General features: G+C 42.2%; 1 protein-coding gene across 1 annotated transcript; it reads right to left on the bottom strand.

Moving 5' to 3' along the window:
- Positions 1-9,920: 9,920 nt before the first annotated feature.
- On the bottom strand, positions 9,921-53,296 carry LOC140533847 (antibacterial peptide PMAP-36-like). The gene is made up of 7 exons (XM_072654167.1): positions 53,125-53,296; positions 51,835-51,942; positions 51,506-51,577; positions 12,902-13,106; positions 11,609-11,716; positions 11,280-11,351; positions 9,921-10,136 (listed from the first exon to the last, which is right to left on the bottom strand). The coding sequence occupies exons 2-7, from the start codon at positions 51,936-51,938 to the stop codon at positions 10,035-10,037; spliced, it is 663 nt and encodes a 220-aa protein (XP_072510268.1). The 5' UTR covers positions 51,939-51,942; positions 53,125-53,296; the 3' UTR covers positions 9,921-10,034.
- Positions 53,297-69,235: the final 15,939 nt, after the last annotated feature.

Genomic DNA, 69,235 nt, shown 5'->3' with positions numbered 1-69,235 from the left:
ATTTAGAGTATTATGGTACTTAGAGGGCATGTATATACATATATACATATATATATATATATACATATATATATATATATGTGTGTGTGTGTGTGTGTGTGTGTGTGTGTAGGTGAATATGGATATGTATGTGCATATTATATATGTATGGATTTTTACATGTTTGTGTATATGTGTATATATGTGTGTATTTATATATATGCATATGTGTGTAGGTGTATATATAGTGTAAATTATATATGTATGTACAAACACAAAGACAGTCACAAGATGAGCTAAATACAAAGAGAGAATACCTAAAAAAATAAAATTTATTGTTGAATGGAATATACTAGGAATAAGTGAATAGGAGAGGTAGAAGTAGCAAATCATCTCACATACAAGAGGGAAGAGCTTCTACTATGGAGGGGAGAAGGGGGGGAAATGGAAGGAAATAAATGAGCCTTACTCTCATGGGACTTGACTGAAGGAGGGAATAATACACATTCAGTTGGATATGGAAATCTATTTTATCCTGCAGGAAAGCAAGAGGGAGAGGGAGAGGGGAGGGACAGCAAATTGGGGAAAAGGATAATCAGAAGCAAGCACTATTGTGGGAGGACTGGTCAAGGGAGAGAATGGAATGAATGAAGGGCAGGATAGGAAAGAGGGAAATGTGGTTAGTCTTTTACAACATAACTGTCATGGAAGTGCTTTGCATTGTTACACATGGATGACCTATATTGAATTGCTTGTTTTTTCAATGAAGGTGGGCGGTGAGGTAGGGAGAGAATATGGTCCGCAAAGTATTAAGAATGAATGTTAAACATTGTGTTAGCATGCAACTGGAAATTAAGCTATACAGGAAATGAACTATAGAAATCTATTTTGTCCTACTGGAAAATAGAGGAGAAGGGGGATGGAAGCAGGGTGGGTAATAGAAGGGAGGACAGACTAGAGGAAGAGGTGGATGGGGTTCATGCTGTCCTGTAGTGGAGGGTGGGGTGACATGGGAAGAAAACTTTGACTTCAAATTTTTGTGCAAGTGAATGTTAAGAACTGAAAAATAAATGACTCCTACATACTTTTTTTTTTTTAAAAAAAAGACCTGAGCCCTGAAGCAAAATCATCCCAAACTAGCAATGCAACTTACTTAATAATAAGTAACTAAAAATAATGTACTAAACATTTAATAAATGCAAAAATAACTATCCCTTTGACTAGTGACTTAGAGAGACAGAAGGTCTAAGCTCAAGTCTTGGCAATCACTGTCTGAGGAGACTGAGATAATGTGTGTGTACATATGTGTGTCTTTGTTCTATCTACACTCTGAACTAAAGAGCAGCTTGCCTCCACACTTTCCTTCATCCATCCTGATACCTCAAACTTGCCAACTGGGAAAAGTCATTGAAGTTTCATCAGTCTATTTTCTCCTCTGTACAATGGAGAGAATCAGACTTGTGTTACCAACCTCACATGACTCAACTGAATTCCCTACAATTCAGCTTATTCAGAAGATGCTGTTTGAGCATGGAACCTGGATTTCAGGACAACAGCTGAAACTATAGGAATAAGGGCATCTATTCAGGGATGGAATGCAGCTGAAAACAACTGAAAAAATTATAGGCACCTTTTCTCCTCCTCCCCTCTCACTTTGCAGAGATGAAGGACAGTGGCTATGACATGTTCCATATAGCATCAGGTTTCTTTCAATAAATGGGTTAGTTTTGTTGAACTGTTTCCCCCTATATTATTTTTGATTAGTAAATATTAACTCTATAGAAGGAGGGAAATGAAATACATTGTGAAATATAGGTGATGTAAAAAATAAAATATATCAACATTTCATTTGGAAACTCATAAAAACTCTGTTCTAGGAGGGCAGAAGAGGAGTGATGGAATGTATGTGATTGGGGTCCTGTCAATTTAATCCAACTGACAAGGCAGGTGGGGGGATGCTGTTTATCCCCTAAGCTAGAGTCCTGTGAGGCCAAGCAAGGAAGGATCTTTTGCTGTTTCTGTTTTAGTATAATCCAGAAGTATAATGCCTCTATTTGAATGTGATTAAAAAAGGTCTTCCCCACCCATTGATGGGCCTGTCCATTGAGGGAAGCTTGATGAGGGGAGTTGTTTTGTAGGAGGTTCCCAAGTACCTTTGGTTTTTTCTGTTGAGGCACTGGGTCAGAGGGTCATGCCCTCTGGCTCTGAAAAGTGTGTGTTCCTCCTGCCTTTCTGAAGCAGACCAAGCCATCAGAGAAATCATGATATGACTTGCACTTGACTTTGTTTTGAGTGAGGGAGGGCTGTGCAGGTCACCAGCCTCACTTTTCCTCCACAGCCATCTGAATCCAGTGACCAGATATTCATCAGGATGACTGGAGATGACCCAGGGTGAGGCAATTGGGGTTAAGTGATTGCCCAAGGTCACAAAACTAGTGAGTATCAAGTGTCTGAGATGAGATTTGAACTCAGGGTCTCCTGACTCTTGCACTGGTTCTCTATGCACTGCACCACCTAGCTTCTCCCAAAGTGTATAAATACTTGAAAGCTGAGGTTTTACTTTGGGACTTACTGACTGGAAGTGTTTGTTTGGCCAGAGGAGGACTCTGGGAAACAACTAAGGAGTCCCCTCCTCCCCCAGCTTGGAAAACCCAAATGTTGTTGCTTCCCTTTCTGGTAACTGTGGTCAGACAGTTGGACCTGTCTGTTGATCTCTGGCATGTGTATTGATTATGGTCAAACAGAGATTGTGGTCAGATAGGTCTGTTGATCCTTTATTTCTGTGTATTTTCTCCAAAGTTCAGGGAGCTTAGTTTTTCCTCTAAACTAATTAAATGATACCTGTCTTTGATTAAAGTGATTGTTAGCCCCTCAAAACTTGCCTGTCCAAAGGAGAAATGAAATGGAGCAAATTATCTTTCATAAAAGAGGCAAGAAAAAGCTTTTTCAATGGAGGGGAAAAGGGAGAAGTTGAGAGGGAAAAAGTGAAGCTTACAGTCATCACATCTGGCTTAGGGTGGGAGTAACATGCTCACTGTTTAGTATGAAAATCTGTCTAACTGTGCTATAGCAAAGTAGGGGACGAGGGGATAAGTGGGTTGGGGGTATGATAGAAGGAAGGGAAAATGAGAGGAGGGAGTAAGTAGAAGTGGACACTTTAGGGGAGGGACAAGGTCTAAGGAGAGAATAGAATAAAAAGGGGGCAGGATAGGATGGAGGGAAATATAATTAGTCCTTCACAACATGACTGTTATGGAAGTCTTTAGCAAAGCTACACATACACAGTCTATATTGAATTGCTTCTCTCCTCAGTGGAGATGGATGGGGAGGGAGGATGATAGAGAAGTTGGAACTCAAAGTTTAAGAAATGAATTCTGAGGATTGTTTTTGCATGCAACTGAGAAATAAGAAATGCAGGTAATGGGGTATAGAAAGAAGAGAGAGAAGGTGGGAATAAGGGAAGGGAGGGGTGTGATAGAAGGGAGGGACAATTGGGGGAAGGGGTAATCAGAATGCGTGATGTTTTGGGGTGGAGGAGCAGAGAGATGGGGAGAAAATTTGGAACTCAAAATCTTGTGGAAATGAATGTTGAAAACTAAAAATAAATCAATAAGTTAAAAAAATTCCATTTCCTTTTAGAGAAGGAGATCAAAAAACCTGTGTTAGCAGGTGCCTCTATGTGTGTAGAGCTGATTACTGACTCAAAGACCATATATAGTGGTTGGCTATACAAGCATGTCCATTACATATCTGTATTCAGGGCCATGTTCTCTTCTCCCAGCAAAACGATCTTGCCCTCACAGTAAGGCCAGGACTATCCTGTTACCATAACCTGTCACAACAAGAATGTATCCAGTTAGATATTCCCAACATGAAAAGTGAGTATATCTGTAGAGACAGTGGGGGCATTAACAGAGGATCAGGGAAAGGCTTACAGGAGAAGTTGGAGCTGAGTTGAGTTTTAAGGGAAGATCAGGATTCTGAGAGGAAAACCTGAAAAGGGAGTGCACTCCAGGCATGTGGAATAGAATGTGTCATTTGAGTAACATGGAAGATAGAATTCAGTTTGGGGAACTGGGTGAGGAGTTCAGTTTGGCTGGAATGCAGTCCTGAGGCCGTTTCGTCATTTCTTAAATGTTCGACCCTGCATGATCCCATCTGGGGTGTTTTTGGCAAAGACACTGAAGTAGTTTGCTATTACCTTCTCCAGCTCATTTTACAGAGGAGGAAACTGAGACAAACAAGGTTAAGTGACTTGGCCAGGGTCTCACAGTTAGTAAGTGTCTGAGGTCTAACTTAAAATAAGGTACTCCAGACTCCAAGCTTGGCTCTCTAACCACTGCACCACCCAGCTGCCCCACAATGAAAAGGATTGTAACTCAATTTAGGGACTATGAGAAAAACAGGAAATGCTGTCAAGTTGGCCCAGGAGCAGGAAGACCTGGGCACGAGTCCTGCCTCTCACACAGACTGGCTCTGTGACCCTGGACAAGTCACACAGTGCCTATTGAAAATCTTTAAAATTAAATATTACAGACATCAACCAAGAAATACCCTTTATTTCTTAACAATATTTTTCCAATTACATGCAAAGAAAATTTTTAATTTTCCTTTTTGGTAAAATTTTGAGTTCCCAATGATGTCCTCCTTCCTTCCCTTCCCTCTCCCCTCCACAAACAATTTGATATGCTTTATATATATGCAATCCTGTGACACTTTTTGCATATCAGACATGTTCTGAAAGGAGAAATAGTTTGTCAGAACAATTCTACTTTGGAAAAGAAGAGAAATCATGAAAATAAATAAAGAAAACCAGGAAGCTTTAACATGCATGAAGAGTCCAGCAGATCTTTCTCTGGATGTGGGCAGCATTGTCCACCATGAGTCTTTTTCAACTGTCTTGGAGGTCAGTTCACATTTCCTAAGTGCCTACTACGTGCCAGGCACTGCGTTAAGCACTAGGGATACAAAAGGAGGCAAAAAACAGGACCAGACTCAAGGAGCTCGCAATCTAATGAAGTACACACAGAGTAAACAAATACAGACAAGATGATCTACATAGATGATGAAGAGGAACTAAGTAACAGAAGGAAAGCACTTTCTGGTGCCTTAAGACATGGTAGGGAAGCCTTCCTGGAAAAGATGGCATTTCAAAGGGGGCTTGGAGGGATCCAGATAGATCAGGAATCAGAAGGAAGGAGGCAGAGCCATCCAGGCATGGGAGAAAGTACAAAGAGGCAGACTTAGACTTGATAATAAGAAAAGACTTGCTAAGGAATAGGGCTCTCCCCAAATGGAATGGGCTGGTCAGAGTGATGGTGACTTCTCTTTAGCAGCGCTCTTATCATGTGATTAATATAGCATAAAAACTATAAATGACCTTTGATAGTCTTGCCATTTTTGTAATTTTGACATGACCCAGGAATGAGCGCTGAATCATCTTCCAGCTACTGAAGTTGGATTTTATTTATTCAAAGAGTGCTTTATAGGTATATCTGTCCAAGTACTGAGTTTAGTGATAGGTTGACCACCTGCAACTTTTATGCATTTGGTAGTTATTTTGAAAGGGATTTCCTGATATCTTCATTCTTCTTAGATTAGTCCTTACATTAGTCCAATGGCAAGACGAAAGTCAAGATGAGTGGTAATGGCTGGAGGAGGAATGGATCAACTTGGTATCTGATCTCTGACCAAGCTCTGTGAGTTTCACAGAAGCTACATCAGCCCCCTTCATGGCCTTTGGAAAAAGTTGGTTTCCTTAATGCATTCTAAGGGGGAACATCTTCACATATATGAGGTAGAAATCTCCCTGACTTCCCAATGGATATGAGGCCTAAAGGTCACCTTAAATCTGATTTAGTCAGTGTACCAAGATTGTTTGGGTAAGGTATTATCTCTGCCCTGCTGCAGTTTTTGGGAACCACAGGAGAGTCTGGTATGAGATGGGAAAAAAAATGGATGAGTAGCCCTGAGCAAGTCTTCATACCACAGATCTTTGCACTCCCAGAGAACTCCATAGACTCTGATATAGTTAGACTTTTTCAAAGGACGAATATATTGACATTTTTACGAACCAAGTAGAATTGCCTTTATGAACAAAAACATATAAAAATCTGTCTATTTGCATAAGAATCACCTGAGGATCACCTGAGGAGTGAAGATTGGTCTTTCTCTGATCCTAAAGGCACCTTTCCTTGGAGAGAGTAGGGAACCATGTTGTCTTTTATTTCTCTCTAGGTGCTGGAAGTCAGAAAACCAAGATCTCTCTTCTCTCAAGGTGTTACCAACTCCACTCATCTCATAAACTCAGATTTCTAAGTATTCAATCTCCACCAGTAAGGAAAGTCTTGCACAGATCATCTTTGATCAGAGGGTTACATAAACTTCCTTTTTTATAGAAATAGAATACACAAGGAGAGCATGTTAAGATTTGAGGAGGGAGAGATCAGTTCTAGGTGGGGGTATCAGAGAAGACTTCATGAAAACATGATCAGTGGATCTTATAGAAGGTCAAGGATGTCAGTAGACATCAATGGGTGATGGGGAGAAGTTCTCTTACAGGAACAGGGCACAGCTTATGCAAATACATGTTGGGGGACAGCAAAGGGTGGAGTGAGAGAGCAAAAAATAGTCCAATTTGTCTAGAGGATAGAAAATGAGAAGAGGAGGATGGGAAAAGAAGGTTGGAAGGATGTCAGATTTTCTCTCTGTCATTCTGGGGTCCAGGATGTCCCCTCTCAGCTTCTCTGCCCTTTCTCTCCCTTCTTCCCTTTGACATCTTTCAGGCTCCTCCTGATCCTTGGCTCTAACACTGTTTCAGGCTAACACATCATTTTCTTTCAGACAGAGAAGTAGTTCCTACAGGTAGAAGAAACCTGCATTTTGGGAGGAAAAAAATATTTTCTTGTGGGTTGAGCAAGAGCCTAATTCTGACCTCTTCAGGGGTGCACGTGAAGCTTAGAAGCTTCCCAAAGAAGTTTCAGGCATCACACCTAAGAGTTCTGTTGGAAATATTCATCTCTGGTCACAGGAATGTGGACAGCACCAAAGGAAGGTGAGCATAATGCAATGAATATTGATCTTGGAGTCAGAAGATGAGAGCTGAGGTCTTGGCTCTGGTACTTACTAGATGTTTGACTTTGGGGAAGTCCCCTGCTTTTTCTGAGTCTCAGGTGCCTCATGTATCTGTGCTACCTTAAATGAGATAATGCATGAAAAAGGATTACTTAACTTTAAAATGCTACAAAAAGCTTTCACTAGTGACTATAAGGAGAAGTAGGGCAATGGCAGTGAGGAAGAAAGAGAGAATAATGTTGGCTCCAATGTTCCAAGAAGGCTGCTGGTGTACTAGAGGGCATGACAATCTATGGACTGTCAGCACTGGAAGGGATTTTAGAGGCCACAGAGTTCAGTCTCTTATTCAATTCAGGCTTATCCCCCATAATGTGTTTGATAAGTAGGTATTCAAATAAAAGTACCTAGGAAGCATCTACAATGCGCAAAGTATTGTCCTAGGTGCTGGAAAAAAAGACAAATTCAAGGAATTTGAAATAAGAGTAAGAGAAACACAGAGATGCTTCCTTATAATAAGATAATCACATACATAAGTCAGAGTGTGAAAAATTCCAGAAAGAAAGACTCTCTCCCAGTCCTTTGAATGTGTGTGATGCAATGTGGGGACTGCCCAGTTTAAAAGCAAAGTCACTATGCCTCAGACGCTGGGACAGGATCTGAATCAAAAGTAGGAATCTTAAGCTCAAGACAAATTTAGTTGGGGATGGGTAGAGCTGAGATTAAAAGATAGTCTATGCCTGGTACAGTTGTGGCCCATGCTTTGGAAGAATAGATGATGGTGCCCAGACCTGCAGTCCCTAGGAGGATCTGACAATGGGGTGGGGAAGGGGAAGGCTTGTAGCCAGGGGTGTTTGGGGAGTAGAAGTCCAGGGAGAAGGGATCTAGAACAGTGAGACCCTGGGGAAGGCTGGTGGCAGCCTGGGCCCAGATGAGGGACAGGGGGATGAGCTTGAGGACTGCCTCAGAGATTAATCATGCCTCCAGAAGTCCATTCCCTGAACAAAGCCCCACCACTCTATCCTAGTTATGGCTCTGTCTAGGTTCTTTTGTCAGGCTACAACTGGCCATGCATTCATAGGCCTTCATTCCCTTGATGTTGCTGAAGAAAAAGCAGTAGATTTTGAGGCTTCCTGGTGTGTGGGGTGGTGAGACCCCTTCTCAAACTGTCTACTCAGAGGCATCTCAAGGTACAAACCAAAAGTGGTTTATGAGGTTCCCAAGAGAAGCAGGTGTCACCTTCACTAGGCAGTCTAGAGAAGGGAGATGCAATAGAGAAGCAGAAGCATGGTTATATAGCCAAAACCCACAAACCCATCCCCCCTTACACTTTTGATCAAGAGCTTGGGCAAGTAACTTATTTTCAGAAATTTGCCCCAGATCCAAGGAATAAGGAAATGGTGAACAAAGGGAGAGGGATGGTTTCAGGTGGTTTCACAATTTCGAGTTCCCCTATATCACTTGATTCCCAAGAAATTGAAACTTAGGCTTAGGGTCAGATCTACTTTAGACTTAGATCCCTGAGAAGTCTTCACTATCACATTCACTGGTATTTGAGGTGACTCTCACTAGATTTGACAGTGAGGGAGTGCATGGGAAAATTTGGGAGTTCTGTTGACTGTGTGCCTATTTTTAAATGTGGAATGGGAAGAGTATCTAATTCAGAGAAATGGTGATGGGTAAATAATAGAGAAAGTGAGGGGTTTGCCATCCTAGCCTGTGAATGGAGCCCTGACAGACTGAGAGGCTTTGGGGCCTAGTGGGATATTGGTTTGGGAAACTGGGATAAGAGATCTGGATCTGATTACACTTCTTGCTAGTAAAATTCTTCCTTGTTCAAAGGGACAAGTCTTCCTTTTCCCTCTTCCTGTATACACTATGGTGGGTTTGCACACAAGAACCACTGGATTAGGTTCTCTAAAGGGAACTGGTTCTAAGTAGACAGCTCATTCCCAAGATAATGGGGTCAACTTTCACTCTGCTTTCTCTCCACTATGAACCTCATCCAGTCAGTTACCAAATCTGGTCAGTTCTCCCTCTTGTCCTGTCCACTTCACCTTTCCCATCCAAACCTTCTTTTCCTTTGCTCTAACCACCAACCCAGAGCAAACCTCATCACTTTTCACCTACTGCAATAACCTACTGACTGGTCCCCCTGTGCCTAATCCTAACCTGCTCCACTCCATTGTCCACCCAGCTTCCTAATGAAATTATTCTCCTCTTGAAAGCATATGATCTTGTCACTTCCCTGCTTAAAACAAAGAGCCAAAGAAAGAAACAAAAACCTTCAGGGACTCCCTATTTTCTATAACATAAATTACAAATGCATGGAGAACACCTGCTAATAAGATCCTCTTGTCCCCAGCCTACCTACACCACCTTACAAACTACTTTCCTTGATGGTCTAATAATTTTGCTGGCAAACTAGATTTGTTTCCTCAACCTGTGCCTGGAATTGGTCCCTCCTCATCATTGCCCACTGAAAGCCTTCTCTTCTTCCAAAGCCCAGCTCAGACCTCACTTCTTTCCTGAAGCCTTCTCAGGTCTAGTGTTCCCACCCACCCCCACCCATTCCCCCTCCCAATCACCCCCTCCTCCCCTGCAGGCCTAACCACAAAGTCATCTCTCTCAGATTGCCTAGATCACATTGTCTAGGTGAGTTGTGGTCCCAACCCACTGCCACACATAACATTGTATGCTTGCAGTCCTGTTCCTGCTCCCACCCCTCCTCCATTATAAACTCCTTCAGGGCAGACATGATGGGTAGGGCTTGTTCACCTTTTTATGTGCAGTCCAAGAGTAGATGATAAGTATTTAAATGTTCAGTCAGAAATGAACTGAGTGGAGGAGGAAGTCCGAGAAAATATCGAGAGAGTGTAAAATTGGGGTTTATTAATCTGAGCAGACCAAGGCATAGTACAAGGCCTTAAAATAGAAACTGAAACTCAGTCCCATGCAGGAGACTACCCTGGCAGTGGGATATTTCATCCAACGTTACGGTTTGGAAGTATTTTCCTAAAGATGTTTCCAAGTTCCTTCACTCTGTCCTTGATCCACTTCCCAATTCCTCTCTTGACCTTTTCAGGCTGCAGAGGGAAGACAAACAGAGCCCCTTAGTCCAGGGCCTCTGGGGGTCCTGCTGAAGAGGGAAGAAAAACCAGCCCTCCCGCCACCAGGGGCATAGAGTAACTTAGAGCTTCATGAGACTCCGAGTTTGGAGGACCCTCCACAGTCATCTGGTGCAACCTCCCCATGGGAAAAGAGGAAACAGGAGACAGATCCTGACACAGCTGGCAGGGTACACACTCAGGAGTAGAACCCAAATCTGCAGCCTTCTACTCTAACAGCAGCACTCCACCAGCACAGAAAGCTAAATCCTCAGGGGCTTCTTCATGTTCATTTTGAAAATATATTGAAATGCTTCTCAGGACACCCTCCTCCTGTTTCTGTGCCCAGGAGATGCAAAGGAGAACAAGAAAGCCTTACACCACCCCTTCAACGATTCTGCCCTCCAGGAACACCCTGGGACCAGGTCACATTGACTCTGCCCTTGACATAACCTCCCCTGGCCTCATAGCCCCCACTTCACAGTGGCTGGCAGGGTCTCTCCCTGTGCCCTTAGCCCATCCCACCCTAGTTCTGTTAACCCATTTCATCACTGGGGCCAGAGCTGAGCTCTTGGGGTTACCAAGATAGGTGGAGCCAGAAGAAGTGTTTCAGTTCAGACGTTAGCTAGTACTATGACTTGGGGGATGGGTACTACATATTTCTGAACCTCAGTTTCTTTATAAATTGAAGGAGGGGTGATTCACTAGATAATTTCTAAGGCTCCCTCCAATTCAAATTGCTCAGAGTGATTCTCTGAAAACACATTATCTAGACATTTCCTGTACAATTGGCCTTCTTTACTTCTCCCTCTTTCCCTTGGACTCTGAAGTCAGAGATCTCTCTAGCTCCAGAGGTGAGGTTGAGGAAACTGGATAGGAGAGAGGGGAGAGAAATGGTCCTGTCTCTGTATCTACATAGCCTCTTGGAGCCTGGAGGAAGAAAAGGGAGACTAGGCAGAGACTAAGGTTGGAAAGAGGGAAGAAGGGTCAAAGTTGATCCCAATCCCCTCTAGCTACACATCAATCCCAGCAGCCCCCAAGAGGGAAGGCACCACGGACCCCTAGTGGGGAATGGAGGTTAGCACTCTTCTCCCATACCTCCAAGGAGGATTCATCACTTACCTCATCACAGGAAATATCAACAGAGGGATTGGAGGAATACAGGTCAACCGTTCCAATGCACTCTTCCACCAGCTGTGAAGGGTGGCAGAGAGAGTTCAGGACTGCCAGTCTGTAATGTCTGCCCCTGACAGGCCAGGACTGACAACAAGCTCAAACTTTGTCCCCAGCCACCCCCCTGGGACAGTTTTTCTGCTTCTCATGTGGGGCAAATCACTTTCCTCAGGGCAGCAGAAAAGCAGAGCTCAGCACCCTCCCTGCCCCAAGGGGTGCATATCCCCAAAAAGAGACTCCTTCAGTCAGAATCCCTTCCCAGCCCAGGACACTCTCACCCCATTTTCCTTGAAGTTACATTCTTCTGGATTGCGATGTTCAGTTTTAGAGCACACAGTCTCTCTGATGGTGAATTGCAGAAGTTGTGGAGCAGTAGGATCATTGCTCTGGGGAGGAAGGCAGGACAGCCTTTTAGAGCTAGGCCCCTATGAGCACCTCCGGGGCCAGCAGCAAGCTAGTTAGTGCTGGAAGGGCCTTAGACACCATCTAGTCTGACCCCATGGGTCTCGAGATGAGGCAACTAAGAACTAGGAAAGTTAGGTGACTTGCCCAAGGTCACACTGACAGCAGGATCAGAACAGTGGCATCCAGAACAGTCATTCCTCCAAACAGAGTCCACTGAGTGACCTGGGGGTATCCCATGTGCTCAGCTTCCACATTCCTGGTCCTCAGGGAGCACCTCAGGCTGGGAGGGAGACTAAAACTCTCAAAAACGTAAAAAACCAATACAAATTTAAACCTGCACTGGGCCATATGACTGTTCCAGTAGGGATAAGAGTCCTGTATGTGGAGTCTGAAGACCTGGAATTTGTGTGTATTCTGAGTACTGAGCATTGTTCCTGGGACATAACAAGGCATTCAGTCAATCACTAAACATTTATTAAGCACCTACTGTGTGCCAGGCAACCTGCTAAGTACTAGAGTTCCAAAAAGAGGCAAAAGACAGTCCCTGCCCTAAAGGAGCTTACAATGTAATGAGAGGGAGACAGCATGCAAGGGAATATACACAAAGCAAGCCGTGTGCAGATAAATAGGAATTCATGAAGAACAGGAAAGCACTGGATCCAGAAATGTCTTTTCAGATCTTCTGAGGCCAATAATGCCAATAAAAACAGCAAACATCTGTACAAATACATGTGTGCATATTCATACGTGTACATACATACATACACACATACATGCACACACACACATATATTTATGTGCCTGGCTCCTAGATGCCAGGCAATGTACTAAGTGCTTTACTGTTATTATCTCACTAGACCTTAACAACAAGTCTAGGAGGTAGAGGCTTTCACTATCTCCACTTCACAGTGGAGGAAATTGAGGCAAGCAGGGGTAAAATGACTTGCCCAGGCACACAGTTAGTGAGTGTGTGAGAGTGCATTTGAACTCAGGTCTCCCTAAATTTGCGGGCCAGTGCACTATCCACTCTGCCACTTAGCTGCCTGACTTTTTCCACTGTATCTCAATGTGTCCCCAATTGGAGATCAAGTTTTTCTGGAGTGAAGGGGTCGTGTTAGAGAATCTTGGCAGAGTGAGCCCTCCCCCATTATCCCAAGGCTACTCACCTCCTGCGGTGGCAGAGTCAGGACGGAGAGACGAAAGAGGCTTTCTGATTCTGACTTTGTGTTGTATTCCTGAATGAATCTATTCACCACATCCTGGTATGGCTGGTCCTGGGCACAGGCAAGTGGAGTCATCAGGCTGAGCAGCCCCAGCACCAATAAGACTCCCTGCATGGTTGAGCCCCTCATCCTCTTTGTGCTCAATGCTCTGGGCAGAAAGAAACTGTCTTTTATTTACTGGCTCCTCCCCAGCCTTACACAAGGACAATAGATACCACCAGCCATTGGCCTCTAACGGTTCCCTGAGGTCTGGGATTTCCTCCATTCTTCTGTCATTGGTCACCTCTTGTCCCCAGGGCTAGCAGTCTCCTTCTTCAATTTCATCATATAGCCCTTGACTTAATCATACGGAAGGATTGGGGAAAGAGGGGAAGTATGGAGAAAAAGTAGAGGAGGAAGACAGTAAATTTGAGAGGCACAGGGATATGAAGAAATAAATATGTTCCCCACCTCTCTCTGTCTTACAAAGTCCTAGAGGGTGTGCAGATGAGTGGATAGTTCAGTCAGCTTCCATATTGAGTTGTCTTTCTGGTTACTCAAGGAACTTTGCAACAGAGTTAGAGTTGTTTAAACTGACCTCTGTATTCTACTCTAATCCTTCCCAAATGCTCAGGCCACAGGTTGCTAATTAGTTAGTTTTTCATGTAGATCCTCACGTGGCCCTCATTACACCAGAACATGAGTACAATGCATATGTTGATTGACTAGCAAAGATTGCTACTCAACATCTTGTCCCTACTCTGAAACCACCTGATCATCTGGTACTAGCAAAATGAGTCCAGCAACAGTTGGCCATTTAGGGGTGGCCACCTACCAGTGGGCGTGAGACTGAGGTATTGCTATCTCTCATTCACTGCTGAAACAGGTGGCAGAGGAATGTCATACATGTCACCTGGAGAAGGAAGGAACTATTCCTTGGGTAGTAAATGGAAAGATAGCAAGGAGAAAAGTCCTAGTCCAAATTTGACAAAGGATTATATTGCACTCCTACCCCAACATAAAGGATGCAAATTTATATGCACTTGTGTTGACACCAATTGAGATGTAACAATGGCTTGTCATTATGAGAATGTGACCCAGAAAAACATCTCTAAAACTCTAGATATTGTAAGTCTTTATTATGGAATACAGATTCATAGTGACAATGGGTCACATCTGAAAGGTAATGAAATGAAGAGATATTGTATATTAAGCAAAAGAGAATGAATATATCATATTCCATATTATCCACACACATCTGGTTTAATTGGAAGAATGAATGGATTATTGAAGGAACAGTCGGGGGGAGGAGCCAAGATGGCAGAGTAGAAAGACACACATATGCTACCTCTGAACCCACAGCCCATAAAATATCTGTAAAGAAGAACTCCCAACAAATTCTGGAGCACCAGAAGCCACAGAACAACAGAGCTGAGGAGATTTCTGTTCCAGAGATCCCTGAAAACCTGACTCGAAAGGTCCATCATACACCAGACCCGGAGCAGAGCCCAGCCCTGGCTTGGCTGCGCGGCACCAAGAGGAGCAGTTCCCAGCAGGCTTCGGGGACAGACTTTTCAGAGGTCATCTAATTCAACCTATGCCTCAACAAGAATCCCTCTTTCTTGAGAGGAAAGTCACACTCTCCTCCCCTTTTTCCATGTAACTCTTTACACCTTTTAAAAGCTTTGTTAGGCAGGCATTGTACTGAGGTGATTTTACTCATAATAGAATTAATTTTTTACTTTTTAAATGAGTGCATATATTTTACATCTCTTCTTTGCTTTTGCTTCATAGAAAAAAAAGGAAGGAGCTGATCTTAGATTTAATGGGAAGTTGTAAGAAGTAAAGCTAACTTTTCCTCTTTGGCTAGATTAAGTGTGCTAGATAAGTATCAAAAATTGTTCTGTGAGTGAAATACAGAAAACAATCATTGCTAGCTGCTAAGAGAAAAGGTGTGGTGGTTTTGCCACTGAACTGTTAATGGAGCCCATTATCTACATTCATTTTACTCCTCTTGCCTGTGAACGAGAGGTAACATAATTTGGTGAGTAAAGGACTGCGAATCAGGAAGATCTGGGTTCAAATCGTGCTTCTGAACATTTGTGTGATGGCAGGCTAATCACCTGATCTCTGCGAGCCTAGGAAACTCTTGAAGGCTGTAAGTTACACTGGGTTGCACACTGGAGGAATTTCTCAAAATTGTGAAATCACAGGTCCTTGATATAAGGACATTTTTGGCATTAAAGTGAAGTCTCAGAATTGTATGTGCTAGGTAAAAGTTTGTGAGCTTAATATAATTCCAGACTTTTAGCACCAGAACAACTAGAGACATCAATTGATTGCCCTCTCCAAAAACAATTATAGTTTTACTTAAAAATAAAAATTTTCATCCTGCTAAAAAAAAAAAAAGAAAACAGTAAACACATAAGATCCCAAATATTGAGTAGTGGACTATAAGGGAAGATTTCCCAGCACCATATCCATGAACACCTGGCTAAGCAGGATGTGATTTACATTGTTTAGAGGACTTTTTGTTGGATAGAAAAGAAATAAGAAAAATCTCTACTGGAATATGTATGAGAATCTCTAAAAATAATTTTAGACAAATATTCCCTAACTCAGAATTAGCAGCTCAAGGAACACGTGTTGGTTGGAGTAATAGATTCTCATTATCAAGAAGAAATTGTTGATCTTCCCAACTTTAGGTGAAGAACCTATATAGTTTTGTAAAAATGATAGAATTGTTCAAGTGATCATTACTCCTTGTGAAATAATATCCCCTGTGAAAACTGAACCTCCTTCCACAGTCACTGTCAGAGGAACTAAAGGATTTGGTTCCACTGATAGAATAAAATTGGGAGCTAAAGGATGAGTAAAACAGAAGCCAGATGGTGTTCCAAAGGCTACAGAGATTATAGCACATGGAAAAGATAATACAGTAACTGCTGTTTATCAAGGACTTGATGATTACCAAATTGTGCCCTTAACTCATATATTTTACTGTGAATAAGGCTATGATAGTGGGTTCATGAACTCCAGAACCACCCTGCTTCTCATTATTTCTCCTTATTCCTTTTGGCTTTTGTCTGCTCAAGTTCTTTACTAGATTTGTCTCCTTCAGGCTTACTGCCCTCCACCTGTAGATGACTGACTGCTTAATTGATGTCCTTCTCTGTCTAAGACTGTGATCCATCATGCCTAGACCTGGCATCCACCAAGCTCTGGATACTGGCTAAAGAACTGAACCCTTGAATGGGACCTCTCATGGCAGAGACAGTTCTCCATCCAAGCTCAGCAGGAAGTAATTAGAGAAGGATGATACCTTACCCTGTAACAGCAAGGACCCTGACATTACACAGGAGGGCCAGCTACACAGGTTCTTAATCTGCTTTTCTAAAAGGCAAACAACTTTTGAGGAGTCAACAATCATTTTAATCAAGCACATGTGTCATTCACTTAATTCAGGGTAAAAATTCAGCACCCTGAACTTCAGAGAAAAGACAAGCACAGAAATAAAGTTTAGCCAACAGACAGGGTTTCCAATTGTGTGACTGTAAGCAATACATACAACACAGATCAACAGAAAGATCCAGCTCTATGACCATACATACATAATTACCAGAGAGAGAAGTACCAACATTTGGGTTTTCAAAGCAAGGGGACCCCTTAGCAGCTGTCCAGAGTCTCATCTGGCCAAACAAACACTTCCAATGAGTGAGCCCCAAACTAAAACCTCACCTAAGAATATTTATACACGTTTCAGAACCAGGTGGCATCATTACTCTTGAGAACCAGTGCCTCATTAAAAATTAACAATAGATATGGCCTCCCCTCATCAAGCTTCCCTTAATGGAGAGGCCTCTCAGGGTGGAGAAGATCTTTAGCTCTCTAATCAACATTGAATACTCCAAGGGATTTTTGGTCCCATTCATTTGAGGGAGAAAGATGGACTGTTTAGGCCTAAGCCCCCACCCTAAGGCACTGTTTTATATGTTTACTTTGTGTTATCCCTGTTATACTGGTGTGAAGTTTTGTTGATACCATTTACCCCTAATCTCCCATTGACCTGTATAATGGACACTAAAGATCTTGGGGCTGAATGTAATGTTAATAGAATGGGAAGATCTTTCCTACCCATTAATAGGCCTATGTGAACAGCTTTGAGCTCAGATCCAGTTGACTTCTGTGATGGAGCCTGAGTCACATGTAGGCCATGGTGGGAGGAGCTTTCCAAATGAGTAGAGCAGGAAGTGACAGGGAGGCAGAGCTGGGAGAGAGCAGCTAGCATGAGTGAGAGAGGGAGGAATTTTGCCTAGGGGAGTGTTTTTTGTGGGGAGGCCTAAGGGAGGGAAGGCTTGGGGATGTCAGTGCTCCCTGAGTTGGTGATGTGTATAAACTTCCCTGTTCTCATGGTGGAATGGGTTTTCTGGTATCTGAATCAATATCTTGGTTTCACCTTCAAGGAAGAAAGTTTGTTATATACTGTAATTCAGCCCTGGAAAAACATCTGCATATTCATAGCAACTGCTGTGAGTATCACATTGGTAATATAGGTGGCCAAATTAGGAGACCCTAACCAAGCAAATCCTGATTTTGCTGCTTAGTAGGGTCTCTCTCTTGGGCCAGTGACTTCAGTCTCCAACTTTCATCCTTCTGGGTAGTGAGGAAGATAATGTAGGCACAAAGGAAATCATCAAATAAAAATAAAATATTATATGGGTGGTATTTTATGACATACTAACATGTACTATTCTTATGGCACTTTAACTGTTGCAGTGTTTTCTCACAATGATCTGGTAAAGTACAGAGTGATTTTATGTTTTGATTTGGTGGGGGTGGGGGCAAGGTAGGGGAACAGTAGAGATCGTTGATTTCCTTGATGTGGGGAGTTTCTACTGAAGAATCTCATTGTACCCATTGAGACAGACAATTGTTCTGAAGTTTGTGGTCTTGGAGGGCTGCTTGGAGCAACTTGTCCAATGTCACAGCATGTCCACTATGTCAGAGGGGGATTGGAATCCAGGCTTCCTAACTCCTTCCTGGGGGTCCTCAATCTACTACCTCACAGGGCCTCTCCAACTTGGTTATGGAGACCCCAATTTACAGATTGGAAACATGAAGAACTGAGCAGTGATGGTGCAGCCTGAGGTGACAGAGGTGGGGCTTTTCCTCAGGTTTCTGGCCTGAGTACCAAGGTTTGTTTTGCCATTTCTCTATAAAACCAGGTAGGAGGAGAAATCACTGAGAGTTGGAGCAGTCAGTGAAGGCAGAGGAAGATGAAGACCTTCTTGTGACGTCTTCTCATGAGGAAGACTAATGTTTCAGGGGCCTAGATTTGGATTGTGGATTTGGAGCCAGAATACATGGATTATATTTGTTTTCCAAGTACTTAGCATTGTTTCTGGGACACACCAAGGCATTCAATTAACTGCTAAACATTTATTAGTAAGTTAGTATGTGCCAGGCACTCTGTAAGTATTGGAGATCCAAAAAGAGGCAAAAGACAGACCCTGCCCTCAAGGAACTTACAATCTAATGAAAGGGAGACAACATGCAAAAGAATGTACGCAAAGCAAGCTGTGAGCAGATAAATAGGAAATCATGAAGAGAGGGAAAGCACTGAAAGCAGAAATGTCTGTTCATTCCTTCATTCATTTGTTCATTCGCCCATTCCCAGGTCTCTTACTTACTGCTGTTTACCCTTCACTTATACTTTCTGGCTCCATGTTTTCTCATTCAAGGACTTCTCATGTACTCTTAGACTGCACATAAAAAGATGGAAAACGCCCGCACTCAAAATGTCTCCCCTGAAGTGGCTGAGAATCTAGGAAGCATGGGAGCGGGAACAGAATTCTAAGCATATAATGGAACATGTGGCAGGGATTGGGACCAGGTAACAGCTAGACATGAAGTGGTCAAGACAGTCTGAGAGAGATGACTTCATGGGTAGGACTGTGGGGTAGGGGTGGAGGGGCAATAGACCTGTGAAGGCTTCATGAAAAAAGTGATGTCTGAGCTGGACCTTGGAGGAAGAGAAGGCTCTCAGTGGGCAGAGATGGGAAGGGATTCATTCCTGGCACAGGGAACTCTAAACACATCAAGATAAGACTATGGAAAAGCAAGAAATCTAGTTTGCCAGCAAAATATTTCGAACAATAAGGGATGTAGTTTTTAAGGTGGTATAGGTGCCAAGAAGGTCTTAAATATGATGTGTTGTCCAGTTGTCTGTAATTTATCCTATAGACTCTAGAGAGTACCTGAAGGTTTTTGTTTCCTTCTTTGACTATTTGTTTTAAGGAGGGAAGTGACAAGGTCACATGTTTTCATTAGGAAGCTGGGTGGACAATGGAGTAAAGAAATTTAGGATTTGGCACAGGGGGATCAGTCAGCAGGTTATTGCAGTAGGTGAAAAGTGATGAGGACTTGTTCGGGAGTGGTGGTTAGAGGAATGGAAAGGAGGGTTTGGATGGGAAAGGTGATGTGGACAGGACAGGAGGGAGAACTGACCAGATTTGGCATCTGAAAGCAGAGTGAAAGTTGGCTCCATTGTCTTGAGAATGAGCTGCCTACTTAGACCCAGGTCACGTTAGAGATCCAAATCGAGTGATTCTTGTGAGTAAGTCATCTGTGGTGTCAGTGGAGAGAGGGGAAAAGTAGACTTGTCCCTTCGAATAAAAGAATGTTGCTAGCAAGAAGTGAAATAAGATCCAGATCTCTTGTCCCTACTCCCCATATCAATATCACAGTACAGCCAATGCTTCTCAGATTGTGAGGGCACCAGACACAGGCCTGGGTGGAAAACCCCTCACTTGCCCTAGTGTTTTCTCATCATCAGTACTCCAAATTAGAGACTCCCTCTTCCTACAGTAGACTTAAAGAGAGACAAACAGTTGAGTGGGATAGACTTAGTGAAGACTCCTCAGATTGCAATTTTTCTCCCAAGGGTGAGGTAAGGCCTAAAGGCTCAAGGTTACAATATTTTTAGAATAGAATAGTTCCATATAAGGATATAAAACTGTGTAGTGTATTAGGGTCTCAATGATTGGACAAAACTTACATAATTCCTCGATGTCTTCATTTCGAAAGGGATTGGTTAGATTTCGTGTCTAGAATGTAAGACCATATTCTCAGCTAATGAGGATAATGGTCAGTGGGGGGAGGAGGGACTTGTATAAGGGTCTATATAAATCACTGCCCTTTTCTTTGTCTTCAGCTTTCCTACTGCTACAGGTGAGTCCCGCTTCTTGAGAATCGAATAAATCACTTTTCTGTCATCACTTAGAGAGGCCTCTGAGTAATTGTTTTTTGTAGGGACCTGAGCCATCCCACACAGTTTGGGGGCATTCACCCAGGATCTGTGACCTTTCTGAGAGACGGCTGACAGCTCAGTTCAAAGACTGGGCGCTCGTGGGGAGATTTCCCCATTGTCCTTGGAAAGGGCTGCTGGGCCTCCCTCTCTGCAAGGTAACAACCCGAAGCAGAAGAACTCAGTGAAGACAGAAAAGAATAGAGATAGGGACTCCAAAGACTCCGAAGCTGTGAAGTGTAAAAATGCCAACCGGTTGGTGTTGAAGTTTGCAGTCAGGCAAATTGTACGCGTATACGACCCAGCGGTAAGCGTGGGGGGGCCTGGGGGTCAATTCGTTGAGTCTTAGACAGACTCGGGGAGAAGGTGATGACTCCCAACCAAATTAGTGGACTGCGGGACCCCAGGGTGAAGGGCTCCCCCAAAAACATTTGCTGGGTGACTGCTGGTGATGGGCGACCCTCACCTGAGAGCTGGCAAGAGAGCTAGCAGGAGAGCCAGCAGGAGAGCTAGCAAGGGAGCTAGCACAATTCGTTGAGTCTCAGACTCGGAGGTGTTGGCGACAACCAAAATGGGACAAAGGCAGTCCAAGAATAGAGCTTCGGAGTGGAGTCAGGAAGAAATACCGGTAAATAGTCCCTTGGGAAACCGATTACAAAATTGGCATGAATTACCAAAATTATAGAGAAAAGAATGTAGAAGAAGATGATTAAGTACTGTTGTTTCGTATGGGGTGAAAAGACACTGGAGGAGGAGGCACAATCTGGCCCAAATATGGTTCCTCCGAGGACTGGGTTTGACAAAAATTTAAACCTATATGTACTATTCTATTCTGTTAAATGTTTTGTCTGTATATGTTGTGTTGGTATTGCTGTGTGAATGAAAGTCTGTGTGTCTCTGTTTTTATCTGATAAGGTTGTAAATTTAGCCAGCCAGCCAGCAGGAGCAGAAAGGCTGAGCTGAACTGTCCTTGAAATTCCTGTTACTCCCTTTCTTCAACCCCTCCAGACTAGTTTCAGAGGGGCGGAGGGACAAGGAGGGAGAGAAAGGAAAAAAAAAAAATCTTTTTCCCTCAGACCTGAGAGGCATGCTAGCAACCAATTAACCATTTACTGCCTCACCCCAAAGAAGAAATTTTAGTGTAATGGGAAATAACAGAAAGTGAAGTGAATTCATTCTGGTCGTATTTGGAATTGTGAATAGGTGAAATGTGTCATTCTTAATTTAATGTTTCAGATAGGTTAGAATTTATTAAAGTTTGGTGGAAGTAAGCAGAAGATTAGAAAGTAAAAAAATCTCAAATAAGCAACTTAGAGCTGAGAGTTTTGGATTTAGGTTTAATTAGATCAATATATATTTGATGCCAGACAATGTATTTAAAGTAAAAAGATAATAAGTTTAGGTTTTTCTTTTTCTTTGCAGAGTGGGAGGGCCAGAAAGGGGTGGTCTTGGGAATCCTGGCACAAATAAGAGGAGGGCAGAGACACCCAGCAGCATTTCTGCCAAAAATGTTAGATCCAGTAACAAAAGGATAGGTATTTGTTAGATGCAACATTAATCTAATGTAACTGTTTACACGATTTTAAATTTTGTAATTTATTATATATAGATCGGGGTTTTAAAAAGATGTGATAGAAATTTGATAATTTGAAACTTACATTTGGTTATAAAAAAAAAGAGCTGAATAGGTTAATGGCTTCTTTTAAGTTTTAAGTAAACTTAAATAAGTTTAAATTTTTAGGTAATCCATCTAAATATTGTATTAGAAATCGCATTGTTAAGTTAATTAATGAATTGGTTAAAAAGAGCTGTTATGAATTTTTTAATAAGAGTTTCCTTGTTGTAGCATTCTTATTAAGAAAATGAGAATGCTTTAAAAATGTACATGTATATATATATATATAGGTGTGATTTTCAAGCCTGTTTCATCTGAGCATGTATTATGTTAAAAGTTTATTTCTGTTGTTGAAAAGGAAATTTTAGCTAAAATTGTTTTTGCCATGAATCAAGTATTTACTCTAAAGTTATTTTTGTAAAAGAAAGTTTATGGGCAAATGTGAAAAGGCTTTGGGTTTAGGTCTTTTCTTGTAATTTCTGTCAATTAGTTTCAAGGGGATTGTGATAAATTGTAAACTGTTCGTAAGAGAGGAAATATTTGTTGTATTAAGAAATACTTTGTAAAATCTTTTATATGGTTTTTGGAAGGCCTACCTATCCAATTTGTATTTGTAAGTTACAAAAGTGGGAAGAATTTAGTTTCTCTAATAGGATATGAAAATGCAATTGATGTCATCTGAAATTTATCGTTCAGGTTCATAACTAAAACAATTTGTTATCACTTATGAAAATTCTGTTTGCCATTTGTAATTCTAATGCTAAAACCTAAAGCTGGTACACTGTGTGTATATGTGGGAAAAGAAGCAGTCCTTAGGCTAGTAACAAGTACAGCCCCAGAAGCTGAGGAGATTGTATATAGAACTTGCTTTGGTGAGAATTTGAAAATGTACAAGAAATGATCTTCAGTGATTGGCTTTTTAGGGCAAATTTAAGATCTAAGAGGTAAATAAAATCCCTGGGAACATTCTTTCTAAATCTAATGGGAATAAGTAGATATTGTATCATTGTTACATAGAACAAGATTGGGAATTAAAGTTAACTATAATTGTATTTTATTTACAGGGGGATTCAGGGAAAGGAATGCCTTACAAAAAAAAGGGGGGGTGGCCCCAGGTGGTCTGGGAGCTCCAGGAATGGGCTTGATGGGAGTGGCCAGTAAACTGGAGATTTGGACTGATAGAATTAAGAGTGGGAAGTAGAATAGACTTGGGCATAGTGATAGAGTGGACCTTAGGAGAGCCGGTTCATGTGGAAAAAAAAAAACCAAGGAGTTTTCAAGGTGAAGTTTTCCAGGGCCTTTAGACAAATGAGACTAAAACTCTTTTGGGGTAATGGACAAAGGTCCCAACTTGGAATAAGACCTTTACAGGTTACAAAATGATGTAAAAGCAATTAGTATTAAAACAATTGACTGAATTAATTACTGAGACTAAATCAGAGACATCTTCAGTTTGGGAAAAAGAATTTCAGTCTAATTTTCTTAGAGGTAGGTAGCCTCTGGTAATATTTGGCATTGAAAGTTAAATGATTGTTTTGATTTGAATTCATTACATGAACATAAAAAAATTCAAGTTGGTGTTTGAACTTATCACATGTGTAGCTTATTCTTTTAGATTGAGCAGGGTTAGAAAGGGATAAAGTAGTTTGGGAAACAGATATAAATCTACTGGAGCAATGACTTATGATTGTTATTCAATCAGGAATTAGAACATGTATAGAAAGGCATGTAGGCTACTTAGACCTGCTTCAAAGATGTTCCTTGGCCAATGTGAAATTAGTTATGTCTGAAACTGATTATTGGAGCTTGCTATTTTAAGATTTTTGTGGGACTATTAACTGACTGTTCTTCTGAGTCTAACTCCAGGTGTGGATAGCAAGAGAGGTGGTCTGAACCACTGATCCATGATGCCAGTAAGCCTGTGAGACGCTGGTAAGAACTGCAAAAGGTGATCTCATGGGAAGGTCGGGAGAGCGACTGTTCAGTCTGGGCTGAGGTAGGATTTTCCTGACTCAATTTCCCCACTGACACCTGGCAGACTTGAAGCCTGGCTGAACGCCAGTTGACAATCTGCTCCTGCCTGGAATTGACATGAAGTGAGAGAGATGTTGTTTCCCTGCAATGTTCCTACTCTTAGTGGCAAATTCCTAAAATCAGAAGTTTTGTAAGTAATAATACCAGATCTGTTGAATAATAGATTGTTGGTAGGGGAACATCTGAGGTTAAGTCTAAAATTGAGCTAACAGGTTTAGGACTTTAGAACAACAACAATAAGTTAGGGTCCTTTAATTCTTAGTAATAGTGTGGAGATGGTTAGGTTAAGGGCTTGTGAGACTAGCATGCATAGTTATTATTTTGTCTTAGTTGGTTAATGTTAAATGAAAAATGGTTTGTGGACTATATTGTAAATGCTTTAAGAGAAGCATCACATGATCAGAAGTTGGAATTGTTTTATGATGTGATATGCACTGTGTTAAAAATGATTATTTCTTGTATTTATATAAGTACTGGAGCCTGGTATTGACTCCTTAGTGAAATCTCATCTTCCTAATGAGGGAATGAATAATGACTTACTGTGAAATGTAGAAGCTGCATTTTAATGTGAATTTTCTTTTCTTTTAAAAAAATGACAATTTGTCAAAAGTTTCAATTGTGATTTTTGTAAGAGTGATAGGAATGGTAATCTAAGATGGTATTAAGTTCAGTTTTGTAGGACAGTGGACATCTGGATTTCTACAAGAAGATGAATAGAAGAAGATGCTGAGATGCTGTGCTAAAGACTGTTTGAAGGAGCATCCAGATCAGAAAACTGCATAAGATGATATTTTTCCCCAGACTGCTGTATGAGATGGAACCTCTAAATGGACAGTTCATTAAATTAAATCTCTGTATCTATACTTATGACAAGGGGACTGCCCCCTGTAATTTGCTAATGTGTCAGTCAACTTTGCTTCCTTCCCATATTCATAAAAAAAAAAAAAGGAAGATAGATGAAGGGAAGGATTCATAAGGGAAAGAATGTGAAGAGGTATTTATTGATTGGATTTAGATATGGAAAAAGGAAAAATAAGAGGAGGGGAAGAATATGGGTAAGTTGAACCTTGAACTATCTATTCCCCCATCCCAATTCAGAAAATGTTTAGCATGATTGGGAAGCCAGTAGACAAAGTTATGGAAGGTTATTGCATTAAAAAATTTTAAAGTTGTTTACTTTCATTTATAATTATTGCTATTAGCTATTAAACACTCAAGCTTCATGCTTGGAGACACACTTTGTCGGTATTAAAAGCTCCGTTTGAAGCGTGTGTGAGAACACACAGAATTTGGAAAGGGATAGCCAATGAGGTAAATATATATATATTCATTATAAGTTCTGTTATTTGGGGAACTATACTAGGATTATTATTGTTTGTTCTTAACAGGATTCTCTGTTCAGCAATTGTCCTAAGCCATTAATCACAATATCTAAACAGGACTCGTCTATTAAGACTGGGTGGACTTGACAAACCGTGGGAACAATGCAACCAAAATGTAGTACCCTGGAAATGTCCCTTTTAGGCATGATCCTGTTCCCACTGCTGGGACACCAGGCCCCAGTTATCAACCCCCCCTCCCCTTGAAAATAGTTTCCTGGCCCTAATTAAGACCATTGCGGACACCTTTGAGGTATCCGACTGTTGGATTTGTGGGGGGACCTCAGCGGTTAAGCCAATGGCCATGGGTAGCAGTACCGCTGAGTCCAGTCTGGATTTTAAGTACATGACAGAACAAGATTCTGGACAAGCCAAGAGAAACACCAAGGGTCTTGGTGAACATTGTTTAAACCAAACAGGACCTGAATTGCAGGAGACATGGCTGGGAGAAAGTAATTGTAAATGGACATTCACACAAAGGCCAGAAACCCTGGCTCGTATTGATTGTGCCCAGTATGCAAACAGATGGGATCAGAACGGTATTACCTGTTCAGATGGTAGGGTGATTCCCTGTACCCATTCATTTTTCCCATCCTCTTCATATGAAGAGAGAGCAAAAGGGGAATATCACGAAAGTTGTGGGTATAAGTTTTACAACCCCTCTGATCCCAGAAAACCATGTGAAGGGGGTCATGACCATGACTATTTGTGGAGTTGTATATATATGAACAGTATTAAGAATAACACAGAATATAAAGAATGGGTATGGAAGTGGGAGAATGGAACACATAGGATGATGTTTGATACTTTCTGGAGTGTAATCAATAGAACTGGGGAGAATTATCAACATTGTATATGGAAGAGGAAACAACAACTATGGAAGGGTGAATCAGAGATCATGAAAGGGGGACCATTAGGCCCGGATGATGTGAAGTACTTTCCGGCTGTGGATTATAGAGTAAGACTGTTTCTAGAGGAAAATCCTGCTTTGAGAGGGCATTATTGGATATGTGGACAGACAGCCTATACTCACCTTCTGCTAAACTGGAGAGGTGTTTGTTACATTGGATTGGTGAGACCTAAATTCTTTTTCTTGCCTGAATCAAGGAAACAGCATCTAGGGGTCCCTCTATATGATGATCTAGCAAAAAGAAAGAGGAACATCGACACCTCCCTCACTCAGACTGGAAATGCAAATGGGTGGGGCGATACTTGGCCTCCTGAGAGGATAATCAGAGAGTATGGGCCTGCAACTTGGGCTCAAGATGGGAGCTGGGGTTATAGAACCCCTATATATCTATTAAACAGACTAATCAGACTCCAAGCAGTAGTTGAAATTATAACCAATCAAACAGCAAAGGCTTTGGACTTATTGGCTGATCAAGCCACACAAACTAGGGAAGCAGTACTGCAACATAGATTAATCTTAGATTATTTACTTGCAGAAGAAGGAGGAGTTGGTAGGAAACTCAATTTATCTACATGTTGCTTAAAAATTGATGATAATGGAAGGGCAGTGAAAGAGATCACCAAGAATGTCAGGAAACTTGGGGCTCCCCTTTCAATACATCCTGGTGGTCCTGGTTTGAGGGGAGCTGGTGGAAGAGGTTACTGTGGTTTGGCCTTATAGCAATTAGTGGTATTGTATTATTTCCTATTTGTTTATCTTCTTTGATTTCACTAATTACTAAAATAGTTAGAAATTCTTTACTAAAACTTGCTAGAGTAGGAGAAAGGACTGAAGGAGCCATTCAACTGATGATATTAAAGAAGGAAGGCTGGGCACCTGTGGAGACAAGAGACATGAATGATCCTGATTGGGATGAGGAGATTAATAGACAGTGTGAGATTATGTTACAGAACTTTGGTTGAAACATCCATGAGAAATCTTCAGGCTGATAAAATAAGAGGAGGGATTGAGTGGGATAGACTTAGTGAAGACTCCTCAGATTGTAATTCTTCTCCCGGGGGTGAGGTAAGGCCTAAAGGCTCAAGGCTACAATATTTTTAGAATAGAATAGTTCCATATAAGGATATAAAACTGTGTAGTGTATTAGGTCTCAATGATTGGACAAAACTTACATAATTCCTCGATGTCTTCATTTCAAAAGGGATTGGTTAGATTTCGTGTCTAGAATGTAAGACCATATTCTCAGCTAATGAGGATAATGGTCAGTGCGGGGAGGAGGGACTTGTATAAGGGTCTATATAAATCACTGCCCTTTTCTTTGTCTTCGACTTTCCTACTCCTACAGGTGAGCCCCGCTTCTCGAGAATCGAATAAATCACTTTTCTGTCATCACATTGAGAGGCCTCTGAGTAATTGATTTATGTGGGGACCTGAGCCATCCCACACACAGTCATCAGAACTACCAAGTTTCCTGGACATTCCCTCACTCTGACCTCTACAGAGACTCAACTTAAATGCCAGAGAGCCTCTCCAAGTACTGCCTTTCCTTCAGCAGGGTCAAAGCAATGAATGCTTCTCAATGTATGGCCAGTTGTAGGCTGAAAGAGGAACCTAGGCAGAGCTACAGTTAGGATAGAGTGGTGGGGGTTTTGTCCATGGAATGGACTTCTGGAGCCATGATTAGACCTTTTGGCAGTCCTCCAGCTTGTCCTCCCTCCCTCATCTGGCACCAGGCTGACACCAAATCTCCTCAGGCTCTCCCTCTTCTGGGACCCGTCTCCCTGGACGTATATTCCTAGAGTACCCCTGTCTACAACCCATCCCCTCTTTCACCCCATTGCTATATCCTGCTAGGGAGTGGAGATCTGGGCACCATCATCTGTTCTTTCAGAGCATGGGGCACAACTTTACCTGGCGCAGACAATCTTTTAATCTCACTTCCACCCACCCCCAACTGAGGTTGCCTTGGCCTGAAGCTTCCTACTTTTCATATAGATCCTGTCCCAGGCTCTGAGACCTAGTGACTTTGCTTTTAAACTAGGCAGTCCCCACGTTCTACGAACACATTCAATGTGACTGGAAGATAGCCTTTCTTTCTGGAATTTCTCACATTCTCACATATTCATGTGATTATTTTATGATAAGGGAGTAGAAGCATCTCTGTGTTGCTCTTACTATTGCTGCAATTTTTTATTTTTTTCATCTTTTCCAGCACCTGGAACAGGAATTTTCACATTGTAGAGGCTTCCTAGGTGTTTTTAATTCATTTGCTCCTTGTCAAACACATTATGGGTGACAAATGTGAATTAAATGAAAAACTGACCTCTAGAGTCCCTAAAATCCCTTCCAGATCTGACATTCTATAGATCGTCATGCCCTCTTATCCACATGTAGCCTTCCTGAGCCATTGGAGTCAATACTATTCTCTTTCTTCCCCACTCTCCTTGCCTTACTTGTCTTTATCTTCAGTCATAACAGATTTTTGTAGCACTTTAAAGTCTACCAACCCCTTTACATGCATTATCTCATTTAAGGTAGGTAGCACAGACATTATTATTGATTATATACATGAGGCACCTGAGCCTCAGAATCAGCAGGGGACTTACCCAATGTCACACAGCCAGTAAATACCAGAGCCAAGACCTCAACTCTCACCTTCTGACTACAGGCCAACACTCACTGCATTATACTCACCTTCCCTTGGTGCTATCTACATGCCTATGACCAGAGATGAATATTTCCAATACAACTTTTGAATGTGATGCCTCAGCCTCCTTTGGGAAACTTCTAAGCCTGAGCTTGACCCCAGAAGAGAGAAGAACTAGGTTCTAGGTCAACCCAGACTTTACTTCTTTCCTCCTGCTTAAATGCAGGTTTCTTCCTCCCCAGCCCAGAAACTACTTCCCTGCATGAAAGAAAATGACCTGTTAATCTGAAGCACAGTGTCACAGCAAAGACTGAGGGGGAGCCTGAAAGATGTCAAAGGGGAGAAGGGAGAGAAAGGGCAGACAAGCTGAGAGGGGACATCCTGCCCCCAGCATGACATAGGGAGAGTCTCACATCCTTCCAGCCTCATTTTCCCTTTCTCCCCTTCTCATTTTCTGTTCTCTAGACAAGCTGTATTACTTGTTGTTCTCTCATTCCACCCTTTGCTCTCCCCTCTCCATGTATTTGCACAGGCTGTGCCATCTGCCTGCAAGAGAACTTCTCCCCCTCACACATTTGTGTCTCCTGACATCCTTGCCCTTCTATAAGACCCATTGGTCATGTTTTTATGAAGTCTTCTCTGATCCCTCCACCTGGAACTGATCTCTCCTTTCTCAAATCTTAGTATTGTCTCCTTCTGTATTCTATTTGTGTAAAAAATGTTGTTTGTGTAACCCTCTGAGGACAGATGATCTGTATAAGACTTTCTACTTTGGTGGAAATTGATTTCTTTATATGCTGAACCTATGAGATGGGTGGAGTTGGTAAGAGCTTGAGCAAAGAGAGATTTTGGTTTTCTGATTTTCATCATCCAGAGAGAAAAAAACATGATTCTCTTTTCTCTCCAAGAAGAAGTCCCATTAGGAAGAAAGACCAATCTCTCATTGATTCTTATGCAAATGGACTTCACTTTTTCTGTTTTTCTCTATATATCCAACTCTACATAGTTTGCAAAAATGCCAAAATATTCTTCCTTTCAACAAGTCTAACCTTAGAAGGGAGGATGGGCTTTTCTGAGAGTGCTAGGATTTGTGTTATGAAGACTTACTGAGGGATACTCATCAATTTGTTTCTGTCCATCTGACACCAAAACCTCTCTTGTGATTCCAAAATCTGTAGCAGGGGAGAGACCACATCATACCAAAACTACCTTGGCAGACTGACTAAATAAGTTTATGGTAATTCACAGGCCTCAAATCCATTGGGAAGTTAGGGGAATTTCTATCCCAAGCATGTGAAGATTTCCCCAGTGCAACGGATTGAAGAAATCAATTTTCTCCAAAGGCCATGAAGGTGGCTGATGCAGCTACTGTGGAACTCACAGAGCTGGATCAGACATCAGATGCCAAGTTCAGCCATTGCTTCTCAAGCCATTACCACTCATCTTGACTTTTGTCTTGCCATTGGACTAATCTAATGACTAATCTAAGAGGTATCAAGATATCAGGAAATCCCACTGAAAATAACAATCAAATACATAAAATTTGAGCATGGTCTATCTATCACTGTACTCAGTACTTGCACACATATCAGGTTCTCCTTAAAGTAACAAAAACCAACTGCAGTAGCAGGAAGAAGATTCAGTGCTCATGGCTGGGTCATGCCAAAATTATAAAATTATAAAAATGTCAAAACTATCCAAGTTCATTTATAGTTTTTATGCTATACCAATCAGATGATGAAAGGGATAGTTTAGAGAACTCACCATCTCTCTGAGCAGCCCATTCCATTTGAGGAGAGCCGTACTCCTCAGCAATTCTTTCCTTATTATCCAGCCTAAATTTGGCACTTCACACTTTCACCCAGTACTTCTAGTCCTGTCTTCTCTGGCTGAACTGAACCAATCTAATCCCTGTCCCCCAGGACAGCTCTTCAAGTCCTGCACCACTGTCACACCAATCTCTTTCCTCTGGGCCTTCTCTCTGGCTTTCCCCGATGCCTGGAATGCTCTCCCTCCTTCATTCTGCTTCCTGACCTCCCTGGCTTCATCCAACCCCCCACTGAAATGCCATCGTTTCCAGGACGGCTTCCCTACACTGTGTTAAGGTCCTAGAAGTGCCTTCCTTCTATTACTTAGTTCTTCTTCATCCTGTATGTAGCTCAACTTGTCTGTATTTGTTTGCACCTTGTGTCTTTCATTAGATTGTGAGCTCCTTGAACCAGGTGCTGTATTTGCCTCGTTCTGTATCCCCAGGGCTTAGCGCATTACCTGGCACATACTATGCACTGAGTAAATGTGAACTGATTTCCAAGACAGTTCAGAAAGACTCATGGTGGAAAATTTTCCGCACATTCAGAGAAAGATATGATGGACTCAATGCAGATTAAAGCTTCCTGTTTCTGCTTTATTTATTTCCATGATTTCTCTTCTTTTCCAAAGTACAATTATTTTGGCAAACTGTTTCCTTTCACAATGTGACTGATATGAAAATAGTGTTACAGGATTGCATATATACAAACTGTATCAAAATTCTTGGGGAGGGGAGAGGAAAGGAAAGGAGGGAGGACATTTGGAACCCATAACTTTATAAAAAAGCAAAGCTAAAAATTTTCTTTGCATGTAATTAGAAAAATACTATAAAATAAGAAAAGAAGTTTCTTGATTGACATCAGTAATGTTTATTTTTAATGAATTCCTGGGGGCAGAGTCAAGATGGCAGAGTAATTGCATTCACCTTCCAGAGCACTCTCACCAAATTCAGCCAAATACCTGTAAAAAATGGCTCTAAACAAACTCTAGAGCTGCAGAATCCACAGAATGATGAAGTGAAGCAATTCTGGAGCCCAAGACAGCCTGGAAGGTTCCTGGCATGTGTCTCTCAAGCTGGAAAGTGACCAGAACACAGTGCACCATGGGTTGTGCCTGGGCATGGAGGAGACCATTTTAGGCCTCAGGGGGAATGAATCTCAAGGACCTGGGGTGGTTTCCACACTTCATGACCACAAAACACTGAGGATAAATTAGGAAGTAAGAGGGAAATACCTCTGGGACCAGAGCAGGAGAGTGGAATGCTCTGGCATCAGCCCCAGTTACCTTGGAGGGAGGAGATGCAAAGGAACCCACAGCACCCACAGCAGCAGCAGTGACAGTTGCAGCCATTGTTTCTAGAGTTCTAGGCCCACAGATTGTGGGGGGATCCCATGACTGACAGTACACTCCCCCACCCCCACTGGAAGCAAAGAAGTGCCTTGACAAAGAGCTCAAAGCTCAAGTAAATGACTGGGGAAATGAGCAAACACCAGTAAAAGAATCAGACTATAGAATCTTGCTTTGGTGACAAGGAAGACAAAAGCATATAAACAGAAGAAAACAAAGTCAAAGTTCCTCCATCCACATTGGAGATCTCAGGTCATGGAGGAGCTCAAAAAAGATTGTGAACATCCAGTAAGAGAAACAAAGCAAAAATTGGGAAGAGAAATGAGAATGAGGGAAGAAAATTATGAAAAACAAGTCAACTGTTTGCTAAAGGAGATGCAAAAATGCTGAAAAAAATAGCACTTTAAAAAATAGACTACCTGAAATGGCAAAAGACATCCAAAAAGCCAATGAGGAGAAAAGTGCCATAAAAAGCAGAACTGGTTAGATTTAGACGGAGATCCAAAAGCTCACTCAGGAAAATAATTCCTTAAAGATTAAAATGGAGCAGATAGGAGTTAAAGACTTCATGAAAAATCAAGAAATTATAAAACAAAAGCAAAGGAATGAAAAAATAGCAATGTGAAATATCTCACTGGAAAAACAATTGACCTGCAAAATAGATCCACAAGAAACAAGTTAAAAATTATGGCACTACCTGAAAGCCATGATCAAAAATCAGCCTGGACATCATCTTCCATGAAATTATCAAGGAGAACTGCCCAGATATTCTGGAAGCAGAGGGCAAAATAAATATTGAAAGAATCCATCAATCCTACCTCCTGAAGGATATCCAAAAAGAAAAAACTCCTAGGAATATTGTAGCCTAATTCCAGAATTCCCAGGGCAAGAGAAAATATTGCAAGCTGCCAGAAACAAATAAATTGGAATATTGTGGAAATACAATCAGGAGAACACAAGATCTAGCTGCATCTACCTTAAGGGATCAAAGGGCTTGGAATATGATATTCCAGAAGTCAAAGGAGCTAGGATTAAGACCAACAATCACCTACCCAACAAAACTGAGTATAATACTTCAGGATAAAAAATGGTCATTCAATGAAATACAGGACTTTCAAGCATTCGTGATGAGAAGACCAGAAGTGAATAGAAAATTTGATTTTCAAACACAAGAATCAAGAGAAGCATGAAAATGTAAACAGGAAAGAGAAATCATAAGGACTTACTTGAGTTGAACTGTTTACATTGCTACATGGAAAGATAATATTTGTAACTCCTGAGACTTGTTTCAATATTTGGGTGGTTGGAGGAATTAGACACATATAGACAGAGGGCACAGGGTGAGTTGAATGGGAAGGAATGATATCTAAAAAAAATAAAATGGTGGGGTGAGAGAGAAATATAATGGGAGGAGAAAGGAAGAAATGGAATGGGACAAATTATCTGTCATAAGAGAGGCAAGAAAAAGATTTTTAATGGAGGGGAAAGGTGGTTAGGTGAAAGGGAAAAAGTGAAGCATACTCTCATCACATTTGGCTTAAGGAAGGAATGACATGCTTACTCAATTTGGTACGAAAATCTATCTTCCACTACAGGAAAGTAGGGGAGAAAGGGATAAGCAGGGTAGGGGTGATCATGGAAGGAAGGGCAAGTGGGAGGAAGTGGTAATTAGAAGTAAACACTTTTGGGGAGGGACAAGGTCAAAAGAGAGAATAGAATAAATAGTGGGCAGGATAGGAGGGAGGGAAATATAGCTAGTCTTTCATAGCATGACTGTTATGGAAGTCTTTTGCATAACTACACATGTATACCCTATTTGGAATTGCTTGTCTTTTCAGTGGGGATGGGTGTGGAGGGAGGAAGGGAGAGAAGTTGGAACTCAAAGTTTGAAAAATGAATGTTAAAAATTGTTATTACATGTAAGTGAGAAATAATAAATGCAGGTAATGGGGGTATAGAAATCTATCTTGCCCTCCAAGAAAATAGAGGAGATGGGGACAAGGGAAGGGAGAGATGTGGTAGAAGAGAGGGCAGATTGTGACAGGGGGTAATCAGAGTTCATGGTGTCTTGGGGTGGAGGGAGGGGAGAGATGGGGAGAAAATTAGGAATTCAAATGTAGAAATGAATGTTGATAACTAAAAATTAATTAATTAAAAAATAATTCGAATAGGCACTGAGCTACTTGTCTAGTGTGATGCAGCCAGTCTTTGTGAGAGGCAAGACTTGAACCCAGGTCTCCCTGCCTCCTGGGCCAGCTTGAGAGCATTTCATGTTTTTCTGATACTCCTTCAATTAAGTTAATATACTTTGCATGTTGGGGCAGCTAGGTGGTGCAGCCCATAGAGAGCCAAGCTTGGAATCAGGAGGACCTGTTTTCAAGTCAGAGCACATACACTTACTAGTTGAGTGACCCTGGGCAAGTCACTTATCCTTGTTTGTCTCAGATTCCTCCTCTGTAAAATGAGCTGGAGAACGTAATAGCAAACCCCTCTAGTATCTTTGCCAAAAATAACCCAAATAGGGTCATGCAGAGTCAGGCATTTAGGAAATGACTAAACAGCATCAAGTCTGCATTCTAGCAAAACTGAAATCCTCACCCAGTTCCCCAAACTGAATTGTACCTTGCATGTCATTCGATTACCTACCCAGGCTATCCCCTATGCCTGGAGTTCAGTCCCTCTTCAGTTCTTCCTCTCAGATTCCTTGTCTTCCCCAAAGCTAAATTCTCCTCCAACTTCTTCTGTGAGCCTTCCCTGTTCCTCTGTTAATGCCCCACTGTCCCTGTCCTTGCTTTTCATGTTGGGAAGGTCTGAGTGGATATTCTTGTTGTGACAGGATATGGTAACCGAACAGTCCTGGCCCTACTCTGAGGGCAAGAGCGGTTGTATTGCATTCAGTTGGCCTCTCCAGTACACTGATGTGTTTCTCTTTTGAGCCATCAACTTTGGTGTGCAATAAGTTACCCCAGTTATTATGGGTCCAGGCAGTAGTACCCTATTTCCATGTAAACACTTCATGTCCCCATTAGCTATGACACAGGGATGTTTACTTCAAAGACACAGCAAAAAGAAACATACCAACATTCCACTCAGGACATGGGAGTCCTCACCCTCAGGCACACGCCACCTGTCCCTGGAGAAGGAAGTGAAGTTCACAGTAGAACTTAGTTCCTATGTAACATTAATCTACCAAGTTCAAATCTAAAGCCTTGCTGGGATATGGTTCCCAGATCATTGCTCCTCAGGATTTCTCTGCTTAGTTGGCTGTGACCCCCAGCCTGGATTCCCTGATGCCTGGTATTCAGATTGGGGAATTCACTCCTTGCTCCTGGAATGGCCAAAGTCAAAGCCACTGGATCATTTCCAGGGGCCACATGACCTAAACAGAAAGCAACAAGGAGGTAGGCCACAGTCTCAGGGTGGAACACAAAATAAGCACTCAGTCTGACAAATTAAAAACCCCAGAAAAGTTCCCACTAAATCGTCAATGAAGAAAATCTCCTACCTCTTGATAGGCCAATGTAGAATGTCCTTGAATGACCCAATTCTCTTGCCTTTCAGAAGAGACTTCCACACAGGAAATGATGCCATCTTACAAGGTCTCAGTGTGTGTCAAATCCCCATGAAACAGAGTCTCCATAGGGAATGCCAGGTCAGGAGAATTTTCAGGTTGGTTTCTGACCCAAGATGCTCCAGAATGGTTTGGCTCAGAGTGTGACCAAAGAGAAAGGGCAGTATGTGGAATTTCAGGCATAAAGGAATGATGGTTGAAATCACCGACAGCAGTGCTTGTCCTCTTGCAGCTTGTGGACCTAGATTGTGAAAAATAGGCAGTACTACAGGGGAATGAACTTTCAGGTGATCCCTGGAGGATTGCAGGGATAGATGACAATTTAGTGCAGAAGGAGATGTTCAGATGACAATAGCCAGGCTGGGTAGAGTATTGGATGTTCTGTAGAGATGATCCCTGGAGGGCATTAAAACAAAGGTTGCAAGGTCTTTGTAGGGAGTGAGATAAAAGGAATTCCTGTTCAGGTACTGGTTGGATGAATTGAGCTCCACTTTAACTCTGAGATCATATGATTACATGAATTCGATTTCAATTATCTTTGTGGAAAATGTATTCTGAGCAAACTGCTCTGCTAGTCATTTGTGCCAGAAAGCAAAAATGAAACAGTTGCCCAACTATTCAGAAACTCCTTTGAGGAGTTTAGCTTTTCCAAGGAGAAGGGAACATGTGTCTAAATACATATATGTAACGGATGTGCTCCTATAGCCAACCACAGTTTATGGTCTCTAGCTTAGTGGATACACAGCATCACCCCTACCTGCCTTGTCAAGTGGATTAAATTATCAAGATTCTAATCACATGTATTCTCTCACTCCTCTCCTTCCCTCATGGAACACAGCTTTTATGAGTTTTTAAATGAAATGCTGACATATTATATTTTTTATATGAACTATATGTCACAATGTTTCCATTTCCCTCCTTCCATAAAGTCAACCTTTATAAAATAAAAATAATTCAGGGGGAAAAAGCTTCAACAAAACTACCCCAATTATTGAAAAATGGTGTTATAGGCATCATGTCATAGCCGTTGTCCCTCCTCTCTGCAAAGAAGTGAGAGTAAGGACAGGAACAGGTGCCTAAAATCTTATCAGGCTTTCTTAGATGCTTTCCATCTCTGAGTAGAAGCCTTTTATTTCCATATTTTCAGCTGTTGTCCTGAAATCCAGATTTTATTTTCAAACAACTTTTCTGGAAAAGCTGAACTGAATGGAATTCAACCGAGTCATGTGAGGTTGGTAACCCAAGTCTGATTCTCCACGTTTTCTAGAGTAGAAAACAGGCTGAAGAAACTTTTGTGATTTTTCCAAGTTGTCAAGTTTGGGTTATCAGGAAGGATAAAGGAAAGTGTGGAGGCCAAGCTGCTCTTTCACTCCAAGCCTGGACAGTTTCTCCACAGGGACGTGGTGGTAATGGAACAGGGTATTGAGCAAGGTAAAGAAAGAGGGATGGATGGATTTAAAATGACCTAACAATGTATTGCTTTTCTGTTGCAGAATTCTACTGCAGCTGGGGTCAGCATCCTCCATGAAATGCTTCAGTCACCCACCCAAGGCTTCAAACCCCCTTGCAATTATCTCAACAATATACATGTTGCTCTTATTGTAACATGTAAAGCCTGAACAATAGGGAAACACTGTACTTTTCTCTCGTGAATAATAGCAGATAAAATTAATGTAGTATGCTTCTGAAGTGTTTAAATATATGCATATATATGTATATATACGTACATATATACACATACACACACACACACACACACACACACACACACACACACACACACCCCTTATCTCACATAAACTCCTCAGACAGTAATTGCCAAAGCTTGACACTAGATCATCTGCCTCTCTTAGCCTAGTGCTCTTGCCACTAGTCCAAGATGGAGGAATGGAAGGATGGATCTACTCTTAACTCACCCCTAAAGTCTATAAAATACCTGTAAAAAATGACTATTCACAAATTCGAGAGCAGCAGAAGTGAAAAATGACAGAGTTAAGAAGATTTCTAGCCTGGAAGGCCAACAGGAAAGCTCTATCACACCTGGGTGCAGAGTGGAGTGCAGTGCAGCCTTGGTTGTGGCCCAGCAACGACAGGACTGGAGCAGGTTTCAAGGAACCACCAGCAGCAGCTTCATATCCCAGATTCCTCAACTCACAAATGCCAAAGACAGCTTCAAAAGTCAAGTGGAAAGCTCTTTTACTTGGGTGAGAAGGGAAAACAACAGTGTAGCCCTGGCCCCAAAATGCTGCAGCTTCTCTTATTGCAGCCTTGGTCTAAAGACCCTGGGGAAACTGAGCAGCTACTCTGGATCTCAGGTCTGAGGGGCAACCCTGGGGTGAGGAGGAGGGCTGGCATGGTGGAGCTGGTAGAAGCTGTGTGGAGGGAACCCTGTTCACAGACCACAGCACAGGCTAGGATGGGAGTAAACTCCTCTCCCTTGATTGTGCCACCTTGGAGGAACTGAGAAGTTACAGGTCAACAGAGTATACCCTCCTCTTGACAAAACTCAGAAGCCAAGTAGGTGGCTGGGAAAATGACCAAAAATTTGAAAAACAATAGGACAATTGAAAGTTACTTTCTTGGTGAGTGGAAATTTTCTTCCATCCTTTCAGATGAGGAGGCAGAATGCATACCATAAGAGGAAGACCTCAAAGTCAAGACTTCGGCATCCAAAACCTCCAAAATCAATATACAATGATAGATCTTTGGAGAAAATTAAATGGGAATAGAAAGGAATATACCTTTTTCTCAGCGGTACATGGAACATTTACAAAAATTGACCATGTACTAGGACATAAAAATCTCACAATCCAGTGCAGAAAGGTAGAGATAATCAATGCATCCTTTTCAGATCATAATGCATTAAAAATTACATGTAATAAAAGGCCATGGAAAGAGAAACCAAAAATCAATTGGAAACTAAATAATCTAATTCTAAAGAAGGATTGGGTTAAAGAAGAAATCATAGAAACAATCAACAACTTCATTCAAGAGAATGACAATAGTGAGACAACGTACCAAAACTTATGGGACGCTGCAAAAGCAGTTATTAGGGGAAGTTTTATATCTCTGAATGCTTACATAAATAAAATAGAGAAAGAGGAGATCAATGACTTAGGCTTGCAGTTGAAAAAGCTAGAAAAAGAACAAATTGAAAATCCCCAAGTAAATACCAAATTAGAAATACTGAAAACCAAAGGAGAGATTAATAAAATTGAAATAAAGAAAACTATTGAATTAATAAATAAAACCAATAGTTGGTTTTATGAAAAAACTAATAAAATTGATAAACCTTTGGTTAATCTGATCAAAAAAAAGAAAGAAGAAAACCAAATTACTAACATTAAAAATGAAAGGGGTGAACTCACCTCCAATGAGGAGGAAATTAAAACAATAATTAGAAACTACTTTGCCCAACTTTATGCCCACAAATTCGACAATCTAAACGAGATGGATGAATATTTTAAAAAATACAAATTGCCCAGATTAACAGAAGAGGAAGTTGAATACTTAAACAACCCCATCTCAGAAAAAGAAATTGAACAAGCCATCAATGAACTCCCTAGGAAAAAATCTCCAGGGCCAGATGGATTCACAAGTGAATTCTATCAAACATTTAAAGAACAGTTAATTCCAATACTACATACACTATTCTTGAAAATTGGGGAAGAAGGAGTCCTCCCAAATTCTTTCTATGATACAAATATGGTCTTGATACCCAAACCAGGAAGAGACAAAACAGAGAAAGAAAATTATAGACCAATTTCCCTAATGAATATAGATGCAAAAATTTTAAATAAGATTTTAGCAAAACGAATAGAGCATCTTATCACGAGATTAATACATTATGATCAGGTAGGATTCATACCAGGACTACAGGGCTGGTTCAATATTAGGAAAACTATTAGCATTATCGACCACATCAACAACAAAGCTAACAAAAACCACATGATTATCTCAATAGATGCAGAAAAAGCTTTTGACAAAATACAACATCCATTCCTACTAAAAACATTGGAGAACGTAGGAATAAAGGGAACTTTCCATAAAATAATAAGCAGTATCTATCTAAAACCTTCAGCAAGCATTATATGCAATGGGGATAAGCTAGATGCATTCCCAATAAGATCAGGGGTGAAACAAGGTTGTCCATTATCACCACTATTATTCAATATGGTACTAGAAATGTTAGCTGTAGCAATTAGACAAGATAAAGATATTCAAGGAATTAGAATAGCCAAAGAAGAAACTAAGTTATCACTCTTTGCAGATGATATAATGATTTACCTAGAGAATCCCAGAGATTCAAGTAAAAAATTACTTGAATTAATAAACAACTTTGGCAAAGTTGCAGGGTACAAAATAAACCCACACAAATCCTCTGCATTCCTATATATTAGCAACAAAGTTCAACAGCAAGAGATAGAAAGAGAAATCCCATTTAAAGTTAGGGTAGACAGTATAAAATACTTAGGAGTCTACCTGCCAAAACAAACCCAGGGACTATATGAACACAATTACAAGACACTTTTTGCACAAATAAACTCAGATTTAAGTAAGTGGAAAAACATTAGTTGCTCATGGGTAGGCCGTGCTAATATAATAAAAATGACAATTCTACCCAAATTAATATACTTATTTAGTGCCATACCAATTAAACTATCAGACAATTACTTTCTAGAGCTGGATAAAATAATATCAAAATTCATTTGGAAAAACAAAAGGTCCAGAATATCAAAGGGACTAAGGAAAAGAAATGCTTGGGAAGGTGGCCTAGCGCTACCAGACCTCAAACTGTACTATAAAGCAGCAATTATCAAAACCACTTGGTATTGGCTAAGAAACAGAGAGGTAGACAAGTGGAATAGACTTGGCACTCAAGATGCAGTAGGCAAGGAATATAGCAACCTTCTGTTTGATAAACCCAAGGACCCCAGCTTCTGGGATAAGAACTCATTGTTTGACAAAAATTGCTGGGAAAACTGGATAACAGTGTGGCGGAAATTAGGCATAGACCCATACCTGACACCGTACACAAGAATAAAGTCCAAATGGGTACATGATTTAGGTATAAAGATTGATACCATGAACAAACTGGAGAAGCAAAGAATAGAGTATTTATCAGATCTATGGAGAAGGGAAGAATTCTTTACTAAAGGAGAGATAGAATGCATTATGAAATGCAAAATGGATAACTTTGAGTACATTAAACTGAGAAGTTTTTGCACAACCAAACCCAATGCAACCAAAATCCGGAGGGATGTAGTAAATTGGGAAAAAATTTTTACAGCTAAGCTCGGGGATAAAGGCCTCATTTCTAGAATATATAGAGAACTGACCCAAATGTATAATCATACAAGTCATTCCCCAATTGATAAATGGTCAAAGGATATGAACAGGCAATTTTCAGAGGAAGAAATTAAAGCTATCTATAATCATATGAAAAAATGCTCTAAATCACTATTGGTTAGAGAGATGCAAATCAAAACAACTCTGAGGTACCACATCACACCTATAAGATTGGCAAACATGACAGAACAAGAAAATGATAAATGCTGGAGAGGATGTGGGAGAGTTGGAACACTAATTCATTGTTGGTGGAGCTGTGAGCGCATCCAACCATTCTGGAGAGCAATTTGGAACTATGCCCAAAGGGCTACAAAAATGTGCATACCCTTTGACCCAGCAATATCGCTACTAGGACTATATCCCCAAGAGATCATAAAAATGGGAAAGGGTCCCACATGTACAAAAATATTTATAGCAGCACTCTATGTAGTTGCCAAAAACTGGAAGTCAAGGGGATGTCCATCAATTGGGGAATGGCTGAATAAATTATGGTATATGAATGTAATGGAGTACTATTGTGCTATAAGAAATGATGAACAAGAAGACTTCAGAGAGGCCTGGAAGGACTTATATGACCTGATGCTGAGTGAAAGGAGCAGAACCAGGAGAACTTTATGCACAGCAACGACCACAGTGTGTGAGAGTTTTTTCTGGTAGACTTAGATTTTTGTAATAACACAAGAACTTCTGAAAAAAAAAAAAATCCCAATGGTGGACCTCAAGGCAAAATGCCTTTCACACTCAGAGAGAGAAATATGGAAGTCACTCACATATTGTAGCAGATCATGTTTGTGTATGTGTATCTGTTTGTGTATCATGTTCTGATTTGTTGTACGGATTCTTTCATTTATCTTAGTCTGACTACATAGCATGACTATAGTGAAAATATACTCAATAGGAAAGTATATGTAGAATCTATACAGAATTGTATGCAGTCGTGGGGAGGGAGGGAGGTAGTGGGGGGTGGGTGGGGAGGGATAAAATCGCAATTGTATGGCAGTGATTGTTAAACATTAAAAAAATAAAAAAATAAAAAAAAAATAAAAAATAAAAAAAAAAATCAATATACAATGGTCTCAGGTCTTAGAAGAGCTCCAAAGGGATTTCCAAAATCAAGTGAGAGAGGTGGAGAAAAAATTGGGAAGAGAAAGGAGAGCAATACAAGAAAAGCAAGTCACCAGCTTGCTAAAGGAGACCCCAAAAAATGCTGAAGAAATTAATACCTTTAAAAATAGACTAACACAAATGACAAAAGAGGGCCAAAAAGTCAATGAGGGGAAGAATGCTTTAAAAAGCAGAATTAGCTAAATAGAGGTTCAGAAGCTCATTGAAGAAAATAGTTCTTTAAAAATTAGAATGGAGCAGATGGAAGCTAATGACTTTATGAGAAACCAAGAAATGATAAAACAAAAGCAAAGAAGAAAAAATGGAAGACAATGTGAAATATCTCACTGGAAAAGCAACTGACCTAGAAAAAGATATCCAGGACAGATATTTTCAAAATTATGGCACTAAGTAAAAGCCATGATCAAAAAAAGAGCCTAGACATCATCTTTCATGAAATTATCAAGGAAAACTGCCCAGATATTCTGGAATCAGAGGGTAAAATAAATATTGAAAGAATTCACAGATCACGTCCTGAAAGAGATTCAAATAACTCCTAGCAATATTGAAGCCAAATTCCAGAAGTCCCAGGTCAAGGAGAAAATATTGCAAGCAGTCCGAAAGAAACAATTCAAGTAGTGTGGAAGTACAATCAGGATAACATAGGATCTGGATGCTTCTACATGAAGGGATCAAAAGGTTTGGAATATGATATTCCAGAGATCAAAGGAAGTAGAATTAAAACCAAAAATCACCTACTCAAAAAACCTGAATATAATATTTCAGGGAGAAAAATTTTTATTCAAAGAGGACTTTCAAGCATACTTGATGAAAAGACCAGACTTGAATAGAAAATTTGACTTTCAAACACAAGAATCAAGAGAGGCATGAAAAGGTAAACAAGAAGGAAATATCATAATGGATTTACTAAAGCTGAACTGTTTACATTCCTACATGGAAAGAGAATATTTGTAACTCTTCAGACTTTTCTCAGTATTTGGGTAGTTGGAAGGATTACACACACACACACACACACACACACACACACACACACACACACACACACATATAGACAGAGGGCAAAGGGTAAGTTGAATAGGAAGGAATGATATGTAAAAAAATAAAATTAATTGGTGAGAGAGGAATATATTGCGAGGAGAAAGGGAGAAATGCAATGCAGCAGATTAGTTTTCATACAAAAGGCAAGAAAAAGCTTTTTCAAAGGAGGGGAAAGGGGGGAGGTGAGAGGGAAAAAGTGAAATTTGCTCTCATCACAATTAGTTTAATGAGGGAATAATCTACACACTCAAATTGGTATGAAAATCTATCTTACAGTACAGGAAAGTAGGGGATAAGTGGATAAGTGGGGTGTGGGGGCATGATAGAAGGGAGGGAAATGACAGGAGACGGGTAATTAGAAGTAAACACTTTGGGGAGGGATAAGGTCAAAAAAGAGAATAGAATAAATGGGAGGGCAGGATAGGATTGAAGGAAATGTAGTTAGTCTTTCACAATATGACTAGTATGGAAGTCTTTAGCAAAACTACACATTTATAGCCTATGTTGAATTGCTTGCCTTTTCAATAGGTATGAGTTGGGAGGGAAGAAGGGAAAGACGTTATAACTCTAAGTTCTAGCAACAAATAATGAGAATTGATTTTCTATGTAACTGGGCAATAAGAAATACAGGTAATGAAGTATAGAAATCTATCTTCACCTAAAAGAAAAGAGAGAAGATGGGAATCAGGGAAAGGAGAAGTGTGATAAAAGGTAGTGTAGAGTGGGATAAGAGGTAATCAGAATGCATGGTGTTATGGGATGCGAGGAGGGGAGAGATGGGAAGAAAATTTGGAACTCAAAATCTTGTGGAAATGAATGTTGGAAACTAAAAATAAATGAATAAGTCAAAAAAAAATTCCATTTCCTTTTAGAGAAGGAGATCAAAAAACCTGTGTGAGCAGGTGCCCCTGTGTGTGTAGAGCTGATTACTGACTGAAAGACCATATATAGTGATTGGCTTTACAAACATGTCCATTACATATCTGTACTTAAGATCATGTTCTCTTCTCCCAGCAAAACGATATTGCCCTCACAGTACGGCCAGTCAGACATTCCCAACATGAAAAGTGACTAGATCTGTGGAGACAGTGGGGGCATTAACAGGGGATCAGGGAAAGGCTCACAGGAGAAGTTGCAGCTGACTTGAGCTTGAAGGGAAGATCAGGATTCTGAGAGGAAGACCTGAAAAGGGAGTGCACTCCAGGCATGTGGGATGGCCTGTGTCATTCGAGTAACACGGAAGATAGAATGCAGTTTGGGGCTAGAATGGAGTCCAGATGCTGTTTAGTCATTTCTTAAATGTTCAACTCTGCATGATCCCATTTGGGGTGTTTTTGGCAAAGATACTGAAGTAGTTTGCTATTACCTTTTCCAGCTCATTTTACAGAGGAGGAAACTGAGACAAACAAGGTTAAGTGACTTGGCCAGGGTCTCATAGTTAGTAAGTGTCTGAGGTCTAACTTAAAATAAGGTACTCCAGACTCCAAGCTTGGCTCTCCATCCACTGCATCACCCAGCTGCCCTAGAATGAAAAGGATAGTAACTCAATGTAGGGATTATGAGAAAAACAGGAAATGCTGTCAAGTTGGCCCAGGAGCAGGAAGACCTGGGTACAAGTCCTGCCTCTCACACAGACTGGCTGTGTGACCCTGGACAAGTCAAACAGTGCCTATTGGAAATCTTTAAAATTAAATATTACAGACATCAACCAAGAAATACCCTTTCTTTCTTAATAATATGTTTCCAATTACATGCAAAGAAAATTTTTAATTTTCCTTTTTGGGAAAATTTTGAGTTCCCTATGTCCTCCCTCCTTCTCTTCCCTCTCCCCTCCTCAAACAATTTGATATGCTTTATATACATGCAATTCTGTGACACTTTTTGCATATCAGACATGTTCCGGAAGGAGAAATAGTTTGTCAAAATAATTCTACTTTGGAAAAGAAGAGAAATCACGAAAATAAATAAAGAGAACCAGGAAGCGTTAACCTGCATGAAGAGTCCAGCAGATCTTTCTCTGGATGTGGGCAGCATTGTCCACCATGAGTCTTTCTCAACTGTCTTAGAGGTCAGTTCACATTTCCTAAGTGCCTACTATGTGCCAGGCACTATGCTAAGCACTGGGGATACAAAAGGAGGCAAAAAACAGGACCTGACTCAGGGAGCTCACAGTCTAATGAAGGACACACAGAGTAAACAAATACAGACAAGATGACCTATATACATGATGAAGGGGAACCAATAACAGAAGGAAAGCACTTTCTGCTGCCTTAAGACATGGTAGGGAAAACTTCCTGGAAAAGATGGCATTTCAAAGGGGGCTTGGAGGGATCCAGATAGATCAGGAATCAGAAGAAAGGAGGCAGAGCCATCCAGGCATGGCGGAAAGTGCAAAGAGGCAAATTTAGGCTTGGTAATAAGGAAAGACTTGCTAAGGAATAGGGCTCTCCCCAAATGGAATGGGCTGGTCAGAGTGATGGTGAGTTCTCTATACCATCCCTCTCATCATCTGATTAATATAGCATAAAAACTATAAATGACCTTTGATAGTCTTGCCATTTTTGTAATTTTGACATGACCCAGGAATGAGCGCTGAATCATCTTCCAGCTACTGAAGTTGGATTTTATTTATTCAAAGAGTGCTTTATAGGTATATCTGTCCAAGTACTGAGTTTAGTGATAGGTTGACCACCTGCAACTCTTATGCATTTGGTAATTATTTTGAATGGGATTTCCTGATATCTTCATTCTTCTTAGATTAGTCCTTACATTAGTCCAATGGGAAGACGAAAGTCAAGATGAGTGGTAATGGCTGGAGGAGTAATGGATCAACTTGGTATCTGATCTCTGACCAAGCTGTGTGAGTTTCAAAGTAGCTACATCAGCCCCCTTCATGGCCTTTGGAAAAAGTTGGTTTCCTTAATGCATTCTAAGGGGGAACATCTTCACATACCTGAGGTAGAAATCTCCCTGACTTCCCAATGGATATGAGGCCTAAAGATCACCCTAAATCTGATTTAGTCAGTGTACCAAGATTGTTTGGGTAAGGTATTATCTCTGCCCTGCTGCAGTTTTTGGGAACCACAGGAGAGTCTGGTATGAGATGGGAAAAAAAATGGATGAGTAGCCCTGAGCAAATCTTCATACCGCAGATCTTTGCATTCGCAGAGAACTCCATAGACCCTGACATAGTTAGACTTCTTCAAAGGACGAATATATTGGCATTTTTACAAACCAAGTAGAATTGCCTTTATGGACAAAAACATATAAAGATCTGTCTATTTGCATAAGAATCAGCTGAGGAGTGAAGATTGGCCTTTCTCTGATACTAAAGGCACCTTTCCTTAGAGAGAAGAGGGAACCATGTTGTCTTTTTTTTCTCTCTAGGTGCTGGAAGTCAGAAAACCAAGATCTCTCTTCTCTCAAGGTGTTACCAACTCCACTCATCTCACAAACTCAGATTATTAAGTATTCAATCTCCACCAGTGAGGAAAGTCTTACACAGATCATCTTTGATCAGAGGGTTACATAAACTTCCTTTTTTATAGAAATCGAATACACAAGGAGAGCATGTTAACATTTGAGGAGGGAGAGATCAGTTCTAGGTGGGGGTATTAGAGAAGACTTCATGAAAACATGATCAGTGGATCTTATAGAAGGTCAAGGATGTCAGTAGACATCAATGGGTGATGGGGAGAAGTTCTCTTACAGGAACAGGGCACAGCTTATGCAAATACATGTTGGGGGACAGCAAAGGGTGGAGTGAGAGAGCAAAAATTAGTCCAATTTGTCTAGAGGATAGAAAATGAGAAGAGGAGGATGGGAAAAGAAGGTTGGAAGGATGTCAGATTCTCTATCTGTCGTTCTGGGGTCCAGGATGTCCCCTCTCAGCTTCTCTGCCCTTTCTTTCCCTTCTTCCCTTTGACATCTTTCAGGCTCCTCCTGAGCCTTGGCTCTAACACTGTTTCAGGCTAACACATCATTTTCTTTCAGACAGAGAAGTAGTTCCTGCAGGTAGAAGAAACCTGCATTTTGGGAGGAAAAAAATATTTTCATGTGGGTTGAGAAAGAGCCTAATTCTGACCTCTTCAGGGGTGCACGTGAAGCTTAGAAGCTTCCCAAAGAAGTTTCAGGCATCACACCTAAGAGTTCTGTTGGAAATATTCATCTCTGGTCACAGGAAAGTGGACAGCACCAAAGGAAGGTGAGCATAATGCAATGAATATTGATCTTGGAGTCAGAAGATGAGAGCTGAGGTCTTGGCTCTGGTACTTACTAGATGTTTGACTTTGGGGAAGTCCCCTGCTTTTTCTGAGTCTCAGGTGCCTCATGTATCTGTGCTACCTTAAATGAGATAATGCATGAAAAAGGATTACTTAACTTTAAAATGCTACAAAAAGCTTTCACTAGTGACTATAAGGAGAAGTAGGGCAATGGCAGTGAGGAAGAAAGAGAGAATAATGTTGGCTCCAATGTTCCAAGAAGGCTGCTGGTGCACTAGAGGGCATGACAATCTATGGAATGTCAGCACTGGAAGGGATTTTTGAGTCCACAGAGTTCAGTCTCTTATTCAATTCAGGCTTATCCCCCATAATGTGTTTGATAAGTAGGTATTCAAATAAAAATACCTAGGAAGCATCTACAATGCACAAAGTATTGTCCTAGGTGCTGGAAAAAAAGACAAATTCAAGGAATTTGAAGTAAGAGTAAGAGAAACACAGAGATGCTTCCTTATAATAAGATAATCACAGAGAGAAGTCAGAGTGTGAAAAATTCCAGAAAGAAAGACTCTCTCCCAGTCCTTTGAATGTGTGTGATGCAATGTGGGGACTGCCCAGTTTAAAAGCAAAGTCACTATGCCTCAGACGCTGGGACAGGATCTGAATCAAAAGTAGGAATCTTAAGCTCAAGACAAATTTAGTTGGGGATGGGTAGAGCTGAGATTAAAAGATAGTCTATGCCTGGTACAGTTGTGGCCCATGCTTTGGAAGAATAGATGATGGTGCCCAGACCTGCAGTCCCTAGGAGGATCTGACAATGGGGTGGGGAAGGGGAAGGCTTGTAGCCAGGGGTGTTTGGGGAGTAGAAGTCCAGGGAGAAGGGATCTAGAACAGTGAGATCCTGGGGAAGGCTGGTGGCAGCCTGGGCCCAGATGAGGGACAGGGGGATGAGCTTGAGGACAGCCTCAGAGATTAATCATGCCTCCAGAAGTCCATTCCCTGAACAAAGCCCCACCACTCTATCCTAGTTATGGCTCTGTCTAGGTTCTTTTGTCAGGCTACAACTGGCCATGCATTCATAGGCCTTCATTCCCTTGATGGTGCTGAAGAAAAAGCAGTAGATTTTGAGGCTTCCTGGTGTGTGGGGTGGTGAGACCCCTTCTCAAACTGTCTACTCAGAGGCATCTCAAGGTACAAACCAAAAGTGGTTTATGAGGTTCCCAAGAGAAGCAGGGGTCACCTTCCCTAGGCAGTCTAGAGAAGGGAGATGCAATAGAGAAGCAGAAGCATGGTTATATAGCCAAAACCCACAAACCCATCCCCCCTTACACTTTTGATCAAGAGCTTGGGCAAGTAACTTATTTTCAGAAATTTGCTCCAGATCCAAGGAATAAGGAAATGGTGAACAAAGGGAGAGGGATGGTTTCAGGTGGTTTCACAATTTCGAGTTCCCCTATATCACTTGATTCCCAAGAAATTGAAACTTAGGCTTAGGGTCAGATTTACTTTAGACTTAGATCCCTGAGAAGTCTTCACTATCACATTCACTGGTATTTGAGGTGACTCTCACTAAAGGTGACAGTGAGGGAGTGCGTGGGAAAATTTGGGAGTTCTGTTGACTGTGTGCCTATTTTTAAATATGGAATGGGAAGAGTATCTAATTCAGAGAAATGGTGATGGGTAAATAATAGAGAAAGTGAGGGGTTTGCCATCCTAGCCTGTGAATGGAGCCCTGACAGACTGAGAGGCTTTGGGGCCTAGTGGGATATTGGTTTGGGAAACTGGGATAAGAGATCTGGATCTGATTTCACTTCTTGCTAGTAAAATTCTTCCTTGTTCAAAGGGACAAGTCTTCCTTTTCCCTCTTCCTGTATACACTATGGTGGATTTGCTCACAAGAACCACTGGATTAGGTTCTCTAAAGGAAACTGGTTCTAAGTAGACAGCTCATTCCCAAGATAATGGGGTCAACTTTCACTCTGCTTTCTCTCCACTATGAACCTCATCCAGTCAGTTACCAAATCTGGTCAGTTCTCCCTCTTGTCCTGTCCACTTCACCTTTCCCATCCAAACCTTCTTTTCCTTTGCTCTAACCACCAACCCAGAGCAAACCTCATCACTTTTCACCTACTGCAATAACCTACTGACTGGTCCCCCTGTGCCTAATCCTAACCTGCTCCACTCCATTGTCCACCCAGCTTCCTAATGAAATTATTCTCCTCTTGAAAGCATATGATCTTGTCACTTCCCTGCTTAAAACAAAGAGCCAAAGAAAGAAACAAAAACCTTCAGGGACTCCCTATTTTCTATAACACAAATTACAAATGCATGGAGAACACCTGCTAATAAGATCCTCTTGTCCCCAGACTACCTACACCACCTTACAAACTACTTTCCTTGATGGTCTAATAATTTTGCTGGCAAACTAGATTTGTTTCCTCAACCTGTGCCTGGAATTGGTCCCTCCTCATCACTGCCCACTGAAAGCCTTCTCTTCTTCCAAAGCCCAGCTCAGACCTCATTTCTTTCCTGAAGCCTTCGCAGGTCTAGTGTTCCCACCCACCCCCACCCATTCCCCCTCCCAATCACCCCCTCCTCCCCCCCAGGCCTAACCATAAAATCATCTCTCTCAGATTGCCTAGATCACATTGTCTAGGTGAGTTTTGGTCCCAACCCACTGCCACACATCACATTGAATGCTTGCAGTCCTGCTCCTGCTCCCACCCCTCCTCCATTATAAGCTCCTTCAGGACAGACATGATGGGTAGGTTTGTTTCACCTTTTTATGTGCAGTCCAAGAGTACATGATAAGTATTTAAATGTTCAGTGAGAAATGAACTGAGTGGAGGAGGAAGTCTGAGAAAACATGGAGAGAGAGCAAAATTGGGGTTTATTAATGTGAGCAGATTCAGATGTAGTACAAGGCCTTAAGATAGAAACTGAGACTCGGTCTCATACAGGACACTACCCTGGCAGTGGGACAGAAATTCCAAACTTAATTTTTGAAAATATATTCTTAAGGCCTCTTCCAATTTTGTTGATCCACTTCCCAATTCCTCTCTTGACCTTTTCAGGCTGCAGAGGGAAGACAAACAGAGCCCCTTAGTCCAGGGCCTCTGGGGGTCCTGCTGAAGAGGGAGGAAAAACCAGCCCTCCCACCACCAGGGGCATAGAGTAACTTAGAGCTTCATGAGACTCCGAGTTTGGAGGACCCTCCACAGTCATCTGGTGCAACCTCCCCATGGGAAAAGAGGAAACAGGATACAGATCCTGACACAACTGGCAGGGTACAGACTCGGGAGGAGAACCCAAATCTGCAGCCTTCTATTCTAACAGCAGCACTCCCCCAGCAGAGAAAGCTAAATCCGCAGGGGCTTCTTCATGTCCATTTTGAAAATATATTGAAATGCTTCTCAGGACACCCTCCTCCTGTTTCTGTGCCCAGGAGATGCAAAGGAGAACAAGAAAGCCTTACACCACCCCTTCAACGATTCTACCCTCCAGGAACAGCCTGGGACCAGGTCACATTGACTCTGCCCCTGACATAACCTCCCCTGGCCGCATAGCCCCCACTTCAGAGTTGCTAGCAGGGTCACTGCCTGTGCCCTTAGCCCACCCCACCCTAGTTCTGTTAACCCATTTCATCACTGGGGCCAGAGCTGAGCTCTTGGGGTTACCAAGATAGGTGGAGTCAGAAGAAGTGTTTCAGTTCAGACGTTAGCTAGTACTATGACTTGGGGGAAGGATACTACATATTTCTGAACCTCATTGTCTTTATAAATTGAAGGAGGGGTGATTGACTAGATAATTTCTAAGGCTCCCTCCAATTCAAATTCCTCAGAGTGATTCTCTGAAAACACATTAGCTAGACATTTCCTGTACAATTGGCCTTCTTTACTTCTCCCTCTTTCCCTTGGACTCTGAAGTCAGAGAACTCTCTAGCTCCAGAGGTGAGGTTGAGGGAACTGGATAGGAGAGAGGGGAGAGAAATGATCCTATCTCTGTATCTACATCGCCTCTTGGAGCCTGGAGGAAGAAAAGGGAGACTAGGCAGAGACTAAGGTTGGAAAGAGGGAAGAAGGGTCAAAGTTGATCCCAATCCCCTCTAGCTACACATCAATCCCAGCAGCCCCCAAGAGGGAAGGCACCATGGACCCCTAGTGGGGAATGGAGGTTAGCACTCTTCTCCCAGACCCCCAAGGAGGATTCATCACTTACCCCATCACAGGAAATATCAACAGAGGGACTGGAAGAATACAGGTCAACCGTTCCAATGCACTCTTCCACCAGCTGTGAAGGGTGGCAGAGAGAGTTCAGGATTGCCAGTCTGTAACCTCTGCCCCTGACAGGCCAGGACTGACAACAAGCTCAAGCTTTGTCCCCAGCCACCCCCCTGGGACAGTTTTTCTATTTCTCATGTGGGACAAATCACTTTCCTCAGGGCAGCAGAAAAGCAGAGCTCAGCACCCACCCTGCCCCAAGAGGTGCATATTCCCAGAAAGAGACTCCTACAGTTAGATTCCCTCCCCAGCCCAGGACACTCTCACCCCATTTTTCTTGAAATCACATTCTTCTGGATTGCGATGTTCAGTTTTAGAGCACACAGTCTCTCTGATGGTGAATTGCAGAAGTTGTGGAGCAGTAGGATCATTGCTCTGGGGAGGAAGGCAGGACAGCCTTTTAGAGCTAGGCCCCTATGAGCCCCTCTGGAGCCAGCAGCAAGCTAGTTAGTGCTGGAAGGGCCTTAGACACCATCTAGTCTGACCCCATGGGTCTCGAGATGAGGCAACTAAGAACTAGGAAAGTTAGGTGACTTGCCCAAGGTCACACTGGCAGCAGGATCAGAACAGGGGCATCCAGAACAGTCATTCCTCCAAACAGAGTCCACTGAGTGACCTGGGGCATCCCCTGTGCTCAGCTTCCACATTCCTGGTCCTCAGGAAGCACCTCAGGCTGGGAGGAAGACTGAAACTCTCAAAAAGGAAAAAAACCAATACAAGTTTAAACCTGCACTGGGCCACATGAGTGTTCCAGTAAGGATAAGAGTCCTGTATATGGAGTCTGAAAACCTGGAATTTGTGTGTATTCTGAGCACTTGGCATTGTTCCTGGGACATAACAAGGCATTCAGTCAATCAATCATTAAACATTTATTAAGCATCTACTGTGTGCCAGGCAACCTGCTAAGTACTAGAGTTCCAAAAAGAGGCAAAAGACAGTCCCTGCCCTCAAGGAGCTTACAATGTAATGAGACAGAGACAGCACGCAAGGGAATATACACAAAGCAAGCCGTGTGCAGATAAATAGGAATTCATGAAGAACGGGAAAGCACTGGATCCAGAAATGCCTTTTCAGATCTTCTGAGGCCAATAATGTCAATAATAACAGCAAACATCTGTACAAATACATGTGTGCATATACATACGTGTACATACATATACACATACATGCACACACACATATATTTATGTGCCTGGCTACTACATGCCAGGCAATGTACTAAGTGCTTTACTGTTATTATCTCATTAGACCTTGAAAAAAAGTCTAGGAGGTAGAGGCTTTTACTGTCTCCACTTCACAGTGGAAGAAATTGAGGCAAGCAGAGGTCAAATGACTTGCCCAGACACACAGTTAGTGAGTGTGTGAGAGTGCATTTGAACTCAGGTCTCCCTGAATTTGGGGGCCAGTGCTCTATCCACTCTGCCACCTAGCTGCCTGACTTTTTCCACTGTATCTCAATGGCTCCCCAAATGGAGATCAAGTTTTTCTGGAGTGAAGGGGTCGTGTTACACAATCTTGGCAGAGGGAGTCCTCCCCCATCATCCCAATGCTACTCACCTCCTGTGGTGGCAGATTCAGGTTTGAGAGACGAAAGAGGCTTTCTGAATCTGACCTTATGTTGTATTCCTCAATGAATCTATTCACCACATCTTGGTATGGCTGGTCCTGGGCACAGGCAAGTGGAGTCATCAGGCTGAGCAGCCCCAGCACCAATAAGACTACCTGCATGGCTGAGCCCCTCATCCTCTTTGTGCTCAATGCTCTGGGCAGAAAGAAACTGTCTTTTATTTACTGGCTCCTCCCCACCCTTACACAAGGACAATAGATACCTCCAGCCACTGGCCTCTAACGGTTCCCTGAGGTCTGGGATTTCCTCCATTCTTCTGTCATTGGTCACCTCTTTTCCCCAGAACTAGCAGTCTCCTTCTTTAATTTCATCATATAGCCCTTGACTTAATCAAAAGGAAGGATTGAGCAAAGAGGGAAAGTATGGAGAAAAAATAGAGGAGGAAGACAGTAAATTTGAGAGGTAGAGGGATGTGAAGAAATAAATATGTTCCCCACCTCTCTCTGTCTTACAAAGACCTGCAGGGCTGGCAGATGGGTGGATAGTTCAGTCAGCTGCCATATTGGGTTGCCTTCCCAATTACTCAAGGAACTTTGCAACAGAGTTAGAGTTGTTTAAACTGACCTCTGCGTTCTACTCTGATGCTTCCCAAAATGCTCAGGCCACAGGTTACTAATTGGTCAGTTTTTCATGTAGGTCCTCACGTGGCCCTCATTACACCAGAAAATGAGTACAATGCATATGTTGATTGACTAGCAAAGATTGCTACTCAACATCTTGTCCCTACTCTGAAAGCACCTGATGATCTGGTACTAGCAAAATGAGTCCAGCAACAGTTGGCCATTTAGGGGTGGCCACCTACCAGTGGGCGTGAGACTGAGGTATTGCTATCTCTCATTCATTGCTGAAACAGGTGCAGAGGAATGTCATATATGTCACCTGGAGAAGGAAGGAACTATTCATTGGGAAGTAAATGGAAAACAGCAAGGACAAAAGTCCCAGTCCAAATTTGACAAATGAATTATATTGGACTCCTACCCCAACATAAAGGATGCAAATTTATATGCACTTGTGTTGACACCAGTTGAGATGTAACAATAGCTTGTCATTATGAGAATGTGACCCAGAAAAACATCTGTAAAATTCTAGATATTGTAAGTCTTTTTTATGGAATGCAGATTCAGAGTGACAATGGGTCACATCTGAAAGGTAATGAAATGAAGAGATATTGTATATTAAGCAAAAGAGAATGAATATATCATACTCCATATTATCCACACATATCTGGCTTAATTGGAAGAATGAATGGATTATTGAAACAACAGTTGGGGGGAGGAGCCAAGATGGAGGAGTAGAAAGACACACATATGCTACCTTTGAACCCACAGCTCATAAAATATCTGTAAAGAAGAACTCCCAACAAATTCTGGAGCACCAGAAGCCACAGAACAACAGAGCTGAGGAGATTTCTGTTCCAGAGAGCCCTGAAAACCTGACTCGAAAGGTCCATCATGCACCAGACCCGGAGCAGAGCCCAGCCCTGGCTTGGCCACGCAGCACCGAGAGGAGCTGACCCCAGCAGGCTTCAGGGACAGACTTTTCAGAGGTCATCTAATTCAACCTATGCCTCAACAAGAATCCCTCTTTCTTGAGAAGAAAGTCACACTCTCCTCCCCTTTTTCCATGTAACTCTTTACACCTTTTAATAGCTTTGTTAGGCAGGCATTGTATTGAGGTGATTTTACTCATAATGGAATTGATTTTTTACTTTTTAACTGACTACATATATTTTACATCTCTCCTTTGGTTTTGCTTCATAGAAAAAAAGGAAGTAGCTGATCTTAGATTTAATGGGAAGTTCTAAAAAGTGAAGCTAATTTTTCCTTTTGGGCTAGATTAAGTGTGCTAGATAAGTATCAAAAATTGTTCTGTGAGTGAAATACAGAAAAAAAATCATTGCTAGCTGCTAAGAGAAAAGCTGCTATGGTTTTGCCACTGAACTGTTAATGGAGCTCATTATCTACATTCATTTTACTCCTCTTGCCTGTGAATGAGAGGTAACATAATTTGGTGAGTAAAGGACTAAGAATCAGAAGATCTGGGTTCAAATCCTGCTTCTGAACATTTGTGTGATGGTGGGCTAATCACCTGACCTCTGCGAGCCTAGGAAACTCTTTAAGGCTGTAAGTTACACTGGGTTGCAAACTGGAGTAATTTCTCAGAATGTTGAAATCACAGGTCCTTGATATTAGGATATTGTTGGCATTAAGGTGAAGTCTCAGAATTGTATGTCCTAGGTAAAAGTTTGTGAGCCTATTATAATCCCAGACTTTTAGCACCAGAACAACTAGAGAAATCAATTGATTGCCCTCTCCAAAAACAATTATAGTTTTACTTAAAAATAAAAATTTTCATCCTACTAAAAAAAAAAGAAAAGAGCAAACCCATAAGATCCCAAATATTGAGTACTGGACTATAAGGCAAGATGTCCCAGCACCATATCCAGGAGCACCTGGTTCAGCAGGATATGATTTACATTGTTTAGAGGACATTTTGTTGGATAGAAAAGAAATAAGAAAAATCTCTACTGGAATATGTATGAGAATCTCTAAAAATAATTTTAGACAAATATTACCTAACTCAGAATTAGCAGCTCAAGGAACACGTGTTGGTTGGAGTAATAGATTCTCATTATCAAGGAGAAATTATTGATATTCCAAACTTTAGGTGAAGAACCTATATAGTTTTGTAAAAATGATAGAATTGTTCAAGTGATCATTACTCCTTGAGAAATAATACCCCCTGTGAAAACTGAACCTCCTTCCACAGTCACTGTCAGAGGAACTAAAGGATTTGGTTCCACTGAAAGAATAAAATTGGGAGCTAAAGGATGAGTAAACCAGAAGCCAGATGATATTCCAAAGCCTACAGAGATTATAGCACATGGAAAAGATAATACAGTAACTGCTGTTTATAAAGGACTTGATGATTACCAAATTGTGCCCTTAACTCATATATTTTACTGTGAATAAGGCTATGATAGTGGCTTCATGAACTCCAGAACCATCCCGCTTCTCATTATTTCTCCTTATTCCTTTTGGCTTTTGTCTGCTCAAGTTCTTTGCTAGATTTGTCTGCTTCAGGCTTACTGCCCCCCACCTGTAGATGACTGACTGCTTAATTGATATCATTCTCTGTCTAAGATTGTGATACATCATGCCTGCACCTGGCATCCACCAAGCTCTGGATACTGTCTAAAGAACTGAACCCTTGAATGGGACCTGTCATGGCAGGGACAGTTCTCTATCCAAGCTCCACAGGAAGTAATTGTAGAAGGATGATACCTTACCCTGTAACAGCAAAGACCCTGACATACACAGGAGGGCCAGCTACACAGGTTCTTAATATGCTTTTCTATAAGGAAAACAACTTTTGAGGAGTCAACAATCATTTTAATCAAGCACATGTGTCATTCACTTAATTCAGGGTAAAAATTCAGCACCCTGAACTTCAGAGAAAAGACAAATAGAGAAATACAGATTAGCCAACAGACAGGGTTTCCAATTGTGTGACTGTAAGCAATACATACATCACAGATCAACCGAAAGGTCCAGCTGTCTGACCATACATACATAGTTAGTTACCAGAGAGAGAAGCACCAACATTTGGGTTTTCAAAGCAAGGGGACTCCTTAGGAGTTGTCCAGAGTCTGATCTGGCCAAGCAAATACTTCCAATGAGTGAGCCCCAAACTAAAACCTCACCTAAGAATATTTATACACGTTTCAGAACCAGATGGCATCACAACTCTTGAGAACCAGTGCCTCATTGGAAATAAACAATAGATATGGCTTCCCCTCATCAAGCTTCCCTTAATGGAGAGGACCATCAGGGTGGAGAAGATCTTTAGCTCTCTAATTAACATTGAATACTCCAAGGGATTTTTGGTCCCATTCATTTGAGGGAGAAAGATGGACTGCTTATGCTTAAGTCCCCACCCTAAGGCACTGTTTTATATGTTTACTTTGTGTTATCCCAGTTATACTGGTGTGAAGTTTTGTTGATACCATTTACCCCTAAACTCCCATTGACCTATATAATGGACACTAAAGATCTTGGGGCTGAATGTAATGTTAAAAGAATGAAAAGATCTTTCCTACCCATTAATAGGCCTATGTGAACAGCTTTGAGCTCAGATCCAGTTGACTTCTGTGATGGAGCCTGAGTCACATGTAGGCCATGGTGGGAGGAGCTTTCCAAATGAGTAGAGCAGGAAGTGACAGGGAGGCAGAGCTGGGAGAGAGCAGCTAGCATGAGTGAGAGAGGGAGGAATTTTGCCTAGGGGAGTGTTTTTTGTGGGGAGGCCTAAGGGAGGGAAGGCTTGGGGATGTCAGTGCTCCCTGAGTTGGTGATGTGTATAAACTTCCCTGTTCTCATGGTGGAATGGGTTTTCTGGTATCTGAATCAATATCTTGGTTTCACCTTTGAGGAAGAAAGTTTTTTTATATTTGTAATTCAACCCTGGAAATACACCTGTGTATTCATAGCAACTGCTGTGAGTATCACATTGGTAATATGGGTGGCCAAATGAGGAGACCCTAACCAAGCCCATCCTGGTTTTGCTGCTTAGTAGGGCCTCTCTCTTGGGCCAGTGCCTTCAGTCTCCAACTTTCATCCTTCTGGGTAGTGAGAAAGATAATGTAGGCACAAAGGAAATCATCAAATAAAAATAAAATAGTATACAGGTGGTATTTTAGGACATACTGACATGTGCTATTCTGATGGCACTTTAACAATCACAGAGTCTTCTCTCACAATGATCTGGTAAAGTACAGAGTGACTTTATATTCTGATTTGGTAAGGGTGGGGGCGGGGTAGGGGAGCAGTAGAGATCTGTGACTTGATTGATGTAGGGAGTTTCTAATGAAGAATCCCCCTGGACCCATTCAGACAGGCAATTGTTCTGAAGTCTGTGGTCTTGGAGGGTTGCTTGGAGCAACTAGTCCAACGTCACAGCATGTCCATGGTGTCAGAGGGGATTGGAATCCAGGCCTCCTAACTCCTTCCTGGGGGTCCTCAACCTACTACCTCACAGGGCCTCTCCAACTTGGTTGTGGAGCCCCCAATTTATAGATTGGAAACATGAAGAACTGAGCAGTGATGGTGCAGCCTGAGGTCACAGAGGTGGGGCTTTTCCTAAGGTTTCTGGTCTAAGTCCCAAGGTTTGTTTTGCCATTTCTGTATGAAACCAGGTAGGAGGAGAGATCTCTGAGAGTTGGAGCAGTCAGTGAAGGCAGAGGAAGATGAAGCCCTTCTTGTGAAGGCTTCTCATGAGGAAGGCAAACGTTTGAGGGGCCTGGATTTGGATTCTGGATTTGGAGCCAGAATACATGGATTATATTTGCTTTCCAAGTACTTAGCATTGTTTCTGGGACACAGCAAGGCATTCAATTAACTGCTAAACATTTGTTAGTAACTTAGTATGTGCCAGGAACTCTGTTAGTATTGGAGATCCAAAAAGAGGCAAAAGACAGACCCTGCCCTCAAGGAACTTACAATCTAATGAGAGGGAGACAACATGCAAAAGAATGTACACAAAGCAAGCTGTGTGCAGATAAACAGGAAATCATGAAGAGAGGGAAGCACTGAAAGCATCAATGTCTTTTCATTCCTTCATTTATCTCTTCATTCGCCCATTCCCAGGTCTCTTACTTACTGCTGTTTGCCCTTCGCTTATACTTTCTGCCTCCATATTTTCTCATTTAAGGACTTCTCATGTAGTCTTAGACTGCACATAAAAAGATGGAAACCCCCCCACACACTCAAAATGTCTCCCCTGAAGTGGCTGAGAATCTAGGAAGCATGGGAGCGGGAGCAGAATCTGAAACACACAATGGAACATGTGGCAGGGATTGAGACCAGGCAACACCTAGAGACTAAGTGATCAAGACAGTCTGAGAGAGATCGCTTCATGGGTAGGACTGTGGTGTGGGGTGAAGGGGCAATAGACCTGTGAAGGCTTCATGAAAGAAGTGCTGTCTGAGGTGGGTCTTGGAGGAAGAGAAGGCTCTCAGTGGGCAGAGATGGGAAGGGATTCATTCCTGGCACAGGGAACTCCAGACACATCAAGATAAGGAAAAGCAAGAAATCTAGTTTGACAGCAAAATATTTCAAACATTAAGGGGTGTAGTTTGTAAGGTGGTATAGGTGCCTAGAGGGTCTTAAATAAAATGTGTTGTCCAGTTGTCTGTCATTTATCCTACAGACTATAGGGAGTTCCTGAAGGTTTTTGTTCGCTTCTTTGACTGTTTTAAGGAGGGAAGTGACAAGATCACATATTTTCATTGGAAGCTAGGTGGACAATGGAATGGAGAAATTTAGGATTAAGCACAGGGGGATCAGTGAGGAGATCATCGCAGTAGGTGAAAGTGACGAGGGCTTGCTCTGGACAATTGACGAGATCTGCCATCTGAAAGCAGAGTGAAAGTTGGCTCCATTGTCTTGGGAATGAGCTGCCTACTTAGACCCAAGTCACTTTAGAGATCCAAATCGAGTAATTCTTGTGAGTAAGTCATCTGTGGTATGAGTGGAGAGAGGGGAAAAGAAGATTTGTCCCTTTGAATAAGAGAATTTTGCTAGCAAGAAGTGAAATCAGATCCAGATCGCTTGTCCCTACTCCCCATACCAATATCACAGTACAGCCAATGCCTCTCAGATTGTCAGGGCACCAGACACAGGCCTGGGTGGAAAATCCCTCACTTGCCCTAGTGTTTACTCATCATCAATACTCTGAATTAGAGAATCCCTATCCCTACACTAAAGACAGGCAAACAGTCATCAGAACTCCCAAGTTTCCTGTACATTTCCTCATTCTCACCTCTACAGAGACTCAACTCAAATGTCAGAGAGTCTCTCCAAGTACTGCTTTTTCTTCAGCAGGATCAAGGCAATGAATGCTTCTCAATGTATGCCCAGTTGTAGCCTGACAGCGGAACCTAGGCAGAGCTATAGTTAGGATAGAGTGGTGGGGGTTTTGTCCATGGAATGGACTTCTGGAGCCATGATTAGTCCCTTTGGCAGTCCTCCAGCTTTTCCCCCCTCCCTCATCTGGCACCAGGCTGACACCAAATCTCCTCAGGCTCTCCCTCTTCTGGGACCTTTCTCCCTGGGCTTATATTACTAGAGTACCCCTGTCTATAACCCATCCCCTCTTTCACCTCATTGCCACATCCTCCTACGGAGTGGAGGTCTGGGCACGATCATCTGTACTTTCAGAGCATGGGACACAACTTTACCTGGCACAGACTATCATTGAATCTCACTTCCACCCACCCCCAACTGAGGTTGCCTTGGCCTGAAGCTTCCTACTTTTCATATAGATCCTGGCCCAGGCTCTGAGACCTAGTGACTTTGCTTTTAAACTAGGCAGTCCCCATGTTCTACGAACACATTCAAAGTGACTAGAAGATATTCTGTCTTTCTGGAGTTTCTGACACTCTCACTTATCCCTGTCATTACTTTATGATAATGGAGTGGAAACAGCCCTGTGTTTCTCTTACTTTTGCTTCAATTTTTAATTTTTTTCATCTTTTCCAGCACCTGGAACATGAATTTTCACATCGTAGATGCTTCCTAGAAATTTTTAATTCAATCACTCCTTGTCAAACACATGATAGGGGACAAACCTGAATTAAATGAAAAAGTGAGCTCAGCATTGTCTGCACTGCACCACCTATCTCAGACTTCACCATCCAGTCCTCTAAAGCCACGAGAGGTCACTGCCTTGTTCAGACGCCTGAAGTGTTTCAGTGCTGTTTTCTTTCTCTTTGCTGCAGGTATCATGGGAATGATTGGGCTGGTTTAGGTGACCTCACTCTTTATTTTTCACCTTGTTTCTCTGAAATTCCATATTTGTCATTTCTAGCAGAGCCATAATATTCCACTACAATCATATAACAGTTTATTCAATCACTAGACTGGATTCCTCCAATCAGAAGGTACCTACTTATCTTCCTGGTCCCTCCTGCTACTAAAAACACTTCTATAAATGACTCTAAATAGAAGGACTCTTTGGCTAGACCTTTGAACTCCATTAGGTCCATTAGCCTTGTTTACTTATCTTCCTTGCTTAATAAATGATTACTGCCCTCCCTTCTTGGCTGATGATTGTGGGAGGAAGGAGGCAGAATGAAGCATATGTTTTTAGAGTCAGGCAATTTTGATTTATTTTACTTGCTTGTACTTTTTTGTTACAAAGGAGAGTGAGTGGATGGAGGGGAGCCTTTGGGAAGTGATGCATTCTTCATTTCACACAAACTGGACTACTCGCTGTTCCGCCATCCCATCCTGCCCTCTCCTGCAGGGGTAGCTATGATGATCTCAGACAAAGTTCGGGCTAAAATAGATTTAATTGAAAGAGATAAACTGTGTAAAGACATTTTCACATTTGCATAATGCTTCATTTCTCTGTCATTGCTTCCAAAGCACATGACACACATTGTCTGGTTTGATTCTTATCACAGCCCTGCAAAATAAACAGTACCATGGACAGCGAAGCCATCTCAACACTGCACGTTTGTGCACCAAATACAACCTCCATTCCTGTAGATAAGCCATCTCCCAGAACTGCAGAGGAGCTGCTCCTCAGTCTCTGCCTTTGGACGTCTTTGTCTGTCTTCAACTGTATTATTAACCTCATCCTCCTCACTGGGATTCCTTTCTTCACTGTCTCCCTTTGCAATCTGTACTCCTTAAAGCTGCCACATTGACATTTCTAATGCCTTAGTCTGACCACGTTACTGCCCTGCCTTCCTATTACCTTTAGGATGAAATACACGCACTTCTGTTGGACATTTAAAGTCTTTCATTGGCTCCCACCTTCTTTCTGTACTGATTTCATTTCGTTGTCCTTCACATAGTCTACATTTTGGCTAAAGTGGATCACATCCTATTGTCTGTATCTGAGAGATCATCCCCCACCACTGTGCTTTTGCAGATGGGGTCCACCATATGTGGAATGTTCTTTCTCCTCATATCCTCCTCTTAGAATCCCCACATTGCTCTCTGTAAGGTTCCCCCTCCTACATCAGACCTTTGCTGATTTCTCACCTCCTGTGCCCTCCTCATGCCCTGACTTGCTGACTATCTGTCCATCCCCTGCTTAGCATGTTCTTCAGCCTCATTCCATCTTCCACCTCCTGGATCTGCACAGACCAGGAATCATCAGGGCACTAATGCTCTCACTCTCACATTCCTTATCCTAGTTCAGGTTTTGCTTCGAGGCACCTCTTCTGACTGAAGAAGGCCTATTGTCTGAGCTGTGGTATTCTGTTACATGGACAACCTATAGGGGTGGTCTATCAGCACGCAGGTTTGTTGAGTTGAATGGGGATGGAGGCAGGATCCTAACTGGGAATATTATACTAGGGCCAGTTAGGCAATCAGAAATTTCTGGTTGACCCAAGGACCCTCTGATGTTAGAGAATTCAGGCCTGAGCATTTGGGGAAGAATCAGGGGAGAACAGAGAGGTCAGTTTAAGCCATCCCCTAAGCTATTGCAAAATTGTTTGAGCAACTGGAAAGGCAATCCAGTATGCCAGCTGAGTAGACCATCCACCCATCAGCAGGCCCTCCAGGACTTTGTAAGACAGAGAAGGATGAGGAAAATATTTATTTCTTCACATCCCTTCCCCTCCCTAATCTTCCTGCCTTCCCCCTCTACCTTTTCTCGATACTTCCCCTATTTCCCCAACACTTCCTTTTGGTTAACTCCAGGGCTCCAGGAGGAAATTAAAGGAGGGGACTCCCAGACCTAGGGATAAGAGATGACCAATGAGAAAAGAATTGGAGAAACCACAGACCCGAGGGAACTGTTGTTACCCAATGGCTGGAGGTTTCCATTGTCCTTTTGTAAAGATGAGGAGGGAGCAGTGAGTAAAAGAGAGCTCCTTTCTGCCCACAGCATTGAGGACCAAGAGGATGAGGGGCTCAACCATGCAGGTACCCCTATTGGTGCTGGGGCTGCTCAGCCTGATGGCTCCACTTGCCTATGCCCAGGACCAGAGATACCGGGATTTGGTGAATGGATTCATCAAGGAATACAATAGGAAGTCAGGATCAGAAAACCTCTTTCACCTCTCAATCCTGAATCTGCAGCCTGGGGAATGTAGCACTGGGATGATGGGGGAGGGCTCCCCCTCCCAAGATTCCTTAATATGACCCCTTCACTCCAGAAAACCTGGGTCTCCCTTTGGGAAACTTTGTGATATAGTGGGAAAAGAGGGGCAGCTGGGTGGCAGAGGGGATACAGCAGTGAGTCAGAAAATCAGGGAGAACTGATTTCAAATTCAATCTCAGACACTCGCTAACTGTGAGACTGGGTAAATTACTGAACCTCTGCTTGCCTCAGTTTCCTCAGCTGTGAAGTGGGGAGAATCATAGCCCCTGCCTCTAGAGTTGTTGTGAGGATGAAATGAGATAATCGTTGTGAAGCACTTAGTACACTGTCTGGCGTACAGTAGCACTGTATAAAAGTTCACTATTATCCTTGCTGGGGTCGGGGACCTGAGTTCTCATTCCAGATCGAACACATTTTTCTGACTCTGTGCAAGGCATCTTCCCTCTCTGAGTTTCAGTTTTCTCATCTGTAAAGTGGGGATAATAATCCATTCCCAGTCTATCTCACAGTGTCCTTGTGAGGACTCCCCTCCCTTGAAATCCCTTCTCCTTCCCCTGACTTTCCAATTCTGTTCCCAGCTTAGAGTAGAGCTCAAGCTTCCCCTCAGAGATGCCAGGTCAGAGGGATCCCTTTTTCTCTCTCCACATACCCTGCAGCACTGCACATGGTCATAGGCTGTCAAGTTGGAAGGGACCTTAGTTGTCATTGAGTTTAATCCCCTCAAATTCCAAAGTAGGAAATGGTGGTCCAGAAAAACGAAGGGTAAACAGCAGTGAGTGACAGAAATGGACACGAGCGAATAAACAAGTGAATGAGTGAATGAATGAAAAGGCATTTCTGCTTCCAGTGCTTTCTCTCTCTTCATGATTTCCTATGTATTCTGCACATAGCTTGCTTTGTGTATATTCCTTTGCATGCTGTCTCCCTCTCATTAGATGGCAAGCTCTTTGAGGACAGGGGCTATTTTTTCCCTCTTTTAGGATCTCCAGTACTTGGCAGAGTGCCTGGCACATAGTAGGTGCTTAATAAATGTTTGGTGATGGATTGAATCCCTTGCTATGTCCCAGGAACAATGCTAAGCCCTCAGAATACAAATAAGATCCAGCTTTTCAGATTCCATGTACAGGATTCTTGTTACTACTGGAACTCTCATGTGTCTCTGAGCAGGTTTAAACTTGTATTGGTTTTTTTTTCCTTTTTGAGATTTTTGGTCTCCCAACAATGCTAAGATATCCCCTGAGAACCTGGAATGTGGAAGCTGAGCACAGGGGGCACCCCAGAAGTCACTCAGTAGACACTGTTTGGAGGAAAGACTGTTCTGGATGCCCCTGTTCTGATCCTGCTGCCACTGTGACCTTGGGCAAGTCACCTAACTTTCCTAGTTCCTAGTTTCCTCATCTAGACACCCATGGGGTCAGACTAGATGGTGCCTAAGGCCCTTCCAGCACTAATCAGCTTGCTCCTGGCCCCAGAGGGGCTCAGAAGGGGCCTAGCTCTAAAAGGCTGCCCTGCCTTCCTCCCCAGAACAATGATCCTGCTGCTCCACAACCTCTGACCTTCACCATCAGAGAGACTGTATGCCCCAAAACTGAAAATCGTGATCCAGATGAATGTGACTTCAAGGAAAATGGGATGAGAGTGTCCTGGGATGGGGAGGGAGTCTGACTGAAGGAAGCTCTTTCTGGGGATATACACCCCTTGGGGCAGGGAGGGTGCTGAGCTCTGCTTTTCTGCTGCCCTGAGAGAAGTGATTTGTCCAAAATGAGAAGCAGAAAAACCCTCCCAGGGGGCTGGCTGGGGACAAAGCTTGAGCTTGGTGTCTGTCCTGGCATGTCAGGGGCAGAGGTTACAGACTGGTTACTGAACTCTCTCTGCCACCCTTCACAGCTGGAGAAAAAATGCATTGGAGTTGTTGACCTGGGTTCTGCCAATCCCTCTGATAATATTTCCTGTGATGGGGTAAGTGGTGAATCCTCCTTGGGGGCCTGGGAGAAGAGTGCTAACCTCCATTCCCCACTAGGGGTTCATGATGCCTTCTCCCTTGGAAGCTGCTGGGATTGACATGTAGCTAGAGGGGATTTGGATCAACTTTGACCCTTCTTTCCTCTTTCCAACCTTCGTCTCAGCCTAGCCTCCTTTTTCTTCTTCCAGGTTCCAGGAGGGAATGTAGACACATAGGGAGGAGCATTCTTCTCCCATATCGCCCATCTGCCCCACCTAATCCCAGCTTTGGAGCTAGAGAGGTCTCTGAATTCAGAGCTGAAGTGAAAGAGGGGAACGTAAAGTATGTCAATGGGACAGGAAGTGCCTAGACCTGTCTTTCCAGAGAAGCAGTTTGAGGAATTTGATTTGGAGGGAGCCTTAGAAATTATCTAGTGCAGTTCTTCCTCACTCAATTTACAGAAAAGGAAACTTAGATTCAGCAATATGAAATGATCTAACCGAAATGTCATAGAGCTAAGGAATTTCTGAACTGAGACAGATCTACCGACTCCATCCAACTATCTTGCTAACCCCAGGAGCTCAGTAATGGGATGGGGTAGTTGAACTAGAATGGGGTAGGCTGGGGGCTCAGCTAGTGACCCAACCAACCCCTCTGAAGAGCAGGCTGCGAGGTCAGGTGTGGTCATACCAGAGCAATACTTAATGTGAACTGGTCCCAGGGTGTTCCTGGAAGGTAGAAGCTTTGAAGGGGTAAGGTAAGGATTTCTTGTTTTTCTTTTCATCTCCTGAGAACAGAAACAGGAGGAAGGCGTCCTGGCAAGACTTTTAATCTTTTTCAAAATGAACATGAAGAAGCCCCTGAGGTTTTAGCTTTCTGTGCTGGGGGGAGCACTGCAGTTACAGCAGAAGGCTGCAGATTTGGGATCGAGTCCCAGGTCTGTCTCCTCCTAGCTCTGAGTCTTACAAAGCTGTCAGTTACTCCACTTCCAAGATGGGCAAGTTTTTCCTCCCTCTTCTGCCGGACCCACAGAGGCTCTGGAGTGAGGAGCTCTGTTTCTCTTTTCTCTGCAGCCTGAAAAGATCAAGAGAATTGGAGTTTTGCCTATTGTTTGGAGAACATGAAGGATCATGAAGCACTTCATTTAGAAAGGATTCAAGAACATTCCATTTTCTATCCCATCGGAAGAGTAGACTGCTATGGGAGACTGAGCCTCACTTTCTGATTAAGACCTTGCCCTCTACCTTGGTCAGCTCAGATTAATAAACTCCAGTTTTGCTCTCTCTCTCTCTCTCTCCCTCTCTCTGTCTCTATCTTTTCTTAGAATTCCTCTTCCATTCAGTTCATTGCTGCCTGAACATTTAATTACTTGTAATGAATTATAAAATAGCACACAAAAAGATTAAAAAAAGCACCCACAATTTCTCCCCTTAAAGGAGCTTATAAATCTAGGAGGGATGAGAGCAGGAGAAGAAATGGAAACACACAATGGCACATGTGGCAGTGGGTTGGGGACAAAGTGGTCTAGGTAATCTGAGAGAGAACTCACTTTATGGTTAGGCCTGTGGGGGGAGGGTGGGGGGGTATAGACCTGCGAAGGCTTCATGAAAGAAGTGGTGTCTGAGCTGGGCCTTGGAGGAAGAGAAGGCTTTCAATGGGCAGAGATGAGAAGGGATCCATTCCTGGCACAGGGAACTCTCTTTGGGCAGGTCAAGATAGGCCTATAGAACAGCAAGAAATCTAGTTTGCCAGCAAAATACTTAAGGGTATTAAGCAGTGAAGTTTGTAAAGTGGTGCAGGTAGGTTGGGGCCAAGAGGATTTTAGTATGAGGTCTTCCCCAGGAGTTTGCAATTCATCATAAAGACAATGAAAAGTCCCTGAAGGTTTTTGTTTGTTTGTCTGTCTCTCTGAAGGAGGGGAGTGACAAGATCATATGTTTTCATCAGGGGATAATTTCATTAGGAAGCTGGGTGGACAATGGAGTGGAGCAGGGTAGGATTAGGCACAGGGGGATCAGTCAGGAGGTTATTGCAGTAGGTGAAAATGATGAGAGTTTACTTTGAGTTTGCAGTTAGAAGAATGGAAAAGAGGGGTTGGACGGGAAAGGCCAAGTGGACAGGACAGAAGGGAGAATTGACCAGATTCGACAAGTAACTGATTAGACAAGGTTCATGATGGAGAAGGCAGAATGAACGTTGGCTCCATTAAACTGGGAATGAGCTACCTACTGAGACCCAGTTCACTTTAGAGCATCCAATCCAGGAATTCTTGTGAACAAGTCATCTATGGTGTCACTGGGGAAGACTTGTTCCTTTGAAAAAGAAAGAATTCAATTAGGAAGAAGTGGAATGAGATCCAGATCTCTTATCCCTGTTCCCCCAACCCAATATGTCTCAGACTATCAGGGCTCCGTGCACAGGCTAGAGTAGCAAACCCCTCACTTGCCCTCTCCCTACACTAGACTTAAAAAGAGGCACACAGTCAGTAGAATATACAAGTTTTCACACATTTCCTCATTCTCACCTCTATAGAGGGTCAACTCAAATGCCAAGAAGTCTCACCATGTACTTTCTTCAGCAAGATCAAAGAAATGAATGCCTGTAAATGTATGACCAGTTGTAGCCTGACAGAAGAGCTCAGACAGAACTACAAGTACAATAGCGGGGTGAGGTCCAGGGAATGAACTTCTGGAAACATGATTAGTCCTTGTGGTAGTCTTCCAGCTTGTCCCCCCTCCCTCATTTGGCACCAGGCTGCCACCCATCCTCCCTAGGGTCTCACTTTTCTAGGAGCCTTCTCCCTAGGCTTACGTTCCTAGAGCACCCCTGTCTACAAGCCATCCTCTCCCCCACCCCATTGCCACATCCTCCTAGGGATTGGGTACCATCATCTAGTCTTTCAGAGCATGGGGCACAACTGTACCTGGCATACACTGTCTCCCAACTGGCATACACCCACTCCCAACTGAGTTTGCCTTGCCCTTAGGATTCCTACTTTTATTTTAGATTCTTTTCCAGTCTCTGAGGCAGTGACTTTCCTTTTAAACTAGGCAGTCTCCACATTGAATCACACACATTCAAAGTGACTGGAAGATATTCTTTCTTTCTGGAATTTCTCATGCTCTGACTTATCTGTGTGATTATCTTATTATAAGGGATCATCTCTGTGTTTCTCTTACTCTTGCTTCAATTCCTTGATTTTGTCTTCTTTTTCAGCACCTAGAACAGTACTTCACACAGTGTAGATGCTTCCTAGGTATTTTTAATTGAATAACTACTTATCAAACACAATATGGGGGATAAACCTGAATTAAATGAAAGGCTGAACACTGTGGCCTCTAAAATCCCTTCCAGTGCTGACATTCTATAGATTGTCATGCCCTCTTGCCCACCTGCAGCCTTCCTGGACCATTGGAGCCAACACTGTTCTCTCTTTCTTCCTCTGCCATTGCCCTACTTATCTTTATATTCAGTAGTGATAGCTTTTTGTAGCACTTTAAGGTTTACTATTCCCTATACATACAATATGTCCTTGATTATCGTAACAACCCTGGGAAGTAGGTAGCACAGACACTATTATTGATTATGAGGCACCTGAGACTCAGAATCAGCAGGGGACTTGCCCAAAGTCAAACATCCAGTAAATACCAGAGCCAAGACCTCAGCTCTCATCTTCTGACTCCATTGCATTATACTCACCTTCCTTTGGTGCTGTCCACATGCCTGTGACCAGAGATGAATATTTCCAACAGAACTCTTAGGTGTGATGCCTCAAACTTCACTGGGGAGCTTCTAAGCCTGACCTTGACCCCTAAAGAGGGCAGAACTAGGTTCTAGGTGAACCCAGATCATACTACTATTTTCCCTCCCAAAATGCACATTTCTTTTACCTGCAGTAACTACTTCTCTGTCTGAAAGAAAATGATCTGTTAGTCTGAAACAGTGTCAGAGCCAAGGCTGAGGGGAAGCCTGAGAGATGTCAA

The sequence above is a fragment of the Notamacropus eugenii genome, chromosome 1, assembly GCF_028372415.1.
Source record: "Notamacropus eugenii isolate mMacEug1 chromosome 1, mMacEug1.pri_v2, whole genome shotgun sequence".
Classification (NCBI taxonomy): domain Eukaryota; kingdom Metazoa; phylum Chordata; class Mammalia; order Diprotodontia; family Macropodidae; genus Notamacropus; species Notamacropus eugenii.
This window is presented reverse-complemented; position numbering and strand designations above follow the sequence as displayed.

Coding starts and splice junctions, on each gene's coding strand:
- LOC140533847 (XM_072654167.1), bottom strand. CDS start 51,938: ATGATCCTACTGCTCCACAACTTCTGCAATTCACCATCAGAGAGACTG. Junction 51,578..51,834: donor GTGATTTCAAGAAAAATGGG/GTGAGAGTGTCC, acceptor CACCCTTCACAG/CTGGTGGAAGAGTGCATTGG. Junction 11,352..11,608: donor GTAACTTCAAGGAAAATGGG/GTGAGAGTGTCC, acceptor CACCCTTCACAG/CTGGTGGAAGAGTGCATTGG.